The sequence below is a fragment of the Tiliqua scincoides genome, chromosome 2 (genome assembly GCF_035046505.1).
Source record: "Tiliqua scincoides isolate rTilSci1 chromosome 2, rTilSci1.hap2, whole genome shotgun sequence".
NCBI classification, from domain to species: Eukaryota; Metazoa; Chordata; class Lepidosauria; order Squamata; family Scincidae; genus Tiliqua; species Tiliqua scincoides.
In genome coordinates, this window is record NC_089822.1 from 56191307 (window position 1) to 56263025 (window position 71719).

Sequence of the window (71719 nt, forward strand, 5' to 3'; positions counted from 1 at the left end):
AGTCGTGTCCGGGAGGCTTTTGAGGCCAAGGGGGTACATACATCCTCTCCGGTCCTCAGAACACCTCCCAGAGTTATCAGAAAGACCAGAAGCCATGATTGGCCATGGCATACATGTACATCAATCATACATGCAATAGATCAGAGACTGGCACAAAGTAGACTTTGATCATGGGTGGACTACTGGCAAACTTCCAGAATCTGACTCTGCAAGGCACTGGTTATAATCAATTTTTTGTGAACTGTTCATATACCTTTAATATCTTCCTTTTTACATTTAATGAACATCAGTGGACTATGCAAATTATAGTATTGTATTGGCAACCTTCAGTCTCGAAAGACTATGGTATCGCGCTCTGAAAGGCACAGCGTCTAGTGTGGCTGAAAAGGCCAATCCGGGAGTGACAATCCCTTCCACACCGGGAGCAAGTGCAGTCTGTCCCTGGTCTGTCTCCCTGGCTATGGGCCTTCCTTCTTTGCCTCTTAGCCTCAGACTGTTGGCAAAGTGTCTCTTCAAACTGGGAAAGGCCATGCTGCACAGCCTGCCTCCAAGCGGGCCGCTCAGAGGCCAGGGTTTCCCACTTGTTGAGGTCCATCCCTAAGGCCTTCAGATCCCTCTTGCAGATGTCCTTGTATCGCAGCTGTGGTCTACCTGTAGGGCGCTTTCCTTGCACGAGTTCTCCATAGAGGAGATCCTTTGGGATCCGGCCATCATCCATTCTCACGACATGACCAAGCCAACGCAGGCGTCTCTGTTTCAGCAGTGAATACATGCTAGGGATTCCAGCACGTTCCAGGACTGTGTTGTTTGGAACTTTGTCCTGCCAGGTGATGCCGAGGATGCGTCGGAGGCAGCGCATGTGGAAAGCGCTCAGTTTCCTCTCCTGTTGTGGGCGAAGAGTCCATGACTCGCTGCAGTACAGAAGTGTACTCAGGACGCAAGCTCTGTAGACCTGGATCTTGGTATGTTCCGTCAGCTTCTTGTTGGACCAGACTCTCTTTGTGAGTCTGGAAAACGTGGTAGCTGCTTTACCGATGCGCCTGTTTAGCTCGGCATCGAGAGAATGAGTGTCGGAGATCGTTGAGCCAAGGTACACAAAGTCATGGACAACCTCCAGTTCATGCTCAGAGATTGTAATGTAGGGAGGTGAGTCCACATCCTGAACCATGACCTGTGTTTTCTTCAGGCTGATTGTCAGTCCAAAATCTTGGCAGGCCTTGCTAAAACGATCCATGAGCTGCTGGAGATCTTTGGCAGAGTGGGTAGTGACAGCTGCATCGTCGGCAAAGAGGAAGTCACGCAGACATTTCAGCTGGACTTTGGATTTTGCTCTCAGTCTGGAGAGGTTGAAGAGCTTTCCGTCTGATCTGGTCCGGAGATAGATGCCTTCTGTTGCAAATTATAGAAGAGTAGACTATATAGGACTGTAGTGAGCAGCCCAACCTTGTGATAAAAGGATACATACACTTATTTGCAATACTATGCATTTAACATTTCTGCATGAAAGCCACCATCCATGTACAAAACAATTTTCATTGACATTTCACCTGAGTCTGTGCCCAGGGCCAAGTGAACATGGGGATGGGATCACAGCATATGCCTGTGTGTGTAAAATTAAACTGGCTCTTCAGTTAATTATGTTCTAGCAATCATGGCACTGGCATGTTAAGGAAGACATCAAAGAACTGAGCAAGTAGGTGTAGGTCACATGCACATTCTCATGAAAAACTGGACCAGAGTTTTGCAGCACTTCTGATCTTATACAGCATTAGGTATTTTAGAATGTCCATTCCATCAACCATACTGCAAAGGTGCTGGCAGGGGTGGGGTAAAGAAGAACAATTCATTTTCATCTCCCCCCCCCCCACAAGGTCATTCTGTAGTAAAGGCAATACAGTACTACAAAATGAATTATTGATCATCCATGTAATTTAACACTCAAGATTCACTGATGTTGTGCATTCAATGGTAATTAAGTATATGCAACCACAGAAGCTGCAAACAGCAGTTGCATTGAACTGTAAGCAGCTCTTTGCAACACATAATACAGTAGCAGCTCTAGGACATATTTTACAACTCCTCAAATAGCGTTCCTGGGGGAACAATAATAAACCAGCAGTGACTGCAGTTTATAATCTACTCAGTAGTCTTTGATAATTAAACCAGAAATTAGGGAACATCAACTTGTTTACAGAATCCTTAAGCTTGTCTTTGTTTTATTAGCTCCTCATAAATACAGCTATTCTACAAAGCTTATCTGTAAGACTGGAATCCATGCCAAGAATGTGTGCAGAAGGCCACATGTGCTGGTTTTGAAAAGGCTATTCACATAAGAGCAGCTGAGAAGGCCGTAGCAGCCCTGCACCATAAGTGATTATGGCTTAGAACTCTGTAAAATGAGCAGCGTAAAATTGCACAAGAAAGTTTGGGCACAGACCCATATCAACCCGTCAGTTATATTTAAAACAAAAGGGTGGGAACTGCTTGCCAGCTTTAATAACTTCAGAAGTGTGAACACCGGTCCTTCAGTCTGAGTGATCAGATATCCCTAGATGGAATTACAGCTAGACAGTTTGAAATTGCCTTGAGGCACTATAGAGATGAAAACCGCAATAGGTCCTGCAGATTCACCTTGCTGCTGTATGAATTCAAACATATTTAAAGCCTCTCTGATGATAAGCAAAGTCACAGGATGGCCAACTGCCACGAAGCACTCACATCGCTGTTTGCATAAATTTTTCTTTTAAAGGCTGACAAGCAACAGCTTGTATAAAACCATAGCACTATTATTAACTTAGTGCCATCAAGATACAAAATTTTACCAGTGAAGGTAAAAAAAACCAAAATATTTTAATGGGCATTTCTTTAGACAACGTCATAAGTGGACATTGGACAACACTTGAAAGACTGCCACCATATTGAATGCAGCACAAATTTAGAACCTGTTCCAAAGATGAGGGAGAAACAAACCCCACTCTCAGACTCCATGCACAACAGAGACTGAACCCAGAGTGGACTCCTCATCTTGCAGCGCCAAAGGGTCAAACTGAGTGTGACACTCAATGCATTGTCATATACAGTCATACAGTTATGGGGTAAGACTTATTGTATAGGAGCTATGCAAGGGCTACGATTTGAATTGGAACCACCATAAGTCTTGCCTCAGCCCCAGTGCAAATCGTGGTCTTCGCATAGCTGCTACACAAATAAACCTAAGCCTGTAACAACATAACATAGTGTCATGGGTTGGTGTGACCAACAGTTGGGGGCTCTGAAGCTCAAAGGACCTACACAGCAGCAATGGTGCAGAACAGCAGCACGCAGGGAGAACTTGGGTAAAGTGAACTCACACAAATACCATGCAATTCTAACCATTTTTTTAGACATTTATATCCTGCCAATGCATTCCATTTTTCTTTCCTGCCAATTTTTCCTACAAAAGTAGGAAATTTTACTGCTCACATATGAGATCTTACTGCTATACATAAACATGGCAAATCACAGCTTTTTGGAGCTCCTGGACAAACACAGAGCAGGCATTCTATCTCGACTTCCCACCCAAAACCACAACTAAATTTAGTGGTAGGATTAAATCAAATTCTGTGATTACAAGTTTCATACACATGAGATTCGGTTACAAAACACCAAATTTTGCAAGCTGGAAAGCTCAGCTCTGTATTTTATTTTTAATCAAAACAACAAGGTTTTCCCCTTAAGACCACAGGACAAACTTGAAGACAAATGCCTTTGCCTGGGTCTAAAACAGACCTGTTCCATCCCCATTCATAACAGGGGGAGAATATAGAGAGGGAAGTAAGGTGGGCTTTTGTCAGTTGGATTCCCTGGTCTTGGTGGATTTTGTCAGTTGGATTCCCTGGTCTTGGTGGTTAGCTTAAAAATCACACCGTTCCCATGAACTGAAAAATAGTCTTTTGGGACTCTATAAAGCAGGAATGTCAAACTCGTTTTATACAGTGGGCTGAACAGCATTTATGGAGGCTGCTGAGGGCCAGAAGTAATGTCATGAAGTAGGAAGGGATGTGCAGGTGATTACCAGAAATCAGCCCACCTCACCTAGGAACTCATTAGCTGCAAATGACAAAAGAGAAAAATATGCAAATCTTGATCATAGACATGAAAGAGCCCAATTATCACAAGAACTACTCTTTCAGCAGGGCTGCTTCTGCCAAGGCATCACTTCATAGCTCAGCAGTTGAGAGGTGCTCTGCAGAGTGATGCCTCAGCAGAAGTGGCACCACCACTGAAAGAGTGACTGGTGTGACAATTGGGCTCTCCGTGCCTCAGCAGCATCTCCTTTCTCCCTCTCTCACCCCTCTTTGTGCCTTCCCCTGTACCATTCCTTGCCTTCCGAGACCTCTTTCCATTCTCCCCAGTCTGTCAGCAGAAGCAGTGCGGCTGAAAGGGTGCCCTGTATGACAATTGGGTTCTCCCAGCACTGTCCTTTCAATAGGGGCACTTTTGCCCATGCATCACTTAGCAGCTCAGGAGCTGATCGTGGTGCTGGGACAGCCCAATTATCACACAGGCTGGACAAAGAGCTTCCATGGGCCATATCCAGTCCATAGGCCTCATGTTCTACACTCCACTACATGGTACTGCACAGCTTCCTTCTCATAATGTTGTGTCTCTAGAACTCGAATGAACATTTGCAGATATTTCAAGGGGCTGCAAACAAGGGAAAAAAGATTTACAGTGCGTGGTTTGGTTGGTTATAGTAATAAAGCTTCGACACCATTGATTTTTGAAACTCAGCCCTAAATTAGCTCCCTACTCCCTTTGAGATAATATACACTTCTTTGTTTCCTTTCTACATTCAGTTTAAAGTCAAAGGGAGACAGCTTCAACTAATCACAAACAATACTCTTCCTAACTACACACAAGCCAGGAAATGGTGTGCATCTGATCTCAGCGTGGATTTGACCAAGGACAATGTTTTACTCATTAGTAAGCTACACATGCAAATAAAAATAAATAAAAAGGAACCCAGGCATATAATAGAAAGAGGTTCAAAAGCTTTATTTATTACTGTAGACTATAAATGAATTTGATCAGATGTATTTAGCACAGAAGTTCTGCTGCTAATGCAGCACATACAAAAGGCATTTTAGGAATTTGCAGGTCATATAACCCAAGCTTCAGGCAGCTACAGAAAAAACCGTCTTTCCCATCAGGCGCCTCACTTGATATCTTAAGTACAGAATCAGAGACTGGATACAGTATTGAAATGATTGCAGGGTTCACAGCAACAGTTACAACATCATCTTGAGTTCTAGGTGATTTCAGGTAGCTGTTTCTGCAGGTTCAGCAACAAGCATTTAGTTTCTAAATGCCAAGTTCAGTCAAGACAGAGCGTTCAGAAGGCCATTATTGAAACTTGATTCCCTGAGCCAGAGGCAAATCCTTGCTGTAATTGATTGTACTGAAAGATAAAGAAGCAGATTTGATCACCGATATGAGTTAAGATATGCAGGCCTCAAGATGCTCACAGGAAGAACATGAGTTAAACGGAAACTAGTAAGTGCTAAAGCACATGGGTAGCCCAATGACGTACAGTTTCCAAGAGAGTTTCTGCATTCATGCCATTGCATATGTAGGCATCTAAGCTAGCAGAACAAGGAGGGAAAAAGTAACTGCAGTGATGAACATCTTTCTGATCCGAGTCTCTGATATCCAGAAGGATCACAGTAAAACACCTGAAAAGCTGTACATCAGACAGCTCCTGCTAGGATTTTGGAACCACAAGCCAGGAATAAATCATACAAGCAACAATCAGCTGAACACACTGTGCCCTGTGTTCTGTCTGGTATTCAACTAAACAAAACTGTGCAGAACTATAAACTATAAAAGACATACTGATCTTTATAATACTTTTCTTGTTCCAAAAATGAAATCCAGTTCTTAATAAAATAGTTCTGTGGTTTGCCTATTTTCACAAGAGCAGGTATAGTTAGTAGCTTGATACATATTGCTATACACCCAGAGGTTCTAAAATATCAGTTGATTAAACTTTAAGACAGGGGTGCGCAAACATTTTGGCAGGAGGGCCACATCGTCTCTCTGACACTGTGTTGGGGGCCAGGAAAAAAAATGAATTATTTTCAAAATGTGGATAAATTTACATAAATGAATACATAAGAGTTGGAACTTACATGAACGAATGAATTTTACTGAGCCTGTTTATAATACACATGAGAGCTATAATATAGGCATGTAGAACCACATGACAACTATGAACTGTTTGCCACACACCTCTTGCACAGTGAAAACATACAGACCTAGCCAGAAACACATGGGGACATACGTTGTTCAGAGGCAATGGGGGGAGGGGTTTAAAATAACACCCAGGAAAAAGCAGAAAACCTGGCCTGCAGCTCGCATTTGGCAGTCACAACCAGCAGTCATGGGCCAGTGCGGGCTCCAACAGTCTCCGATGGGCCAGAGGCTCATTGGAGACTGGGTGCTCCCTGCAGGCTGAATTGGGGGTCCCTGAGGGCCACAAATGGCCCACAGGCTGGGGTTTGCCCACCCCTGCTTTAATACCCATTTTGTTTTCAATTTTGCAGCAGCTAATGCAATACTAACACAAAATCAGTCTTTTCCACAATTTCTCTCATGTAGCCTAAAAAAAAATACCGTGAGATCAAAAAAGTTAAACTTCCCCCCAAAAGTATTAATCTACCCATTACTAGATACACAGAAACCTAGTCCTTAACAAAATTGTATTCCAGCATTTACCTTAATCTACTCATTATATTTTCTGTATTTATACAGTTCATTACCACTTATACTCAGCTGTCAAAGGTGTTCTTTCATGCTGATACTGATCAGATGCTTGGCTTCAATATCCCTGACCATGTCCAAATGCTGAAAGAAATTGTATCTCCTTTCCATGTGACAAAAATATCTCAATTCAATATTTAGAGATTTTATAACTCCCTGGAGTATACCTATATGATGCGTTCACCAGGGGTAATTCAGAGACCGTTAGAGAATGCTTACATAAACCGCACAGCTCTTACCAAGTAGATCGTCTCATATACTGTTTCCATGAATCGCTGCCAGATTCCCTTCCACCACCCGTGTGCTTATTACCACCTAAGAAGAGAAAGAAAACAGGAGTTACAGATGTAAAATCAAAATTATGCTACGCATTTCTCAAAGAAGCTTTACATCAGTAACAGATCTCAAAGCAGTAGATTCCAAAAGGTGAACTGCCTTTTTAGTTTCACTGCCATGATGATAACATGCACTCTGTTTTAAACAGTAATATTCTCAGGACATTTTCAACTAGAGAAAATTATTCAAAAATCAAGAGTGGGCAAATCTGCATATATACACACTAGCACGGCACTTATTGCAGCAAAACATTTCAGGGATTCTTAGAATAAGTACTTCCTTTTGCCATTGCCTGCCATTTGCCATTTTCCCCCTTCACCCTCTGAGCTCTTAAAAGGACATCATTATTTGCCATACTGTATTGTCAAGTTTGGTATTGTGTGCCATAATTAATTGAAGTCACAGGGAGAATGTCTTCCAGTGCAAGTCTATGTATATCTACTGAGAAGTAAGCCCCACTGAGTTAACAGAACTTACTCCCAGGAAAGTGTGTATAGGAGTGCAGCCTTTGTACCTTACCTTCCCTAGATATTTGGAGTTGCTGCACAGATACTTTCTCAGCTGCTAATCCCTGGGAATTCACTTTTACAGTCCCTTATTTTTGAGGAAGGGGAAAATTTCACTTTGTAAGTCGGTGCTTCCCAAACTCCTACAGGGGAGTTGGGAACCCAGTAAGTGCTTGTGGGGTGGGTGCGACTCACAGCCCCCTCTGCAGGCCTCCCTGCTGCTGCAAATAACTTCAATAGCTAATTGGAGCTATTTGCTGCAGCAGGGAGGCCTGTAGAGGGGCTGCAAGCCCTCCACCCCCTGCCAGAGACCAATGCAATCTCCCAAGTAAGTTTAAAAGCTGCTTGCTCCCAGTGGTGGGTGATTGCTGTGGTACTATCAGGGCACTTATTTCTGGGCCATTCCCCTTAAGGGTTTCCTCTTCCAGTTCCCCTGGTGGTTTGCAACCCACCAGTTGGGAACCACTGTTATAAGTCATTTCACTACAAGTTCAACATTTCCAGCCTCTAACCCTGAAATATAAAGGGGACCCCCTGCATTACCATACCTAAACCTCTGTTGTTGCTATATTTCATATCCTATCTTTCTTCCATCACTAAACTCAAGGCAGCCTACAGTCACTACGGTCATCCAGGTAATGACCAGACCTAGACCTGCTTAACTTCAGCAAGGTGGAGATCTATATTTAAACAAATAATGCCTATGCACATTTTGCCACAAAGTTGAAGTCCTTACTTCTAGGTGATGCCAGATTTCTTACAGAGCACGGGCATGTCTGAAGGCATCAATTTGTGCAGGAAGATATACTTCTAGTCCTTGGACTATGGATGTTGTCTCAAAAATATGCAAGTTGGTCACTGACCCATAACCACCCATCCATAACCATCCATCCAATTACCATCCATCCAATTACCACAAAGTTAACATACCAAAAGCACCACCAATTTCAGCGCCACTTGTTGGAATATTGACATTTACAACACCACAGTCTGATCCCTTTGGCCTAGGAGGAAACGAAAAATTGATTATCAAAACATAAACACAGATTGCCTAAAAGGAAGGCAAAACTTCTGCAATGATGTTGGAAACATAATTCTCATTTAGGTGTGGCTTTAAGCAGTTTTTATCTTCCCCCTTGACAAGAAAAGGTATAGTGTAAGCGCTATACCCAAGCCATCGGAATATTCTGCCCAAATCCTTGGTAAAGATGCTGCTGGAGAGACCTTGTTTTACTTCATTGTTCCAAGCAAAGACTTCCTCTTCTGTCTGGAAATAAAAGTGCACATAATTAAGTCAAAAGGCAAAGAGTTGACCATTCCATAACAAAAAAAAATATCTCTCAGGGTCTAGCGGTGGGACATACCAGCATGTCACAAAAAGCACATTGGATCAGGGGTCTCCAAACCCTGGCCCGGGGGCCAGATGCAGCCTGCAGCAAGCCTCTTTCCAACCCGCGGCCAACCTCTTGTCCCCTGAAAGCCTCTGGCCCACTCAACTGAACATAACCAGAACTGTGCTCTGATTGTGTCTGGAGGGTCTTCTGAGGGCCAAAGAGGTTGAATAAATGAGCCCATTCATTCATTTATTCACTCATCTATGTTCCATCTCTAATTTATTTATTTAAATTTCATATTTAAATTTTTTTGCAGCCCTCCACACCATGCCAGATATTTGATGTGGCCCTCTGGCCAAAAAGTTTGGAGACCCCTATATTGGGTCATCCATCACTGCTGAGAGCAGAGAGGCCCCATACAGCACTGATGGCCCAGTACAACAAGAGGCCAACTTATGCCCTGTTTCTATTCCAGACATCTGTCTGGAAACTGAACAGTGCTATCACGCAGGTGTGAAAGCACAAGGCTGGACAGACTGTGCCTGTGCAAAAGCGCCAATGCAGCTGTCTGGGCAGCTCTTGTCAGCTCAGTTCTTTGGTGCCTGTGTGAAAGCACAAGGTCAAACTGACTGTACCTGTGCAAAAGCAAAGGCATGGCTGTTCTTTGGTCAGGACAGCTATAGCTCAGGGGACTACCTGTATATAGTCAGTAGCACCATCCTGAGACAGATATGCAAATATACCAGCAGGCTTTACAATACAGTAGCATGTAAGCTATATTACATCAAACACTTGAGTAGATTTCAAGAAGTCATCTCCACATTTTTGTTCAGTTCATACATGACACTTCAGTAAGCAAACGTTAGGAAGCAATACTGTTTACAGCTACTGTTTCTTGACTGTTATTTGAGTTATTATCAAAGTATAACTACGTTTGCTCAGAATATCCCCTGTGGTCCTTTGAATCACCAGGTACTCCAGTCCCTGAGGACTAATATAGCTGCAGAACATGTCCCTGATACTTTCAGCAGCCTCCTCACGTGCTCAGTTAGAGTACAGTCTGGGTGGGGGGAAGCTGGGAAGGCACACAAATCAAGCAGTGGGGGAAAATGTTTTTAGAGGAGGAAGAGAAGGTGAGATCTTCCAACCAACAACATGACACTTACTGGAGAGAGTGTCACTCAGTCATTACTTGTCCAATGAGGGATTTTCAGATATTTTACTTATGTAAATGTTGGGGCTAACTAGAGAAGAACTCCACAGAAGGGGAACAGGCAGACCTGGGAGAGAAAGAAGGTAGGGATGGGTGGGGCACTGGCATACTAAGTGGGCATCCCAGTATGCTGGGGGCAAAAATGGAGAGATTTCAAGGTTTGGGGGAATGAGGTTTTGGGGAAGGGGCAAAAGTGGGGACATGGGAGGGACCAAGACAGAAAACAAGGGATGGCTCTGCAAGTCCCTTATATCTGGAGAAAGTGGCTCTCACCGTACCAAACAAACAAAGGTGGCAGATGAGGGGAGGCCTCTTGAGTACGCAGGTTAGCCAGCAAACCAACTGAACAAATACATGTCAACCAACATTGTAGACCTAGATGGCAAGCAAGTGGAGTTGGAGGGCAAGCCGTCCAATACATGCACCTCCAATATGACATGCCCAGAGTGGTCATGGGATTTGTTTTTCCCATGCACAAATAATCCTGTGAAATCTGTGTGTTTGTGTAAGGTGCAGTGTTCATGACGCTTCTCTACCTTGAGCCATGTTTCCCATTGAGGTGTCCCCTGTTCTCAATCTTGTGGAGGCCGCCAGAAGTTGTACAGTAGGGAAGTGAAGTGAGGCAGAGGTGCCTGACCTGCTTCCACCGGTCACAAATGAAATGTGGTAGAGTGATTGATTGCACAGATCCCAAAGTGAGAACGGGGGGGTGGGGCACATCAGAAAGGTTGCCCTGGGAAACCACTCGACCAAAAATTAACTTTTATTGATTCTGAGAGAACCTTCTTGTTTGGAAGCAGAGAAGGGAACTCCACCTCCTTAGCTGATGAGCCGAAAATGTGGACAAAAATATGGGAACAAAAGTCCTGTGTAAAAGTCAGGGCAGAGAATCACAGTATAGGATATGCTCAAACCAGGATCTATACTGCCCTGAGAAAGGCCTCAGATTGAAATACTGGCCCATTTTCAGCAGGCAAGGGCTGCTGGGATTACTAAAGACTCAGAAGTCTGACAAGGGATGACTGGCAGCACAGGAGAAGGGGCTGGCACAGCTTGTGTCACAAAGAGAGCCCTGGATTGCTGTGAACTGGTGAGATTCATAATCACGAGTCAAAATTAATGGACATATTTTCCCACAGAATCAATGCACATTTGGTTTGGGCCTCAGTTAGATGGAGCAACAGTCTGACTCACCTGAAGGTAGCTCTCTATGTTCCACGAGACATTTATCAGATTGTACTGATAAATAACACCATCCACACAAATCCTGAAGGCTTTTAAATTCAAGTGGTAAATGGATTTTGAAATGCATTAGTTCACCACCTTTATCACTGACTGTACAATAGATGATTCATCTCTGAAGCATTTCCCTAGTCTTTTTATTATGCCTCACTTCAGAAATATAAAGAGAGTCTTTGCTACTTAGATGAACCTGGATTAGAAAGCATTCTTGACATCAGGGTTAGAAAGCATCTCACTTAAAGCCAGGTTTCCTTACCTTGAATTTTAACACATAAAGAATAGGAGCAAATGTCTCTTTCTGTACAATAGGTGCATTATGAGGAAGGCCTGTCACAATGGTTGGTTCAACAAAGTTTCCAGGGCGATCTATAACCTTGAAGAAAAAAAAGAAATGGGCATGAAATGAAGGGGAGAACAACTGATTACTCCATTGCTGCATTCACATTATAAAGTAGTTTCACCGATAGCTCATAGTTTGACTTAGGCTGCAATCCCAACCACACTTTCCTAAGAATAAGCCCCACTGAACAAAAGAGGACTAACTTCTGCATAGACCTGGTTAGGATTGTGCCCTAACACACTTAGAGTTATGACAACTTGGTAAGCCATCTTGTTGGCGAGAACTAAGCTTCCTGTTAGCATTGACCTAGTCTTTTCACGAATACAGGCTACTGACAGCCTGCCTGCATGTTGTTATAAGCTTGAATGCTTATAGTGATCTGTAAAACATCGAACATCTCCATCCCGGTAAGAATCTAAACGACGTTAACGGGTGCACGGGGGGGGGCAGATCAGCAGATAATGGAATCGGAGGATACCGGATCTATAAATACAGGGGCAGGCCTGTAAACAGAGAGCACTGTTCTTGTTTTTTATTTATGTTGATGGAACCAAACTGAGTCACTGTCCCTAACTGGTCGCTAGAGGTGGAACCATGGCTCTGAATTACCTGGCCTCTCAGATTTAATGCTTCCAAGCAAAATTAATTTTGAGACTAACCACTGCCCTGCAGTACAACAGCAACAGCTTTCAAAGCTGCCTAGATAACCTAGGCAAACATGAATGAGGATAGTCACCTTTCCACCATGCACCACGGAGCCACCTTGCTGTTTGGCCAGTCCTACTGCATCAACATACATCTTCACTGCTTCCTTTGTGTGGAGAGGACCGTACAGGGTGTTAGCTACATAGAAGAGACACATATTTAACTGGTAGCCAAAACCGACATTTATAAGAATGCTTATAATGCTTATGCTATATGATATCTTTAGAAGTCATAAAAAGGTTTTTTAAAAACCCTACTGAGTCAATCCAGTCATAGTATCCTCTGTTCCTTATTATTATTTATTATTATTTTATTGATTTATATCCCGCCTTTTTGCCCCATGGGCACACAAAAGGAAAACCTTTGGAAAACCCACAAGAAAGAAATAGCTCTCTCCCATTGATTCTCCCCAGCAATAAAGGCCAAATCTGAAAAGGTTTCATCATGACCAGCAGCCACTGACAGACCTTCTCTTCATGAATTTGCCTAGTTTTTATAGCCATCTAACTTAGCTGCTCTCACCATTAAATAAGAAATCACGTGTTTTGAGCTTTAAAGCTCAGTCTGAGCCCAGCAGAGGCCAAAGGTGGACATCCTTGGCCTCTGCTGAACTCAGAAGCGCCTCTGGAGGCGAGGGGAGCACAACTCCCCTTGCCTCCAGCGAGGGTATGCGGGGGGGGCACACTCAATCTGCAGATAACTGCATTCATGGATACAGGATCCGCATATACGGGGCCCCCCTGTATAGTCAGGCATCTGTTACCATCAGTCAAACTTTTCATAAAGGGATAAAATCTGGGGTTTTTTTTTTAATGTAAAAGTTACTACTGATTGCAGCCTTGCAGAGACTATTCCATGAGCTCACTCTTCTCCATGATTATTTGAATTGAACTAGCAAAAGAGAGCTCCTATTAACAACTTCCAACATTTTTGTGCTGTTTCAGCGCGCGCGCGCGCGCACACACACACACACACACACACACACACACACACACACACACACAGAGTTCTACTCAGTCTATTCCATTCCAATGAAAGGGAAGGGAAAACTAGACAGGGAAGCATCTGATGACATCTAGAATTGGTAGAATTGTGGGCAACTGGCTCCACACCAGCCTGGTAAGTACTCTTGACTGATCAGCAATCACCATACTATGCCAACACACAGTTGAGCTCTTACCATCCCGTGGATCTCCAACTCGGATTTGCACATATGCTTTAGCAAGTTTTTCCACCACTTCATCATGGATGCTTTCATGCAAAAACTAAGCAGAATATCATAGGTATTATGTAAGGTTGGTAAAATTGCAGCTTACAGTACAAGCCTCAAGGACCCACAGAAAATACTGCACTTTCTGAGGATTATTTTAAATCTTTAAGATTTAACTAAAATATTCCAATTGTTCTCATTCCAATAAATCATTAAACTGAAGAGCTGTAAGAAGTTACCTTTCTCCCCACTGATATACTGATATTTATTCCCAGACAAAATGGTATAATTTGTAATCTCTTTTGGAGAGTGTTTCTTCTGCCCAAGGGTAAAATTGGCAAGACTTTTAAAAGGAGACACTTTAACAAAGTCCAGTAGCAGCAGGAAGACACCAAAGAACGTAACCACATGCAAAAGAAGCATGAGAAGTGTACAAACTCAAGAATCACTTCTATAATTCTCACATCCTAACTCACTCACAATACCTCCAAGAGGGATAGAGGATACAGCAGGGGTGCCCAAACCCCGGCCCGGGGGCCACTTGCGGCCCTCAAGGCCTCTCAATGCGGCCCTCAGGGAGCCCCCAGTCTCCAATGAGCCTCTGGCCCTCCTGAGATTTGTTGAAGCCCACACTGGCCCAGCGCAACTTCTCTCAGCGTGAGGGCGACTGTTTGACCTCTCGTGTGAGCTGTGGGATGAAAGCTCCCTCCACTGCTTGCTGTTTCGCATCTGTGATGCAGCAGCAGCAGCAAAGGAAAGGCCAGCCTTGCTTTGTGCAAGGCCTTTTATAGGCCTTGAGCTATTGCAAGACCTTCATTCATTCATATAAGTTCATCTTTAATATATTCATTTATGTAAACTTATGTAAATTTATTCAAATTTTAAATGTAAAGTGATTCTTTTTTTGCCCCGGCCCCCGACACAGTGTCAGAGAGATGATGTGGCCCTCCTGCCAAAAACATTGGACACCCCTGGGATACAGAATAATTTAATGTTAAAAGATTTATTTACCAGCCTCCTGGTACTTGTGCACCTCTGGCCTGCTGTCCCGACAGCCGCAAAGAGAGCAGATGGGATGACTAGGTTGAGATCAGCATCTTCAAAAACTACAGGGAGTTAAATCGAATTAAATACTGTAAATGACAGATTAGAAGCAATATGAAGACAAGACAGGCATTAACCAGCAAAGCCAATCAAGACAGATTTGGGAAGAGAAAAAAATGACAATAGTTTTGATTCTAAGTACATCAGATGGCATTTATAGCCAAGAGCCAGACATCTGTGAAGGCCACAGGACAGAAAATTTGCCAAAGGCAGAAAGTTTGCCAAGTAGCAACAATTCTGTTTGAATGAAGGGAAGTTATCCTGCCAGCCCTGCAGGGATCTGGACAAGTATATCATACAGTGCAGTTATACTCAGGAGATGTTGCACTAAGACTTTGCAACCAGAGAAAGAGCTTCTCTGGTTCAAAATTAGCCTTAATGGGAAGGCAACGGATTTCATAAGGAATGAACCACTTCATAAGCAGCTCAAATAGATACTATTCTAGACAAAAACATACATAAGCAGCAGGAGCCCATTGCTTATAAACACACACACACACACAATAAGCAGTATATTAACTTTTTTCCTGCTATGTAAACCACTCTGAGAACTTTTTAGTTGAAAATAAAATAAATATTCTGAATAAAACAAAATGTCAAGATTTAATATTGAAAGCAAAATGGAAGTATTGATTACCAACAATAGCATTGTTTCCACCAAGCTCCAAGAGACACCGTCCTGTTAAAAACAAAACCACCAATAAATCAGGTGTTCACTACTCACAGTTATATTAATTAGTACTATGACTTCTCACCCTATCATAATGATTTTACTACAATCTTAAAAACTTCAGGGAAACACTGTTGATGAAACCATATTACAGGCTCAAAAAAGAGTGGCAAAAATTTGTAATTTCAGCTTCAGTGCTGAACACATTATACACCATAGCCAACAATGTTGAGTTCATTAATGCTCTTTAAAATAATTATATGAGAGCATGCCAGACACGCATCAACTTCATGTGCCCTAAAGCCCCATTCAAATTTTAAAGAGGGGACAAGGGATATTGGGACATTCCATTTCACTTACCAAATCGCTCCTGAACCACTAGTGCTACCTGCTTGCCCACATTTGTGCTGCCAGTGAAGGACAGTAGATCAACTCTTTCATCTTTTGCCATTGCTGTGCTACATAAGAAAACGCAAAATGATACCTCCAGTTTGGATATTCAAAACACACATTTATCCCTCCTTCTAATAATGAACTCAGGTGGCCAAGTGCCTATCAATTCAGAATTGAAATGGAACCACTGAAAATGGTTCCATTTCTCTTTTTCTCTATATTCTTTTTCTCTATATTCTTAGGAGACTCCCCAAGATGCAGGTTATACATTTGTAAGTTTAATGGAAAACAATATAACCTTCCCCTCTTCACATTGCCCGGAGAGCTTCCAGAACCATACATAATGTTGAGGGAAACAGATAAGAGAATACTAGAGTAATTTATCTCATTGACTGGAGAGGGTTCTTCCAGTCTTCACAATGAAAACCACTTAATCACTGCTACACCATCTTGGATTTATCAATTTCTTCTCTTATGTGGCACTAGAGAGGGACAAGCAGTCTCTGTGAGAACTTCTTTCCTTCAGCTTTTCACATTAATGTAAATGTAGTCTGAGAATTACAATACAGATACATAGTATCAGAGAGAGAGAGCGCGTTATCATCATCATCATCACCAACAGTATTTATATAGCACTTTTCAACAAAAAGTTCACAAAGCGGTTTACAGAGAAAAACAAAACAAACAAACAAACTAATGGCTCCCTGTCCCAAAAGGGCTCACAATCTAAAAAGATGCAAAAAGAACGCCAGCAGGCAGCCACAAGAAAAGTCACTGCTGGGGTGAGGAGGGCCAGTTACTCTCAGTAATATAAATATTATATATATTGATATATCTTTTAATCTGTGATCCAATTGTGTTTATTGTTTTTGTGGTTTTACTTGTTTTAATGTTTTTAGCACTGTTTTTATTATATTGAAATATATAAGCCACGGTGAAGGCCCTTAAGCACGGTGGAAAGACAGGGTATAAATCTCTAAAATAAAATAATAATAATAAATATATGCACAGGCCAGCACACATTTTGCTATCTTAAAAGTTAGACCTATTCCTGGGTATATTTGGGGTGCTGATTCCAAAAATGGCATCAGTTTTGCCCTATCACGTCTAGTTTTGGTGATACAGCATAGCCTTCCTTACAAGGAAGCGGCTTGAACCATTCACTATGCTGAATCCCCAAACATAGATGTGATAGGACAAACCAATGCCATTTTTTTGTATCAGCACCCCAGATTCATATAAAACCATCATAAATTTTGAAAAAAGTTTTTCTGACCCTCAGTTTCATGGCGTGTATAATCAATATACAAACTCCAGAGACATGTTTATGTTTAAGATGAGACAATGTGAAATTTGCTCTTATTTGCTTTTTTAAAAGAAAAAAAAAATCATGGGATTAAGTTCTTCGCTCCTTCAGAAATGCACTCTTCTGTGCTGGCTCTATATTTTTTACTATACATCAATGCATTGCTCAAGTTCAGGGTTGGTAGCCAACCCTTTAGCGTTACAAGGCATGGTGTGAATGATACAAGCCTCAAACCATATTACAGGGCTCCTCTTTCAGGTTAGCTGGAACCCTGAATAGTAGCACTCTTTTCAGAGGCTGAAGACACAGTGTAATATTTTGTTGGAGATCCCACTTGCAACGAAGTATCATTTATGGAAATTGTGACTGCACATTCATCTTCTGTTACATATAACTACATCTCCTGGTCATTGTCTTATTTGTGGAAGGTTCCCCCAATCCTCGGGGGCCATTTTTTAGGGGATGCAAGGGAAAGGAAGATTGATGAAAGCCAAACCTCTCTTGCAAACGGAATGCCTTCCATTTATGGAATACCTTGAGAAACAGTCTGTCAGCAGTATGAGGTTAAAGTATTGCCACAAGATGAAAAAGGGAGCACCATAATTTAGGGCCCAGTCCTATCCAATTTTCAAGTGCTGGTGCAGCCGCACCAGTGGGGCATGTGCTGGATCCTATGGTGGTGGGGCAGGCACAAAGGCCTCCTCAAGGTATGGAAATATTTGTTCCCTTACCTCAAGGCTGCATTGCGGCTGCACTGGTGCTGGAATGTTAGATAGGATTGGGTCCTTAAGCTCCACTAACTCCACACATTCAATCTCCATATTAAAAAGACAAAATGTTTTGCCTACCCAATATCTGCTCCACCACATGTCAGAGAGCAAATCGCACCAGGTAGTTTGTTATCCTCCAAAACCTGGGCAACTATTCTAAAAACAAGAGCTTTATTAGAATTCATAATTTTTATTTCATTAAGACTTAAGAGTATAATATGTACCACACACACCTAATGAGAGTTTGATAGTTTCACTACACTAGACAAGAAAACAGAAATAAGCACACTTATATCAGTGGTTTTTTCTAGTTATATCTATTACTAGATAAAGAACTTTCACTGTATAAATGAGACAGAAAATATGCAACACATATTCAACTCCCGTTAGTTCCTCTGAAAGTGCTCTAGCAATGCCTACAAGATTCTTACTCAAGAATGGACAGTAGTACAGATGAGGCATTTCAGGTTCCTGAAACCTGTACTGTTACTTAATAATAGGGTGAGCAGTTGACTCGTATATTGATCCAATTCACATATACTGATCCAATTCATGTGTCATTCAAGTGAGACAGGTGCCACTTCCCCATGAGTGCACACTACATAAGAAACTAAGAACAGCCCCACTGGATCAGGTCATAGGTCCATCTAGTCCAGCTTCCTGTATCTCACAGCGACCCACCAACCCCACAGGGTTCTGGTAACACATGAAATGCAGAAACATGTGGTAGAGGCATATCATATAGAAAATTCCCATTGCAGCATTCCTACTTCAGTTGGAATGGGGAAGGGACACTGGTGTGGAAACACAGCAGCCACAGGGAAAGCATATGACATGAGAAAACATGTAGAAGAAATAGGTCACATTGGAAGTTCCCATGCCACACTGAGGCAGGAGCACGGATATGAGAACTTTTCACATGGTCCATCTCCCACTTGACTTCTGCACTTCACATGTTACAAAAAACAGCTCAGAAAACAGTTGTGGGGAACAGGTGCTCACCCCAATTAAACAATATACATTGCCCAAGACAAGAGAGGCAAAGAAAGATGGCAAAAAATTATCCCAACCACCTTCTTAAAACAACGTGGAACAAAGAGCAAGAGAGTGAAGGCACACAAATTCTAGCAACACAGCAATGTTGAAACTTACTTTGTAACAGCTACACTAGTGAGAGATGTTGTGGGAGCACCTTTCCTTTAAATAAGGGGGGAAAAAGAAGAAATTATTTCTGTTCCCACAATCTGGTTTAAATTATTATTATACAATACACTGAGAAAATTACACTGAGAAAATACACCGGAAATTTGTGTAGAACAGGGGTGCCCAAACCCCAGCCCTGGGGCCACTTGCAGCCCTCAAGGACTCCCAAACCAGCCCATGGGGAGTCCCCAGTCTCCAATGAGTCTCTGGCCCTCCAGAGCCCGCGCTGGAACCCGCGCTGGCCTGACACAACTGCTCTCAGAGTGACGGCCATCAGTTCAACCTCTTGCGTGAGCTGTGGGACAATGGCTTCTCCACTGCTTGCTGTTTCACGTCTGTGATACAGCAGTGGCAGCAAAGGAAAAGCCGGCCTTGCTTTATGCAAGGCCTTTTATAGGCCATGAGCTACTGCAAGACCTTCATTCATTCATATAAGTTCCAACTCTAACATATTCATTTATGTAAATTTATTCAAATTTGAAATATAAATTAATTCTTTTTTTCCTGGCCCCCGACTTAGTGTCAGCGAGATGATGTGGCCCTCCTGACAAAAAGTTTGGACACCCCTGCTCTATGACACAACTGTTAAAATAGGCACCAAGTGTCAAGGACAGTGCTGGCACAGTTTAGTATCTAAACATGCAATACTCAAGTTCAAATACTAAAAAGATATTCAAATGTAAGCACCCTAACCAGCAGCCACAATGGTCAACCGCACAAGTGTGCATTCCACCCAATACAGTGGAGCAAAAATAAACAACAACCAGGGCTCATTTTATAGAAGAGTCTTAAATAGATCTTACTCCTAGTCATCAGGATTTAAATGGAAACTTTAATATAAGGAAGAAATGAAAAGGAGTGTAGCATAACACAAAACAGTTGACCATACCTGAATAGTTCCACAATGGCACTCTTTGAATATTTGAAAGCATCTTAAGACATTACACTCTCATCATAACTCAGAGGCTACCATTTCAAGTATTCATTAAAAGTAACCTGGTCACCTTACCAGAGACAGACATTGCCACAGATCATCGCAATTGCATTGTTCCAGCCATAAACTGCTACAGGAAAGTTAAAGGCAGTGATGATTCCTACTAATCCCACAGGATTCCATTGCTCTATTAAGGCATGCCCAGGCCCTAAAATCAAAAAGACGGGACAGAGTCATTTTTATTTGGCAAGCACAGAATTTCATTTCTTTCACTTCTTCCAGTATCCAAAGAGTTCAAAAAGGATACACAAGGAAGATCTCATTTTAGGGAACATCCCATTTTGTCATAGTACTGCCCAGTAGGTTAGGTGGAGTTATTTTGACTGGTCCAAGGTCATTCTGTGAGTTTATTTTTATCACTAATCAAATGATACAAATCCCAGGATTAACACAGAATAAGAGTCCATTCAACACTCATTCTCAAACCAATTTTCTTAACAATGTAAGTTACAAACATCTCAATTTGACTATTTTTAATAGCCTTAATACTATTATTTCAGGTTCCATAAAGACTCAGAAGTGCATAACAGCTCAATCCTATATATGCCTATTCAGAAGAAACTCCACCGAGTTTAATAGAATTTACTCCTAGGTAAGTGTGTCTAGGATAGTAGCCTAAGGGTCCAATCCTATCCAACTTCTAGCACCAGTGCAGATGCAATGCAGCTCCAAGGTAAGGGAACAAATGTTCCCATACCTTGAGGAGGCATCTGTGACTGCCTCCCCACTACAAGATGCAGTGCATGCCCCACTGGCACTGGAAAATTGGATAGGATTTAGCCCTAAGGGTGCAATCCTATGTACAGAGGAGGATGTATTTCCAAGTGAGCAGGCACAGGATCTGGCAGTATATTTCAGTATTGTGAGGACTATATTTTATGCAAAGTGAACAGTACAGCCAATGTGATTTCCAGCCAGAGCAAAAAAAGGCATCAAGGCGTCTTCTGAAGGCAAACATAAAAGTACCTTCACCTAGGCTCAGCTCTGTGCCCCAAACTAAGAATAATGGTTATAAACACAATCGCGGAGTCAATGCTGCTTATATTTACTGTACTGAATTACCTGAAAAGCAAGAAGTTTACTATTATGTGAAGAAGGCAACTACACAAGCTTACTTTCTGAAGGCAAGACTGGTCCACCAATCATTCGAGATAATCCAACAGCATAGTCACAGATATCCACATACTCCTGGATTTCACCAACACTCTCGACAAAGATTTTGCCCATTTCTAAAGAAACCTGGAGATATTAACACCACATACTCGTGTTAGAAAAAATACCATTCTGAAGTGCTTAAAATTATTCCAAATAAAAAAATAAACAGCTAGATTGCTGCCAGAAAGGCTTGGAATCTAAGAAAAAAAGATGTAAGGGAAGCATCATGAAAATAAAATAAACCCTGCTTTATGAAAATGGAGTAGACTACAGATAGCAAAATTTTAGACTGCCCACCCAGGTATTGCATGGGCTATAAATAAAACTTCAACGGGTATCAGCAATCATTAAAGATAAATGCTTGGAGAAGGGAAGAGCCAAAAAAGGGTTCAAAAGAAAACAGAAGGTTTAGTGGTACTGAAACCTTATTATAAGGTCTTCAGGAGCCTGATTCCTTTTCTCTATATAACCAACTACTACAGAAGCAAGCCATGATTTTTAGTCAGGGCCATGATGGTTTGGGGGGGGGGGGGGACTTACCAAGTTCCCTAGAACTTTGATTTTTTGTCTCAAGGCATCACCAATCTGTCTCACTATTTCCCCTCGCTTAGGAGCAGGAACCTAGGGAAAAGCAGAACAAACATGACTTTAAGCCTAGACTTATGAAACACTCAGACTACCTGGTATTTTATTGACATGCTCAAAGATTCGTTTCACAGGAGTATTCCAACAGCACTCACAGCAAGAGAATACCAACCCACTAGATCAGGGTTTCTCAAACTGTGGGTTGGGACCGACTAGCCAATTTCAGATGGGTCCCCATTCATTTCAATATTTTATTTTTAGTTTATTAGATTTGATGCTACCATGATATATGACTGCATTTGGGGAAATGTCACAGGTCTGAACTTTTAACAAGCTACTATGTCTATTCTTTTAACAATCATAGTAAATGGGACTCACTCCTGGGTAAGTGCGGTTGGATTACAGCCTAGGATTGTTAAAAATATTCCTACTTGATTATGTCACTTCTGGTCATGGCATCACTTCCAGTGGGTCCCAACAGATTCTCATTCTAAAAAATGGGTCCAGGTGCTAAATGTATGAGAACCACTGCACTCGATTTGTGATTATACTCAACTAGCAAAAATAGAAAACTGTTTCTTAAAAGAATTATATTACCTCTTGTGCCCATCACTCCATTCAGGTAATACACACTATAGAACTTCAGAAGCTCTACAATTAGAGCACAAGGCATTCCCTGCTAAAAATCACAAACTGTCATATAATATCAGGATAATTTAGTGCAATTCCCCTGAAGCTCTGTAGTTTTGTGAGAATGTATCAACCAAGAAGGGCTAGCTTGTTATGATATCATCTTAAGAGAGGTAAAATTTTGCCAAATCCATGCCCGAACATGATGTGCAAATTAAGGGAAGAGCCCTACTTTACAGTAGGGCCAAAAACATAAGTACATTTGTAAGAGTACAAATGAGTACAAAAGAGTACAAAAACATATGTTTTCTGAAACATAAGTACATTTGTAAGAGTATTGACTCAAACTTTGATTCTTGAAAATATTTTAAATATTTTGAAATATTTAAAATTTCAAATAAAGTAGGGGGAGATCTGAGCAGAGTGTTGAACAAGCAGATTCTCTGCTTGACACACACATGCAAAAAACTCACAAGCCTCAAATATATACCATCATATACAATCATAGATATACCAACTATGGACACTGAAGCCAAAATGTGATAAGATAAAACACAACTGTAAAAGGTCAGTTAAAAGACTTGTAAGCTTCAGTAATCTAGTATCAATTTGCACAAGATAAACTATACTCCCCCCGGGGGGGATTTCAGACAATGGGAATTTGTTGCCAACGCAAATCAATTTTAAGTTTGCTGTCTGCCTTTTTAAAACCTGGTGCAACTTGAGTAACTGAAATTGAAAAATGATTCTGAAAGGTCTGTCATTAAATTTGCTGAACCTGTAGAACTGAACCCCCCATCATATTCTAGTACTGTACAGTGGTGCCTCGCAAGATGAAATTAATTTGTTCCGCGAGTCGTATCGTATTGCAAAAATTTCGTCTTGCGAGGCATCACTGCAAACTGCAAACAAAAAACAAAAAAAGGGGGGATTCGTCTTGCGAAGCACGGCCATAGAAAAATTTGTCTTGCGAGTCACCAAAAAAATCGCAAAACGCTTTCGTCTTGCGAGTTTATCGTTGCGCGAGGCATTCGTCTTGCGAGGCACCACTATACTTCTTTTGACTACTATCCCATAAACGCTGACATGGAAATAACAGTCCTTGGACAGAGTGAGACTTACTTCCAAATAAACATGCATAGTATTAGGCTGCTTGACTTCAAGAAAGCATATGGAAAAGCCACCAAAACCATAGAGGCACAAGAAATCTGTTTCACTTTTATCTGAAAACCTGTGCTGACCGATGAACCTCATGTAGTTCAGAAATTCTGCACATTTTCAGTAGATAGAATAACTGAAAGCTGCACTAAACTGAAGTTGCACTGACTTCTTGCTAAAACACTCCAGATTTCAATACTAGCAGGAATGCAGCCCATCTTTAATAAATCCCCGAGTCTACTCCTGACTGAGCTCAAGTGGTAACTTCAACAATAAAAGCCATTTCTGCCCAACGTTGCATATACTCAACAGGGACCAAATGTGGGCTGGGCAAAAATGGGTTAAATACTTCATATTCCTAAATCTTAGCACACTAATGGGGTTTGTTAGCTCTCTGCCCAGGCTGAGCAAGAGACAAACCTACCCAGTTGGTTTATGGAAAGTTGCAGGCAGCTGGGTCACACTGAGTCAGCAGAATGACTCTGCACCTGAGCCTGCCACACCCTAGTTAAGTGAGCAGAATGGGATTGGGTGCTCAGACTACTAAAACCCCAGTCTGCAACTCCACCAGTGCAGTAGGTGTTAAACAGAGATACTGCTGCCGGAGACTTTGTTGAACTGAGAACTGTGTATATGCTGTAACTGACCTTGGACTGACTAACTGACCATGATTTGTAGATACTGATTTGGATAATTGGATTTGGATGATTTGGACTGCTGTACTCTTTGTGTATGACCTGGACTGTATTTTGACTATTTTTTGTGTGAAACTCCTGGCTCTAATATACACCAGAAAATTTAAAGGACTCTGCTGTGTCTGCTGTTTCTTTGCATCCTGCTCTGCACTGGGACACACCCAAGGTTCCCCCTTACAAACCTTAACAGGGTTCAAGTGCTATCTTGATATTAAACTGTTCTAGACCAGCACTAAAGATTACTGTTAAATATTTAACATATTCTGCTTAATGTTTAAACAACATATTCTGCACATTCCGTTAAATATGAACCTAACATTAGATGGTCAAGTGGCACTATCTTAGGTTGGCTTACCAGCTGGAGTTCCCTCCCACTGTTGTAAAAACACAAACTCCAACAACTAAACAGCTTCCGAGTAAATCCCGTCAGATAAAAGACTAGCACAAATAAAGATGATGTGATCAGAGTCCAACTACATGACTTTAATTAAAATAGTTTAATGGATTTGCAGTTTTCTGAAGTATTTCACCTAACCTAGATTCCATTTAGCTCAGAAAAACATCAAGTGATTTTTTAACTCACCTCTGCCCAAACTTTCCATGCCTCTTTAGCTTTCTTTACTGTTTCTTCATAATCTTCCAAATTTGCCTTAAAAGGAAGAGCATTTTTAAAAGCAGACACTTTTCATTGAGAGTAGTTACCAGAAATAGTAATGTGTTGGGAATCACCCTTAAACTACTTTAAAGTATTTTAAATTAATTTCAGTAGAAATCCAACAGAAGTACTACTGCAGAAAAATTCCAATTCCAGAAAAATTCCAATTTTATGGACAAATGTTATACAGGCAATTACCTTGTTGTCCAGGCCTGCTGATGGGATGTTTTGGGGGCAAACAAAATTGTTTGGGTTACAGTTAACATCCTACCTAAAAGTTTCAGTTTCAAACAGTAGCTTTATGATTTTAAAGAAGTCACCAAATCCGAACCCAACCAGACAAGTATGAAAGGTATTTATGGAAAAATTTAAGTTCTTTTAATGTATTATGAAAATTACTGTCCTATTCCATGCATCACAATCCTGTAACATCCCATAGGATATATGGGGAAAACGCAACCTGTCCACAGTCCTGAAGCTGGTCCAACTCCCAGCACAAAAGTAGGAGCAGCCACTGCCATCTCATGGGCAGTATTGGCCCAGCAAAACTTCAGGGAAGATCTTGCCTGCATAGAATTAGACTGCATCCCACCAGGATGGTGTAGCTATTCAGGAGTTGGACTTAGACACGGAGGAGCCAGGTTCTGCTGCTCAGCCACAAAACTTCCTGGGTGACCTTGAGCCAGTCACCATCTCTCTGCCTCACCTACCTCACAGGGTTGTTGTGAGAACAAAAGTAGAGAAGGAACCATGTGCACTGCCCTGAGCTCCTTGGAGGAAGGGTGGTATAAAAGTGTGGAAAATAAATGAGTAAATAAATTACCTGACGAACTCTTGCTATTGGCTCATTGTTGACAGGGCAATAGGTTGTCACAACCTAAGAGAGAACAAACTTCAGTGATCTGAATAGTTTTCAAAATGAATATAGTTAGCATCACAAGCCTTGTTCATATGTCACTTTAAAATATGTCAAAATGTGGTGGCCCCCCAGGATTGCAGAATGACAGCCTCACCCCCACTGGTGCCAAGATCCTGAAGCTGTGATGCCCATGCATTCAGTGATCTGCCTCCCCCACATATTTCCCTATTACACATTTGCAGAGCAGTGTGAGATGCAGTCATGCCACTGTATCACTAAAATGAAACATGACTAAGTAGCAGTGATGTGCAACTACCTACTCAGCAATGGTACAATGTTTGTAAAGCTGCTGCATTTGTACTGCAGCTCATCCCCTTTTAAAAAGGAGAGCTGTCAGAGCACTTTTCAAAGGAACTATACTATATTGTGAGTTAGATGGGTATTGCATACATCCTGCCTCACATATTGTTCACAGAAATGTTTGTGCTGGTCACGGAGTGGCAATTCTTATTCCCCAAAAGGTAACCAGATTTCTGGATGTTTATAAATTCTCCACACACAAGGGAAAAATGGGATATTAATCATTTAAATACATAATCAGAGTTTCACAACATATACTGTATCACTCAAACAGCAGCTTCTGAAATTTCATTTTTTCAAGGGTGATTAAATACGCATTTATTTAAGGATTTAACAAAGTTAAGTACAGTATTTGGTATTTTATCCATTTTGCACAGATGAAACAAATAAAAATAATAAAAGATTTGAGGTACCATTAAGCCAACAGCACCAGCCCCTGGGGGCCGGGGATAAGAATAAAACTTCAGTTTGGCTGTACTTGTCGAAAGAGGCAACTAAACAGCCACCAGGTAGATGAGACTCGTTCGCCTGGGAAGGCAGCTCATGTGAGAAAAGGAGAACTCTGATTCCAAACCTCCACTGCCTTGTGGCTACATCCAGTTATGGAAAAGGCTTCAGGAGTCAACCTCGAGGCAAAATCCGGAGCCAGAGTCCCTGAGGCAATTCATGGCTGAACACAGTCACGTTCTGGCAACTCCTGCAAAGCTGCTGGAACCAACTGTATTCTGCCTTTACATTGGACCATTTCAGCAACATGGAGAGGGGGGATTTGCTGCATAGGTAACAGTCTAGCCTCCATATCTACTTTACCCAGGCCAGCCTGACTTGGATCTGGGTATCCAGGTTTATTCATTAATTCACTGGCCAGCTACATGCAACCCAGTACAGGCCCAGTTGGTTAGCTACAAAATATTATTAGATATATTAGGATGAATATGAAATGTTAAGCAAATACTGGCTTTTAAAGTCATTTGCAAAAGAGGAACAGTGAGATTAGGGTTGCAATCCTATTCACACTTCCTTGAGTGTAAGCTCCATTGACTACAATGGGACTTACTTCTGAGTAGACATGCCTAGGATTGGGCTGCAAAACAAAGAAAGCACAGCATTGTGTGAGCTGGATTAATGAATGATTGCACGGGGGGGGGGGGTGGACAAGATGGACCCTTGGCCTGATCCAGCAGGGCTCTTCTTATGTCCCTATACACAGGGGCATCGTTCTGATACTTTGCCCTGCACACCTCCAGCAAGAAGAAGACAACTGGATTTGATTTAAACATCAAAGCCCTGCAAGAAGGACAGGTATGTGCTTCTTCCAAGAGGTGCTTCTGCTGAAGCCTGCAAAGCGCCCCTGGCTGTCTTCTCCCAGGATGCCAGCCAAGCCTGCCTACCTCTCCTCTTCCTCCCCAGGAGCCGTGGTAGACTCCCTCGTTGTCCTCTTTCAGCCCCAGTTCCTTCAGCCACGCGTACTGGGGCTGGCTGATCAGCAAGGTCGACATGAAGGCGGCGGGCCTGCAACAGCAGCCAGAGGGAGGAAGAACTCTTCTCCTTCGCCAAGCGCGCCCGAGACGAGAGGCGAGGCGAAGCTGCAGCAGCATAGCGCCCAGGAACGCGAATGCTGCTCGCCCATCCCAGCCCAGCCCATCCCATCCAGGCGAAGGCAGGCGGCCCCTCCCACGCAGGCATTGGAGAGCGCGGCCCTCCGCCTCCCACTGCTGGGCAGGGCTCCGCAAGCTGCGCTTCCGACCACGGCTGGCTGCGAGGCCACGTCGGGGCGGAGGGAGAGACAGACGTTCTCGCCTTGTCAGCAGGTTGAGGGGCCAGAGGCCTTCTCAGTGCCTGGTGCAACAGCCATGCAGCTGGTGCGTTATCTGGTGCACCTCCCAGAGGGGGCTTTCTGCCAGTCTGCTGCAATAGCAAAACCAAGGGACACTTTTCCAGCACCTTGAAGCCTCAATAGATGCATTTGTGGCATAAATGTTCTGCAGTGCTTCTCACACTGTGCGTCGGGACCCACTAGGTGGGTCGTGAGGCAATCTTAGGTGGGTCCCCATTCATTTCAATTTTTAATTTTTAATATATTAGACTTGATGCCACCATGGGATGTGACTGCATTTGGGGAAATGTTACAGACCTGTACTTTGAACAGGCTGCTATGTGTGTTCTTTTAATAATGATAGTCAATGGGACTTACTCCTGAGTAAGTGTGGGCAGGATTGCAGCCTAGGATTGTTAAAAGTTTTCCTGCTTGACGATGCCACTTCTTTTATGACATCACTTCTGATAGGTTCCAACAGATTCTCATTCTAAAAAGTGGGTCCCAGTGTTAAATGTGTGAGAACCACTGTTCTTGATCAGTGGTTCTCAAACTTTTTACACTGGGACCCACTTTTTTAGAACGACAATCTGTTTGCAAACTGCAGGAGCTGAGCTCTTTGCAAGGTAATTAGCAGCTACAGTATCTGATTGTTTAATAGTTTCAGGGCTTGAGGCAATTAGTTATCTGATCTTTCCTTCACCCTTTGATGACCCACCAAAAATCAGGTTATGACCCACCAGTGGGTCCTGACCCACAGTTTGGGAACCACTGTTGTACAGACTACTTAATCTTATACATTAAGTGCCTTTCTCAGTAGGGCTGGGTGTACTGCTCCCTTTTCCAGTTAGCTAAAGGACTACACCTCACCTTAGCCTGAAACTCTTAGCCTGTGGATTGAAGCCTAGAGTTTTATATTGACCTGAAGCCTAGAGTTTTATATTAACCTATATTAATTATTCTCGATGACGCATTCTCGGCATCACCTGGCAGGACAAAGTTCCAAACAACACAGTCCTGGAACATGCTGGAATCCCTAGCATGTATGCACTGCTGAAACAGAGGTGCCTGCGTTGGCTTGGTCGTGTCGTGAGAATGGATGATGGCCGGATCCCAAAGGATCTCCTCTATGGAGAACTCGTGCAAGGAAAGCGCCCTACAGGTAGACCACAGCTGCGATACAAGGACATCTGCAAGAGGGATCTGAAGGCCTTAGGAGTGGACCTCAACAAGTGGGAAACCCTGGCCTCTGAGTGGCCTGCTTGGAGGCAGGCTGTGCAGCATGGCCTTTCCCAGTTTGAAGAGACACTTGGCCAACAGTCTGAGGCTAAGAGGCAAAGAAGGAAGGCCCATAGCCAGGGAGACAGACCAGGGACAGACTGCACTTGCTCCCAGTGTGGAAGGGATTGTCACTCCCGAATTGGCCTTTTCAGCCACACTAGACGCTGTTCCAGAACCACCTTTCAGAGCACGATACCATAGTCTTTCGAGACTGAAGGTTGCCAACAACATATTAATTAATATAAAATTATAATAAAATTATAATTATAAAATTTATATTAATATAAAATTCCTGGTTAATATAAAATTTTATATTAACCAGGAATATAAACTGGCAATACAACAAGAAGAGGGCTCACCTGTGGTCTGGCAGAACTGCAGGTATCCATACAGTATTACTTTTGCAGCATATTGCTGTGTGAACAGGGAGGGAGGAACAACCCAGCAGTGGAGAACAGTAGCAACCTGAGAATGCCCCCGCCCCCCAAGACAAAGCTACTTGTCCAGACATTCAGCCACTTGTTGGCTGTTCTCGGTGCAGGAGGGATTTCCACTAGATTCAGTAGTCTTACTCTTGGAAAACTGCACAGGAATTCAGCCAATATTGCTATGATCAGAACAGTATACAAAACTTAACTGATCCACAAGAACCATGCAATTTAAACAATTCTCATTTTTAAAAAAATCTAAAGAATGGAAACAAGACAGTAAAATATAGTACTGGATAGCAAATTCCAGCAGAGTGTGAGAACAGATTAACATGTGTAAAAAGCCTAACTGTTGAAAGACATCAAAGTATGTGCCAGAAGAACCTGCCTGAGAAGACTTTTCCACAAGAAAGATGCCACAATCAAGTCAACTGGTTGTCACTGTTGCATCCAAAGGCAGGAGAATCCAAAGGAGGGTCTCAGAGGTTGATCTTAGGGCCCAATCTTATCCAAATGTCCAGTGCCAATGCAGCCACAATGCAGCCCCAAGGTAAGGGGAAAAAATTATCTTACCCTGAGGAGGCCTCTGTGACTCTCCCCCCACCCCCACTGCAGGATGCAATGCATGACCCGTTGACATGGCTGCTCAGTGCTGGGAGGTTGGATAGGATTGGGCTGATAACAAGCAAACAGGCTTGTCTAGTGTATTAAATACCAATTTCTAAAATTAGGTTTTTAACTCTGTGATGTAGATGTAAACATATTGTATCAAATGCCATAGTCTCTTGAACCATTCTCTTGCCTAGTCCCAGTGACCTCCAGACCAAGTCTTATTCCTACAAGGTTAATTTAGTTCCTAAGATCAAGCAGATTCCAGCAGCTGTAAGTGATGCAGTTGGAACTTCAGCTGCTCCAGAGGTACATCATGTAAGGACATATACTTATAAAGCAGTCTCTGATTTGACTTATTTAAGAGGCTTTTGTGGCAATAACTGTCATGATCTGCCATTCACTGACACAACCCCCCCAGAAAGATGAGCAGCCCAGGCATGTGCGTTTGAAATTGGCAAGATGCCTCATAGAGATTGTGAACTCAGGTGACCCTACTGAAACTTCAGAGATAATCTTGTTCACAAATTCTCACTCAGGCTGCTCTCAAAGAGACAAAGCCAGAATGATGTCTTACAGTGTCTAGCTTTTCCACCAGAAAGAAGTAGCATTTTGCTTTATTCGGCTCCAGATACCTAGGTCCTGATCCTGGTTAATGAAGAATGTGGAATGAGTCTAAGATGAAACAGAAAGTAATAAATGAACTTCATTGAGGACATTTTGTCCACTAGAGAGACCAGGTGTTTTCAGAAGTAAATATCATGCATGCACATTTTAAGGAATATTTATCATCTTGGAGCCATGGCATTTGGTACACTTCTCAGACAATAAATCATTACTGAATATCGATGAGCAGTTTTTATGCTTTTCAACAGATAAATCTTACAGCAAGAGAGAGTGGTATTTTCTCTCATAAATCCCCAAATGTATGAAGTTTACCCCCAAGAGTAAGCTAAAAAAAACCCCTTAGATTCCTTCACCTCTAGCTATAGTACAAAAGCAAAGAGGTTTTCCCTACATGCATGCACTGGTTGAAAACCCATGTTGTGATCAAACTAAATTTAAACAGCAGCTGCGACAGATGAATATGGAGTAAGATCTTATGTGCGGGCAAAGTGTGAAACCCCCCTTCCCTATGACAATCCAAATCAGGCCGTTTTCCACATTTTAAATTTTAGTGTATTAATTGAAATCTTGTCATCTTTATTTATATGTTTATTACAATAATTTTCTAAACAGAATTTATATACATTTATTGGGTTGTTCTAAATAAAAGACATCCATTATGTGTTTTTTTAAGTCCCTTGCAGTACATTTTCAAGATGGTATAAAAGCCAGAAGGGAATGGTCTGGAACAAACCATTAATAAATGAAATGGATTTTTAAAAAATCAGCGGGGTGTGTTAGAGATATTTGAGAACAATATTTTAGACCAGAAACTGTTCCAATATCATGCTGTTTTATTAACCTCTTCCGTCCAAAATCCATCTAGAACAAGACAGAGCAACCCAAAACACACATTTTATAGCTCATTATTGTGCAAAAAAACCAGCAACAAATGTTAGAGACACATGAGAACAATCTTTGGAAATGACATCCATGCAGTAGTGAAATTATAACCCCTCCTCATCCAGAACCTGTTTTTAATAAACTACAGCTTAGAACAGGGGTGCTCACACTTTTTTGGCTCGAGAGCTACTTTGAAACCCAGCAAGGCCCGGAGATCTACCAGAGTTTTTTTTACAATGTTCGTGCCATCATAACATATAACATTTATGTGTACAATGTATGCTGGTGTACCTTGAGCCCCACTGAGTATAACAGGACTTACTCCTGAGTAGACATGCCTAGGATTAGGCATGCAATCCTAGCCACACTTACCTGGGAGTAAGCCCCATTGAGTACAATGGGCCTTACTCCTGGCGTTTCCTCCCAGAGGCACCTGAAAGGGGGGGGGGTCAGCACTCCGCGATCTACTCATTTTGCCTCGCGATCTACGGGTAGATCGCAATCCACCTATTGAGCACCCCTGGCTTAGAATGACTGCCCCATAGGCATCAAATGAAGCAAAACTCACAACAACACACTGGAAAGGAGAGATAAAATAACACTCCAAAGGACCCCAATATCTATATTCTGGAATCTGATGCAGGCTTTAAAGAGTTTTGAGAAAAATAGATAGGATCAGCAATTTACAATATAGGCAGAGCAACTAAAATTACAGTATCCATTGAAATAATTGGGTGTGAAATAACAGGTCACAAAAGGTCACAAAACTCCCCCACATTCCACTACCTGTTCTGGTTTTCCAGAAAAAGGGCCACAACACCCACTTCTGAGCTGCACAGAGTAACCACAATCACAGTTTCCATTGGAATAATTGGAAATGTTGTAGCAGGCCAAAGAACTCTCTGAAATTCCACATTCTTCTACCTGTTTTAGGGTATAAATGGTCTTCTGGGAAAAGGGGCCAACTTTCATAATGGATGCAACAACCAAATCAGAGTCCATTGGATTAACTGGGTGTGATATAACAAGTCACTATAGCTGCGAAAGGGCTAATATATTAGAGACACATGAGAATAATATTTCAGAAATGACATTAATGCAATATTGAAATTGATACAGTACTTTGCTTATCAGTCCCAATTAGTTCAATGAGGTATAGTATTTCACCACACCAACCTAATGTGTTGTTATGGGTGAGTTTTGCTCACAATTAATACAATTTTACTATTGTATCAATGTCACTTCCAAAATCTTGTTCTCATGTCTCTCTAATATACACTGCTGGTTTTTGCACAGTAATAAGCTATAATATGAATGTTCCTATCCCAGATGGGTTTGGCCTGGGAAAGTGTTGATAAAAGCAAGCTATTATGGTTCAGGTTTAAAATATTATTCATAAATGTGTCTCAAACACATCCCATGTTTTTTGTATCTCATTTATTAATAGCCCCTTCCAGCTCATTCCATTCTGGCTTTTACACTGCCCCAATTCTAATAACTCACTCTAACAAAACGTTAACAAGGTACTCTATCCCCAAAAAGTAAAAATAGGGCCTATAATTTCAGGATCAATTTCCAAAACTGCAGTAAAAACAGTCTTGTAGCACCTTGAAGATTAATGCATTTAGCATAAACTTCTGTGGACTAGACCCCACTTTCATCTGATGAAACGCCATACTCTACGAAAACTTATGCTTAGGGATGTTTGAAAATAGTTTTAATTTTTTGCAGATTTTGTGATTTGAAAGGTAGAAAATGGTGTTATGTGTTTTTATTCCAAGTTCTCATTTTAATTCATTTTAAAAGCTTTAAAGATGTACTAGGTAGGTGATACAGGTGGTATAATGTCAGCAAATGCAGCCACAGTATTATTTCTAACTGGAAAAGTAACCTAATTTGATTTCTCGTAAATATCTTAAACACCAAAATGCAGTGTTTTTTGTTTTAAATATTTAAATATTTTAAATGCAGTGTTTTGTGTTTTTATGTGTTTTTAACAAAAAACAAATCTACTTATGCTAAAAGAGAGTTTCATTATTCATTTTGTTATCAGGAAGAAAGACCAGCAAATGCATTTATTGTCAATGCTGGTTGTTTGTTTAATTTTTGTACTGCTGGTATTTTATGAGCTTTGTAAACTGCCTTGGATTACCAGGTAATGGGGGAGTGGGGTGGAGTATAACATAAGGACATAAGCAGAGACCCAAGAGCTGGATTATGTCAAAGGCCCATCCAGTCCAGACTCCTGTATCTCACAGTGGCCCACCAGATGCCTCAGGGAGCACACAAGAGATCTGCATCCTGGCGCCCTCCCTTGCAACTAGCATGCTGAGGTAGCCTGCTTCTAAAATCAAGAGCTTGCACATGCCCATCACGGCTTGCAACTTGTGATGGACTTTTCCTCCTGAAGTGAGTCCAACTCCCTTTAAAAGGCATCCATGCCAAATGTCATCACACATCTTGTGGCAAGGAGTTCCACAGATTAATTACATGCTGGGTAAAGAAATATTTTCTTTTGTCTGTTCCAACACTCCTGACAATCAATTTTGGCATTAATAAAATAGTATTAATAACTATTTTAATTGATTGATGTAACAAAATGGAGGCAATTGAAAGGCAAGGCATCACAAGCCTTGTTGGGCAAGTCTATGTTTAAGTGTTAAGGACACCCTTATGGACACTGACGGAAAACCCCCATCAGTGAGAGTACTCTTGGCAGATAAAGACTTCCACTTCCGTCGTGCTTTTCGAAGAAGGCTGTCTGCAACCCCATCAGTGGGAGTGCTCTTGACAGATAAAGACTTTCACTCCCATCGTGCTTTGCGAAGAAGGCTGCCTGCAACCCCATCAGTGGGAGTGCACTTGACAGATAAAGACTCCCACGCCCGTCGTGCTTTGCGAAGAAGGTTGCCTGTAACCCGACTTTCCTCTCGGCGCGATGCTTTGTGGGGCTTGTAGTCTTTTGGTAGGCGGCAAGTTGCTCAGTGAATATTCCCGGTGGCTCGCGGAAGGGCGGCAGCAGCGTGGGAGCGCCCCGCCCACCTCCCTCCGTGGTTGTTGGCTGCCTGCTGGAGGGGCGGGCGGGAAGATGGCGTTGGAGGCGCGGAGGATGGAGCAGGACGTGGAGGACGGAGAGCTCTCCGACTCGGACTGCGAAATGCCGGTCTCGGCCGCCGCCAGGAGCCCTCAGCAGGTGAGGCCACCGCCTGCCTCTGCTGGGCTCGTCGCCCCAGCGCTGGGGACCCCGAGAGGCAGCGCCGCCCTGGAGAGGGCTACGGGCTCCCCCCTTGTGAGGGCCCGCAGCTCCTGGGCATCGTGGTGGCTGGGGGGAGGCCCCACTGGAGGGAGTGAGGCGGTGGCGTAGCTGGAGGGGGGTGGAGCACTCAGCCTGGTAGGGGGGTGGGCGAGCGGCCCCTCCCTTCGGAGCCATTCCCGGCGGGGGGAGCAAAACGGAGCCGCTCGCTCACCCCCCCCCCCGCCAGGCTGAGTGCTCCGCCCTCCCTCCTGCTACGCCACCAGCTCAGTAAGGCTCCCTTCCTAGGGACAGGGAGGGCTCCAGAGGCCCCTGAGGCAGCCACACTCCTCCTCCTCTTCTCATCACTGCAGCCCCCCCCCAAGAAGCAGAAGCTGCACCTGATGGAGGGCTGCCTGCTCTGCAGGTCTGAAAGCCACAGGGGCCCCTCTAGGTTGACTGGCCTTGGCTGGGAGGCTTTGGGCAGCAGCAGCCTCTCTCATCCAGGGCACTGCCTGTTGGCACTCCAGTTCCTTCTGCATTTATTATTATTATTCATGTCACAGCGGCCTGTTCTTTAGCTAGACTTGGTGTTAAATCCAGCACTCACCCAGGGGCCTTTGACAGTGTTTCTCAAACTGTGGCTCAGGACCCACTAGGTTGGTCGTGAACCAATTTCAGGTGGGTCCCTGTTCATTTCAGTATTCAATTTCCAATATATTGATGCCACCATGGTACATGACTGCATTTGTGGACATGTTACAGATCTGTACTTTGAACAGGCTACTATATATATACTTTTAACAATGAGAGTCAATGGGGCTCACTCCTGGGTAAATGTGGGTAGGACTGCAGCCTAGGATTGTTAAAAATGTTCTGCTTGATAATGTCACTCCCGGTCATGCCATCACTTCCAGTGGGTCCTGACAGATTCTCATTCTAAAAAGTGGGTCCTGGTGCAAAAATTTTGAGAACCACTGGTCTTTACAGTGCTTTCTGGGATGACAGTGGAGGAGCAAGAAACCTAGAAGTGGGTCTTTAAAGTTATTTTTCCATTGATTTGGTATCCACTGATTTTTTTTTTTAATCCACTGATGGTTCCAAAAGGGAACCCCCATGGATAAAGAGGCGCATATATTGGTTTGGGCAATGTAATAGTAGTGCTTGCCTTGGTGCCAGGTTCAACACTTTGCTAATACTCCTTTTTTTAAAAAGTCTTTGGGAGGAAGATCTCTTTCTCTGGGTGAAATCCTAACACCTTATGTCAGTGCTTTCCAGCTCTGACATAAGGGCAAAGCAGCTCTGAGGTAAGGGAACAAACATTCCCTTACTTTGAGGAGGCCTCCATGAGTGACGCCCAACTGCAGGTTGCAGCACATGTCCCATTGGCACTGCTATGCCAGTGCTGGAAAGCACTGACATAAGGGGTTAGGATTGCGCCCTCTGAGTGAGACTGATTTGGCCAAAACAGCTTCATGTGCCCCATGGTATGTGTTGAATAATTTTTTTTTCCTTGGCAGCATGAGGGAGAATCTAGTTCATGCAGAGTGTTATGACTCGGGATGCAATCCTATACACATGTACCTATGAATAAGCTCTGTTAAACGGTTTGTGCATTACTTCTGGGTGCCATTAGTTACTGAACCTCAGAGAAGTGTTTAAAGCAGTGATTTTCAACCAGTGTGCCATGGCATATTGGTGTGCCGCAAATGGTCCACAGGTGTGCTGCAGGAGTTTGGGGAGGGTCATTTATTAGTAGGGCCATTGGGGGATGTGAACTTCCCACCAGCAATGTGATGTGTCAAATTGTCAAATTGTCAAAAAAAACTGTTGGTGTATCCTGAAAATAGCAGTTTACAGTGTGCTATGAGATGAAAAAGGTTGAAAATTGCTGTTCTAACATATGCATTTAGATTGGCCAACTTAGGTCTGGGTATTTAGGCCTGTGCTTTTCTCCTCCCTTCCCCTCTTCTGTTGTGAAATGGGGGAGAGAATGCATGATGATGTCATGTATTGGACCAGACTTGCTTGCATAAAAATCATTCACAATAGCTTTCTTATTATGCCAAATGTGTCAGCTGGTGTGAATATTTGGAACTGAAATAAATGGCATCTGTATCATTTTCTTTTTGAGCTTGTCAGCTAATTCCTGTAAGAACAAAGGATGCTCATTGGATCAATGGTTACTTTGCTTATAGGAGCTCAAAGAAAGTATCAAAACCACTATGTTACTTCCATTTCTATATGAGGCTGAGTGCTAGTTCAAAGATAGGAAAAGCAGAAACACAATACACACAGTGAAACACAACACTATGCACATGAGCATGTGTCTGACGCACATTATGTCAATTCGTGCAAGTCTAAAGCCTGGAAAAAGAGCTGAAAGCATTGCAGAAATTTGGTGTTTCAATAGGAATGTATGTATTATACTAGGCCTGTGAGAGCAGATGAATACAGGCCTGTTTGATACAAGCCTATACTGTGTTTCTCTCTGTGAATACATGCTGTATTTCTACATTTTTCATACATGCAAAGAATTTGAAGTCTTTGAGTAACTTCATGCACCTAAATTTAGCCATCAGCCTTCTGTGAAACTTCTGGAATCTTCTGTTGAAAGCAGTAATTCTTTCACCTAAAATAAACTAATGCACCAGTCCTGCTGGGACAGAACCAACTCAAGGGGAATTGGACTGCAGGATTGCAAAGAATAGATAAGGCAAAACAAAGACAAATTTGCTAAGCTGAAAGCCATTGTTAATTATGAAGTTCAGTCTGACCTTCTAAATAGCCACATGCGTTGTTGCTCCTGGCAAGTATGAAACACTGTCAACTGACTAGAAAGGTAATTTTTTTTTTGTAATTTGTTGACCATGAGTGGTATGATCTCCCTCATCACCTGGGCAGGAAAGTTTCATTTCCTAACAAAGCACATCCATGATCCAGCTGTGGCTTAAACAGCATGTAAGATCATTTTACTTGCTCTGTTATATGTCCCAAGATTACTGACATTGATTAGTCTTGTTAGTCACTATATCTGTTTATGCTAGGTCATTAGTTCCCAAACTGTGGGTCCTGATTGAATTTTTGGTGGTTTGTGAAACTGACAAGCTGATAGCTGACAAGGAAAATGTACCATATTTTTCGCTCCTTAAGACGCATCTGACCATAAGATGCACCTAGTTTTTAGAGGAGGAAAACAGGAAAAAAAATATTCTGAACAAAATAGTGTAATAAAATATTTAATAAACTATAACAGAACAACATTTGAACCATGTAAAGTGAACAGCAGTCAACAGTGGCATTAAGAACCATTATCACTGTCATTAACAAATGGAGAGACTTAAAGGTTTGAGTACTCTAGTTTTCTGGAAACCCCAAGAACTCATCATCGCTAGAGTCAGAATTTATGAAGCTCACAAAAGCAGGTGCACACAAATAGGGGATCACATTATCTTTCTGCTATAATGATGTTCTGCCAAATTCCAATCCACTGGGCCTCGTGCCTGCTTAAGGCTGATCAGTCCCCCTTGTGCAACTCACCAGTGCAGCAAGCAAAAGTTAGAGTCCAGTTCCAGTCCACAGATGCCAAGTAAATCAGTCCCATCAATCAGAGTTGCCAAATCAGAATCTAGAGCCAATAAGCCAAATTACAGTCCAAGGTCAGGTTCCAGGTAGGTCAGTCAAATCCGTCAGGGCATCCAAGTCCAGTCACAATCCACAGTCAGATTCCAAATTCAATAAACCCAGTCAGTCTCCTCTCCTACCTCCAACCTGCACTCCTTCAAAACCCACAAACCCTTTCTGCCTCAGGTATTCCTTATATCCCTGAGGGCCCTATTGCCTTCCAGTGGCTGCAGCTGTGCAGCACACTCTGCTGGATGCCCAGGCCTTACCCTTAAAGGAGCCACTGCTGACACCACATCTACCTCCTTGCCAGTTCTTCCGTGATTCCAATACAAATGAACAAGTGGAAAGTCCAACCACAACTTGAATTCTCAAGACACAACAAACCTCTGGATTTATGGTGAGAACCGAGCCTTACCTGGGGCTTGTGCAATAAGCAAACACTGGCATTCTGACCAAGGAGACAGTTTTTTCTTTGTGATGGCAGGTTGGGGTGGGGAGGGGGGCTTACATTCAGATGCTGGATGAGGTGAGTGAAAGCGCCCCTCCCCTGCTGTGTGAGTGGGGGGGGGGGCAGAGCATCTGTGTGTGTAAGAGAAGGGGGCAGCCTGTGTGTGTGAGAGAGGGGGGAAAGTGTTTGTGTTGCAGAGAAGTTGTGATGCTCCAGGCTTGGGGTGGGGGGAGCAAGAGTCTGTGATGCTCCAGGCTTGGGGGGGGGAAGAGTCTGTGATGCTCCAGGCTTGGGGGGGGAGCAAGAGTCTGTGATGCTTGGCTTGGGGGGGGGGCTTGCTCCAGGCTTGGGGGGGGAGAGAGAGAGGCTGTGATGCTCCAGGCTTGGGGGGGGAGAGAGAGAGGCTGTGATGCTCCAGGCTTGGGGGGGCGGAAGAGAGAAGCTGTGATGCTCCAGGCTTGGGGGGAGAGAGGCTGTGATGCTCCAGGCTTGGGGGGGGAGAGAGAGAGGCTGTGATGCTCCAGGCTTTGGGGGAGGAGAGAAGCTGTGATGCTCCAGGCTTGGGGGGGCGGAAGAGAGAAGCTGTGATGCTCCAGGCTTGGGGGGAGAGAGGCTGTGATGCTCCAGGCTTGGGGTGGGGGGAAAGAGAGGCTGTGATGCTCCAGGCTTGGGGGGGGAGAGAGAGGGGCTTTCCTGGGAGTAAGCCCCCCTGACTCTAATGGGACTTACTTCAGAGTAGGCATGCACAGGATTGGGCAGTGAGACTGCCACCCCACCCACGCTTTCCTGGGAGTGAGCCCCACTGACTCTGAGACTTACTTCTGAGTAGACACACGGGCTTGGGCGTGCGGTGGCACCGCCGAGGCTCAGGCTCTGGTGGGCTGCGGCGCCTTGGAGCTGCTGCTCATCACCCTCGCGCTCTGTCCAGTGCTGCCACAGTCCGCACGGGCGCTGAGGGAAGGCAGGAGCCCCCCCCCCGCCAACTCAGCCTCTGACTGTCCGGGGAAGCTGTTCAGAGCAGAGCAGAGCAAGCGGGCAGGGGGCGGGGCTGGGGGCGGAGAAGGGGCGGCTGGGCCGTTTCCAACCTTCAGTTGGTTTTTTGGGGGTTTTTTTTTTGCAGTATTCGCTCCATAAGACGCACACACTTCCCCCCCACTCTTTTGGGGGGGAAAAGTGCGTCTTATGGAGTGAAGAATACGATATTTTCCTTGTCAGCACTATTTTCCTTGTCAGCACTATGGAAACAGAAAGGAGCAGTAGGTGTGTTTACTTATGAGTAGATGACTGTGCCATGGTTCACTTCAAAAGGCAGGATGAAGGGAATGCAATGCCACCAGAATGGTCCTGATTCAATGAATGCAGACCCCAACAAATTCTTGAGAATGAAGTCCTCTCCCTTTAAGCTGATAAGGAAAATGTATTGAGCCCTATAGAAAACCACACGTGTGCATTTAGTCATGAGTAGGCAGACATGCTTCGGCTCTTATCAAAGGCCAGGCAAAGGAGAATGCAAGGCTACTAGAGTGGTCCAGATCTGATGAATGTGGAACTCAACAAACACTCCAGGAGCCCCTCCATTAAAAAAAAAAATAAGCAGCTTCAGCGGCTGTTGAAGTAAAACTTTTTTTTTAGTCTCGTAAAGCTAGGTGAGTCCCAAGAGAATGAAACTTCTAAAAAGTGGGTTCTAGTGCTAAACAGCTTGGGAACCGCTGTGCTAGGTTATTATACAAGTAGCAAAAGGAGGGAGAAGTTTTGTGATGGTTTGGGATGGTGACTTTTGTCAGTTTTCAACATCTGCATAGAAAATGTACATGGTGCTGAGATCCACAGCAAGCACAAGAATTTTGACTCTGCTTAAATGTGTTTTGTAACATCTTGTTACTATCAGATATCCCTTACTCAAAGCAGTTAAATATTTCATAATGTACCCAATAGGGTGAGAGCAGTTGTCTGCTAATCTATAGGCAAAGAAACAGCCTATCTAGAATGTATACGTAAATTTTACAGTGCTACATGTGAAAATACTGTGCGTTAATGTCTTTAAGGGTCCAGATTTTTTCCCCACCCTTTATTAGTGAAAAGAAAAAGTACAATCAACTTAAAAAGAGAGAAGAAAAAAAAATTATATATGCATAACAGCAATACTATTTGAGTCTGTGTGTATGTGTACATACATATATGTATATGTATAATATATGTGTATGTATATACACACATGTATCTTACCTTTCCCATGCTGAAGCAAATGAGCAGCAAAAAGTTATCGAAAATGTTTGTAGCAGTCTGCACTATAACGTTAATCCAAAGACAGTAAACACACTATGCACATATATCTAAAAATGTCTTCCAAAGATCCACAAATATATCCATTTGCATTTGTTGTCTATAATCCTTTTTTCAGTTGTTTTTAACATTGAAAGGTCCTCAATCCTCAAGTATGAGAGTACTTATCATCTCAGTGTTTAATATAAATCCTTTCATAATGGTGAGGGCACTGAGAACCTGTTTTCATTGTTCCTCTGTTAACTTCCATGCTACAGGTTGCTAATTCAGGAGAATAAAATATCCACAATTAATTTTATTACTTGCACACAAACTGACATGTTTGTCCTGTATAGATGACAGAAGGGCATTGTTACAAGGTAATGGTAGGTAATAGTGTATGCAGTATATCATGTTGAAGGAAGAACAGTCAATTGATCCTCCAATGATATGGGTGCTGGTGTTGTATCCCATGATGCAGTTGTCTATATCGGATATGAAAGTTAGTTCCAGTTGATTTAAAAACTTAAGTTGTAGTAAATCTTTTAGTCCTTGAGGTGCCATAAGATTTGTTTCGTATGTGTGCTTGCTGTAAGAGACTAACATCTCTGGAACATCTACCTGTTTTCCTCCATAATTACCATCCCTTACTTTTGGAAAAACTCTGACACATGTTACAACCTGATCCTACAGATAATATACTTAGAAGTAAGTATTCTTATAGATATACAGAGAAAGCTAAACAGAATTTTTCTCTCATCTCTAAGCAGGTAGAATGAATGAATGAATGTATGAACCTTTATTAGGCATAGATGGCAGGTATAATTTTGCAGTGAATGTGGGCTGCAAAATTTTATATAATGCACATAGGTTTTATAAAGTCTGTATTTCATTGCCAACCAATATGATTTAATAGTTATAGAAATTTTTTGGTATTCATGCTTTTTCAGGAAATAATTTCAAAATGGAAAACTTGTTTTAAATTGATCTCTTTTTTTAGAGGTTTCAGAGTCCAGTCCAACTTTCCAGTCCCGGTACAGCCTCAATGCAGCCCCAAAGAAAGGGAACAAACATTCCCCTACATGGGGGAGGCTTCAGTGGCTGCCCCACCACAGGATGCAGCACATGTGCCATTGGCACAGCTGCACCAGTACTGGAAAGTTGGATAGGATTTGGCTCTTAATCACATTTATTTAAATATCCCTAAGGATACTTGGAAGCTTCCAAAATTTATTTTTAATCATGTTCTTCCCCCCTCCTAAATTCAAAATGGCATTGTTTTGTGAGATACATATGAGTGCAATTTGCCACTAATTGAGCTTCACCACTAAAGATTTGATTTCCATTTCCAAGACTAACACTTAGTTGTGACAGCAAATGCCATAAATCAGCAGCTTCCAAAATATTTATGTTTTGGAAGCATACATTTTGTCCATTTTAAGAGCCACCGCAGTACCTTGACATACATCTGCTTGACTTTCATTGCTTTACTCTTTGAACTGTTTTCAATTACTATATAACCCCATTTCAAATTTCATCCATGTGCTTTCCACTTTTGTCCAATTTCATTCATCCTTTTACAACACTTTTGTAAAATTTGTGTCCATTTGTTGACACTTATCTATGTTTTTCTTTGTATTTAGATTTTGCAACCATTTGTGCGTGTTATATAGTTATTTACAATTTTTTTGCCAGCCAAAATAAATCTGCAAGCTAAATAAGGCTATGCTTTGACGTTCATCAATTTTTTACTTTCCTAACCAGATGAAAGTGCAAGGAATTGCTGTAATACCTGGAATTAAACCATTTTTGTCCAACGTTGCATATACGTAACAGGGATCAAATGTGTTCACCTGTGGGCAGAAATTAACTGAGAATTTGACTCAAGGAAGGGCATCCAGAGGTGTTTCCTGCTAGCAGGAATGTTCTTGTGCGAACACAAGGATGTAGGGCAAGGTTGTTATGCAAAGAAAGTTACCTCTATTTCAGAGCACTTCTTACAGGGTCTCCAAACTACAGCGCAAAGGGCCATGGGGGGGAGCACAAAAATGTGTTAAATATGCAGTGTGCCCCTCAAACTGAAAAGTTTGGAGACCCCAGCACTAGCAGAAGACATTTTGCAACATGTTGCACTGCTCTTTGAACAAGCTCATGTATGTCTCTGAAAAGTTCTTACACAAGCAGTTGCGCAGTATGCAGAAAACTGTCACTGCTAAAACCCTTCCATGAGAGTTGCTGTAGATGCCACCCAATGCTTTAATTTGTTGGTCTGATAGAAGAAAGTGGAAATGTTTTACCAACTATGTTAGGAGTTTCCAGGCTAGAAGATGTGTTGACGTATAGTACTAGCTTGATTGTTCAAATCAGATTATCACAGAAGTTTTTGGAATTTTCTGTTCCACATTACAGGGATGTTGCAGATCTAGTATCAGTGGTTTTCGTTTCTCTGCATGATAATACAGGGGTTTTTTTTAATTATCTTTTTTTAAATTCTAGAAACAACATGATGGCAGCAGTGCACCCAGATCTTTTCCAAGCAACATTTCACCCTGTGCACCTAGTGTCCCTTATCGGACAAACACAAGTGTGGACTCAAGTGATGAGAGTTTCTCTGATTCGGATGAAGACAGCTGTCTATGGAAGCGAAAGCGGCAGAAATGTTCTAACCTTCCTCCTCCTAAACCAGAACCTTTTCAGTTGGGCCACAACCCCCCAAAACAAATGACTTTAGGAGGTAAAAAGATCAACAACATCTGGGGTGCAGTACTTCAGGAACAGAATCAAGATGCAGTGGCTTCGGAACTTGGGATTCTAGGGATGGATGGTAGCATTGACAGAAGCAGAGCTTCAGAGGCATATAATTATTTGTTGGCAAAAAAGCTGATGAAAGAATCTGGCGCAGATGTGGTTGAATCATTAGACAAGGAGTTGGATGAATATATGCAGGATGACAAAAAGACAGTACCGGAGGAGGAGGAAAATGGACAAGGTCTCTTGAAACGGAAACGGCCTGCTAAGGACAGATTGGGTGAAAGGCAAGAAATGAATTATAAAGGGCGGTATGAAATTACTGAAGACGATCCTGAAGAAAAAGTGGCAGATGAAATTGCCTACCGGTAAGATTTTGATCTTTCCTGTAATACACTTCCATCTGTTGGCTAGATTTTGGGAAGGTGCCATCTTACAAAATAACAAAGTTAGGTAGGTGTGTTTTCAAATTAACTAACCATGGCACTTGAGAAAAACTATTATTTATTATAATCAGAACCTTTTCTACATCTCCCTTTATACCTATTTTACTGGGTTTCTTGGTCAAATAGTACAGCCTAGTAACAACAGGGATATTTTTTTATAATGCAAAAATGTTTTATCATTCCAGCTGGTTATGTTTTTCTTTGAATTTTGTTTTCCTTTTAGTCTTTGTGAACCAAAAAAGGATCTGATTGTACGAGTAGTGAAAATCATTGGGAAGAAAAAATCTATTGAACTGCTGATGGAAACAGCAGAAGTGGAACAAAATGGAGGCCTTTTTATAGTGGTAAGGAATAATTGATGGTGTAGCTTGTTAGAATTAGTTTAATCCCTACTTGCACTGATAGTATTGATTTTTTTTTTTAAGCTGGACTCTATTGCTATTCTCTATTACTATTCTCAATAGCAAATATCTGAACACAAAATGTACTCTCTGGAGATCATGGCAGAATTTTAAGTTCCAAGTTGGCATGTACACATTTTGCTTGTGACCATGGCCCAAATGGTATAAATTCTATGCATTTCTCAGAATTAATGTTAAATCTTTCCTGACTTTTGGCATATATGAGCTAAAACAGGAATTGTCTATAGCTATAATAGGAATCTATGCTTAACTGCGATCTGAAACTAAAGAATACTTATTTATATTGTATAGAATACTGTTGTAGTAAATGGTAACTTGATTTTATGCAAAATAGATGCCACCATGAGCTGCCTCCAGAAATGGAAGTTGCGTTCTCTTCATCAGGGATCTCCAAACTACAGCCCCAGGACCAAATCTGGTCTGCCTCAAGATTTTATCTGGCCTGCAGCAAATTTTTTTCACTCAGAGCATTTGCTAATGTTTGACATTTTTACTCATTATAAATGATTTCTCCGTTTAAGCACAGCATTATTTTTTCATAATTGTCACATTTTCCTTTTGTTCTGAATCTTATCATGCTGATTACAAAAAGGATCCAAGTAAAATGTATTCATTCATTTAAATGTCATTCATTCATATATGAACTGGTTTTTTTGACCCGTGAAAATGTGTAAAATATACAATGTGGCCCTCATACTGAAAGGTTAGGAGACCTCTGCTCTTCATGGAAAACCTCTTTGTATGAGCAAAACTCCTTTCTCTTTTTGGAGGAAGCTTCCATTTGCAGAGGGAGCCCCTGATGATTCCAGCCTATCTTTAAAATAAGAAAAAAAAATGTGACCATGGGTCTTATTTCTGTTAAATTTGGAAAAGTCAGATTAATCCTTGAATCCTTAAATATCAAATTAGGTCGTTGATAACATCTACCGTGGGGGATATCTTGCCTTCTCTCCTCCTCTGTGCACCAGCTGGCCCTACTCCTGGGCCTCTTTTTCCTTGCTTACTTCCTACTTCTTACTTTGCCTGTCCAGCAACCCTCTCCGCCTCTGTCTTCCTTTTTGTCTCCTCCTCACCCTTGCTCACTCTGTCCTTCTGTTTCCTGCTTGGTCTCCTCTTCCCATGCTCCTCCTGCCATGTCCTCCCTTGTGTTTGGATTGACTCTTGCACTGCTACTCTTCTTCCATGTCTTTCCAATCACTCACAGCCTTCCTGCAACCCTTTTGTTGTCAGGTACTAACCCTACTCCTCTTTCAACAAGAGGACCTGTAGTTGGTGCCTTGCCGTCTGCTCTTCCCTCACCTGCCTCTGAGGAGCCTGCATGTCATAGTGACTACACCACAGTGTATCACTGGTTTACTTTTAGGTTGATCTTAGAGTTTATGGCAACAGTTTATGTCTTTTTTAAAAACTATAGCTTGAAAATTTGTTTTCATTATGCAGAATGGTACTAGAAGAAGAACGCCAGGAGGAGTTTACTTAAATCTGCTAAAGAACACACCTAGCATAACTGGAGAACAAATCAAGGTACGTGTCATATATGCAACAGTAACCTTGTTTTGTAAGCCGCCTTGAGTCCCTTCGGAGAGAAAGGCTGGGTAAAAATACAGTATAATAATAATAACAGTATATTTTTTTATAACTTGAAAAGGCATATGACAGTATAATTTCCAGAATGCCTCCTGTCCTTCTGCTGCCTTGCAACGTCTTATGCATCTCTTGAAGTGAGCTGTTTTCCGTGAAAATTCAGGGTCCCGTAAGCTGGTTGGTCTTTGGAAGATCTCATTTTTATCTTCTTACAGTTGCAATCTAACATGACAGCTCTCTAGAAATTTCAAGATCAACAGTTTCACATGTGAATGTACAGTTTCACATTGTTTATGGAGGCATTTGATTTAGCCTTACGTGATTAGTTAATTCGTTTTAATTATGTGCAGAATTGGCAATAGTAAAGTAGCACAAACAAATGTTTACACTAGGATTTCCTAGTCGTAAAATGCTTTGCAGCCCAAATTTCTACAGACTGCATTCTTATTGACATTAAAACAATGCCCAAGTTGTCAAACAGCAGTGTGCTCTTCTAGGTACTCGTCTAGGCACGTAGGCAAAGCTCTTACCATAGTAGGGCACCCAAATGATATGGTTCCCCACCCTTTCTTCATTCGCTTGGGTTTTCGCAACTAGACTTGAAGACAGATGGCACTGTAATGGGTAGCTGCCCTTAGTATTCTGTATGCTGTATTCTAATGATGTGCAGTATTGATAGCTTCTGTTATTATGCAAAGACTTCACAATGCAGTTCTGCCTTCTAGAAGTCAGTACTATGGAATCTTCAGATGAGGCTTTCACTTTCTTTTTAGACATAGAAGGAAGAAAGAGAGCCTCAGATGAAGTTATCTCCTTTCCTGCCCTGAATGTGCCAACTCTGAGGCCTGAAAGGAAAGAGCCTGTTCTTCATAGGAGGCCATCTCTTCCAGCATTAGAGCTTCTAAAGCTAGATAATTGAGAACCCCAAGTGGTTGTTTCCTTTTTCAGCCTTTTAGATTTTATTAATTTAGGATATTTATATATTCACCTTTCCTATGCTCAAGGCAGTGTGCTATTAAAAATATCCCTAATAAAAACCTAAGACTACGAAACAATTAAACAATGCAGGTTTAATGATATGGATAAAAATATAAAAACAGCAACAGTACAAAACAGCAACAAAAGATGAAGGGTCCCTAGGAGGTTCCTGCTCCTTCCTCAAGACCAAGTGAAATAAGTTTTTTGACCACTCTGGAAACTGTATAAAGATGGGGCTGTTCCAAAATCTTCTAATAACTGGTTCCAGAGATGTGGTGCCACAACAGAAAAAGCCCTGCACCTTAGTACCAAACAGAATATGGAAGCTCTTGGCTTCAGATGGTGTTAATGCTTAAAGGATCCTTCAAAAGGTGGGGTAGAGGGAGGATGAGTTCTTTCTTCATTCCTTCTAGAGCAATTGATATTATAGTGAGAAACCATGCAACCCTTCTTACCACACCTCTGCCATAGTATGGAGGCTCTATTTGGGGTTTGTATATTATGGCTCCATGTCTTCCTTTTTAGACATTGCAGCAGGGCTTGCACAACATCTGCTGCTTGCACATCCACTTACTGTAATATTCAAAATTTCTCTTGGAGACTGTAGAGCTTATAGATCTAAGTTAATAAAGAAGCAATTGTCTTGAACAGGGCTGTACTGAAGACGTATGGGTCATTTTGCTTTCCAGTCTTATCTGTAGGGCTAAGAAAGAAAAATGAGCTCTCATCTGCAGGCACTATATAGGACAAAATGCCCCGTTCTAATGTTTGTATTCCTAAATGATGCAAGCACACTTGCTTGCTTTTTCTGCTTAAGACAGCAGCAGTGAATCAGTGGAATTAGAATGCTCAAATGTTCTTTCATACCTCAGGATACCTGCCTAATTTCAGGTAGAGTTCACTTTGTAGTGAGAGAGCTCACTTTGTAGAGTCTTTCTCTTTCCTTATTCTCAACAGACAGACCTGTATCTATTTAAAATAAAACATCTCTTTGAATTTAGATAGCAGAAGTGTATATTTTCACATATTCTATAGCAGTTTCTGATTTTAAGATATGGAAGCCTTGAGAAAATTTTGTTCTTTATCAACCTTTTATCTTTAGCTTAAAGCAGTGTTTCTCAAACTGTGGGTCGGGACCCACTAGGTGGGTCACGAGCCAATTTCAGGTGGGTCCCCATTCATTTCAATTTTTTATTTTTAATACATTAGACTTGATGCTACCATGGTATGTGACTGCATTTGGGGAAATGTTACAGGTCTGTACTTCTAACAAGCTACTATGTATATTCTTTTAACAATGATAGTAAATGGGACTTAATCCTGGGTAGAACTGCAGCCTAGGATTGTTAAAAATGTTCCTGCTTGATGATGTCACTTATGGTCATGACATCACTTCCGGTGGGTCCTGACAGATTTACATTCTAAAATGTGGTCCCAGTGCTAAATGTGTAAGAACCACTGGCTTAAAGATTAACAGTCAACTGGTGGTTTCTGAAAAAGTGTCACCTGACTATTAGTACCTCATGGGGTATTTAAAATTCTCTTTGAAGGAAATCTTCGCTATTGAAAGCCAAAAGGAGTATGAGAACAAAAAAGCTGCCAAGAAGAGGAGAGTTCAAGTCCTGGGTAAAAAGATGAAGAAAGCTATTAAAGGGCTCAACCTTCAAGAATATGATGATGCCTCTAGAGAGACTTTTGCTAGTGATACAAATGAGGCACTGGCTTCTTTGGATGACTTGCAGGAAGGACATGGCGAAATGAAATTGGATTCAGAGGATGCTATTGAAATTGATAATACTCATGATTTAGACATCTTTTAATGTTCTGGATACTTGAGAGACTGTACTCTTTGGGAATATATTAAATGGCTGTGTTTTTGATTTTTTTCTTAAATATTACAACTACTTTGTTTTTGTTAGTTGCAGTGGTCTCTATTTTGTCAGTTGGTTGTATACTGAAGAAAGTCTTCTGTATTTATCAGTTTAAGGTTAATGCTTCAGTTTTCAGTTTGCTTCGGATCACATATATAGATCTCCCTCTTATTATACCATATCTGTCTTCCTTCATCACCTAGATAGGCCAGTTTACTCACCTCAGGGTTAGTTTTAGATAGGAGCAGATCATGAGCACTCTCATCCCATAGTTAAAACTGACATACATGACCTTTTCGTTGTTTTTGTGCATCTAACTAAAGGTAATATGCAAGAGAGTGAAGTACCATCCTCTGAATTCTTATTGTGGAAGCATTTTGCATGAATAGGGCCTCCGTTGGTGCGTTTGGAATCACAACTTTGGGCTGTTTAGATTTGGGATTCAACCTGCCTGCAAACTACTAGAAAGGTCTTTGTAGACAGAACACTAGTAGTGGGAAGAATATAGTGTGAAGATACAGCTCTCCTTTATCGGTCTGCCTGTTTTAATTGCCCAAGAGTCTTTTCTCAAAAGAATTTTATGTTCAGAATTGTGTACTATCTCAGTGACCATTAGAGCGTGTAATACTCACATAACTCTTTTTTACATAAGGTTGCAGTAACTAGACAGGCAGATCCCTCATATTACTCACTCAGGGCACAATCCTAACCAACTTTCCAAGCACTGACATAGATATGCCAATGTGGCATGCACTGCATCCTGCAGTGAGGAGGCAGTCAAGGAGGCCTCCTCAAGGTAAGGGCATGTTGGGTGCCTTATCTTGGGGCTGCATTGCGGCTAGGTCAGTACTGGAAAGTTGGTTAGGATTGCGCCCTCAGTCATCATCTGCTCATTCCTGAGTTAAGCTACTGAAATGAATTTTATTCAGTTGAAGCTGAATAACTGAATACAATGTAACTGGGTACAGAAGTGTTACCCAAATAGGCCAGATTCAAATATTTAGTTTTCTCATAACATTTCTATTCCTTTTTTCTTCAATACCACATTCTTGTTTGCTGCTTTGTCTCCAGGGAAAAGTGAGCTGCAGTGTTGAATTGTACACATGGCCTATGGATAGGGGACAGTACAGCTCACCAACCATTTGATAACCTTCCCAGGCTGATTTTTTGGGCTCCTTCTCATGCTTATATTGGTATTAATACTAACTGTATCACAAAGGGACTATTGGGCTTAGGCTATTATTCACAGGACTTCAGAGTAACAAATAACCTGATGCATAAGTCAATCAAGCTGTTCTGCTCCAAACTGCCTATTCTTAGTACACCAGTGTAACTGGCTTATGAGTTACTGCCCAAGTAACAGCTAGTATACAAACTTAGAACTATTGGTAGGTCACTTCAAAGATTCTTGTATATTAGACTACCTATATTTCTCTTCTACCCCTGGAATATCTAAGAGAATCCTATTAAGGTATATTCTGTGTATGCAACCCAGATTTATTTCAGTGTTTTCCTAAGACATTAGATTAAAACATTTGTCAATGTGTAGAAACAATGACTGACTTTTCCAGGCAATAAGCAATTGAATATATTATAGGTAGATGACAATTATCTTAACGGGAGACTGAATTATTTAAATAACTCAAACATATTGTTAAAGTTAATCATTTTGTTATGGTTATCTCAGGAAATTTGTTTTCCATTTAATGACAGAATGGATCTTCAACTCTAGTCCTTAACCATTTTAAGACTATAATCCACAGGGTAGATCCTAGGAAGTAAATCCTATTGAATGCAGTGGGGCTCTGTTCTGAACATACAAATGTAGAAGAAAGCTGTTGAAAATATGTTGTGAGGACACATGCCATTAACTGGTTCACTGGGCCCAATATGTTTAATTTTCCTTGGTAAACAGCAAGTAGATTGGGAACAAGGTGGGAGGGGACTCTCACCCTATCCCCACAGTCCCAATTGTAGTCATCCCCTCACATGCTATTGGCTAAGCAAAAATGAAGCAAGTGTGGTAAATAGCATATTTTTTCTTGCTTAATAGCATGGGCGTGGGGGGTGGAATTGTATGATCAGATCAGGTCTGGAGCAGAGGTTAAAGGGCTAAAGACTACCTTGCTTCAGTACTGATTAGACTGCTGTTTACCAAATTTCACATGTAGTTTGGCTCTGGGATGTCACTATAACATCATGATTATGTTAGCAGCATAATGTTTTCTGACATTTGTGTCCTAGCTCTTGGTATGCCTGATCCAAATTATACCTGTTTTCCTACCCTCAATTGTGTGTCATTTTCAATTACTGTGTTTTGGGGTTTTGTTTCAAATTCTAAAATTTACATTAGTGAATAATGCTGACCATGAGGGCTGCCTATCTACCATTTTCTTTTCTTGTATTCTAGTGATCTTAAACAAAAGGAATTGAGCAGTAAAACAGCTAGCAACACATTTGCCTGAACTATACTAGTAAACATGCAAGTACCCCATTTATAAGATCTATTTAAGGGGAGGACAAAATGGAGTTGCACTCACTGGGTTCAATTTTCATTTGTAAAGCACAAAAAAATAAAGGTTGTTGGTTTTAAAAGCATTGTTTTTTATACTGAATTTCTTTTAACCATTTCCAGGAATTTACCACTCAGATGTCAAAAAGCGAACAAACGAAGAGCGAAGCCAAACAGCACACTGTGACTTTAGTCTGATTTGTCATGCTAATATTATGAAGCCAAATAATAGAAGTGTTTTATGGTTCACTTAGCAGTACAGAGCGAGTGTGCGTTTGTGCAGAAATACCAAAGTCACCCTGTACAGTAAATTGCTATCAGATATGTTCTGTGACAACAGAAGATGGCATGGGGCACGAACGTTTCAGGCCCTCATGTGCCATAAAGCATTTGAACACTTAAATGCCTCTGGCAAAGTGCTACTTTCCGCAGCTCCTGTAGTCTCCCTTTATCACATTTCAGTCCTTTTATAATGACAAGTGTTTTCAGGAGCCTAATGGTAAAAACTACCCCTTTGCAAGTACAAGGGAACCATACTGCCTTCAAAACCTTTAATCTTACTCTAAGCTTGTGCTCTGATCTTTAAAAGAAGGTAGGGGGAGGTAGATGATGGCCAGAGGCCTCTTCCTCTGGGACTGATCAATATTGTCTCCTTGTTTGCTCAAGTTCAGCATGTTCTTTTTCTCTCTTGTGTACTTTTTTCCTTGGGTCCTTGAGGCAAGAAATGTCTGTTTTATACAGTGAGCTTGGGAGGTCTGGTATATGACTGAACTCTTCAGTCATTAACAAGAGAAGAAACAGTAGGTTTAGTTCACAATCCTAAGTGTACTGACCTGCCAGTATAGTTGAGCTTCTGCATACAGGTGTGCCCCCGTATCCACAAGGGTTCTGTTCTGGAACTCCCCACAGTTAAGTAAAACCATGGATACAAGGGAACACCCCCACACTTTCCAGAGGTGAGAGGGATGGGGGGGAGGTCTTCTGAGTCCAGCAGAAGCTGTGTGCATCCACCCGCCGCCTCTGCTGGGCTCAGAATTATACTACAGGCTGAAACACTACTTCCAGGGCTTCTCCAGTTCTCCTAATGCCTTTTAAAGACATAGAAATATCAGTAGCATTTTTTGGTCTGTAATCATTTTGAGCCTGGCAGAAGCTGTGGGCAAACACACACAACCTCTGCTGGGCTCAGAAGATCCTCTGAAGATGAGGGAAGCAGAGCTCCCCTTGCCTCTGGTGAGGGGTGTGCACGGGGGGGGGGAGAGAATACACAGATACGGGGGGGGCCCTATAACTACTTTTAAGATCAAGCTGCAGGTCAGTTTTTTTATAGGAGTTGGGTTTCTATACTATGTCTTCACCAGAAAAAAAGTGCTGGCTTGCTACAGAGGTTAGCTTGAAAAGTGTAGGTCGGATAGCATGTCCACACAGGAGTTTCCTATACTTCTAATGTCTTTTCTGGTAGAACTGGAAGTGCAGTAATTGGTATGGGGCACTAATTTTCGACCAGTGACATTTCACAGTATGGCTATATGGCATTGGCCTGATCCCACTGGGAGTGGAGATGGCTGGAGCAGTGATGCATGGTGTGAGCAAGATGTGGTCATGCAGCTGCCTAAATCTTCCAAAGAAGCAAGATTTGAGGAAAGAGTATTCAGAGCAAAAGAGAGATCAGAAGCAGCAGCAACTGAGGAAATCTCTTCCTTGCTGCAGAGGCAATCATGGGACAAGTTGCTGATTCCTGTGCACCAGGTGCTATCTCTCATCCCAGTGGTAGTACCTGCAAATGGCGGTACAGCATTTGGAAAAGTGGTACTTGCAAAACAAGATTGAAAAGCCCTGGTGATAGGCAGGGAGAATAAGACTGTACTGTAAAAGTTTTTCACATGTCTCTGTTAGGTGGACTTTTCCACTTGCTCTGAGCCCTGCATTGCAGATTTCTTGGGCTGCATCAAATCAGTAAAATGCATTGTGTACAATAAGTATGCTGAAACTACTCATTTTTTACAGACAAAACAGGGAAAAAACTGGTGATTTTGCCCTTAGAAGGGAAAAGTACATGTTGTGTCTTGTTATCTGCTAGGGTTCCGTTCCAGAAGCCCTAGTGCAGCGGTTTTCAAACTCTCGGGGAGTGTCTGAGCTGCTCTAAGTTCTGGCAGGGGGAAGGCAGTGGCACAATCCCCAGCATCGTGCCGCTCGGGGGGGGGGGGCTGCAGGGGCTTGGCTGTACATACCTGATCCTCCTGCAGCCTCCCGGAAGTGCGGGGAGCCCTGCACAATCTTCTGCAGGGCTCCCTGCAGCTTCAGAAGTGAAAGTGGGTTGATCGCGCTCCACTTCGGCTTTAGTGGGGGCAAGGCATGATCGCTCCACTTTCGCTTTCAAAGCTGCGGGGAGCCCTGCAGAAGTTTGTGCAGGGCTCCCTGCACTTCCTTCGGAAGCTGCAGGAGGCTCAGGTACTTGTAGCCAAGCCCCAGCAGCCCCCTTGAGCAGCGCGATTCTGGGGATCGCGCCGCTGCCTCCTCCCTGCCTCCAGGCTGCCCTCACCCTTTAAGGTGAAAGAGGCCAGGGCCCACAGTTGAAAAGCTCTGCCCTACTGGATAAAAACAATCCGTGGATAAAAAAGTAGAAAAATAGATTTAAAGACCCACTTCCAGGTTTCTTGCCCCTCCATTGCTCCTAATAAGGTCGTGTCTCAACATTCACAGGGGTTTGATTCTGGAACTCTCTGCTGATACCATAAAATGTGTTAAATAAAAGCAATTTTTAAAAAAGTAAAAAGTGTGTCCCTTTACAATTGTAGTTTAAAAACAACTTTTCTTACTGGGCAGTCAGCAATTAGAAATGCAAAGTACCCCCCCCCTTTGCCTGGCTCAGCTGAAGAATGGAATGATCACTTGCATGACTGTCTCTCTACAACAGTAAGAGAAGCAGTTGTTTTAATCTGATTTTAAAGAGATGCATTTTTCCCCATCTCCAAGAATCAGCACGTTCCTTCTCATCTGCAGGGGCCATTCATATTGAGTCCAGCCTGTATAAAAAATCTGTATATAACAAGGTTGGACCTTTGTTTGCTTGGATCAAATTTTGCATCTTAGTGCATCATGCCTTTAGCCCAGGGGTTCCCAAAGTCTGTGTTGCAGCACCCTGGAATGTCACGAGGCCATAGGGCAGTGATGGCGAACCTTTTAGAGACTGAGTGTCCAAACTGCAACCCAAAACCCACTTACTGATCACAAAGTGCCAACGCAGCAATTTAACCTGAATACTGAGGTTTTAGTTTAGAAAAAACAACTCGTACATTAACATCTTTTACCTACTATTACTTGTAACCGGTAATGAACTTTTCCTCTAGAAATTTGTCCAATCCCTTCTTAAAGGCATCTAGACAAGTTGTCATCACTGCTTCCTGTGGCAAACAGTTCCACAGACTAATTTCATGCTGGGTAAAGAAATATAGGCAGGGAGGGGGTGGATGCAAGACCTTGCCACTGCTCATTTTCTCAAACAAGAAAATATATATTTTTTTAAAAAGCCCCACCCACAGAACTGGGCTCTAAGGCTGCAATCCCAGCCACTCTTTCCTAGGAGTAAGCCTCATCTACTCTAATGGGGCTTACTTCTGAGTCGACACACACAGGAGCGGGCTCCAAGGCTGCAATGCCAGCCACCCTTTGATGGGAGTAAGCCTCATCCACTGTAATGGGATCTACTTACTTCTGAGTAGACACGCACACTGTAATGGGGCTTCTGAGTAGACATGCACAGGAGCAGGCTCCAAGGCTGCAATGCCAGCCACCCTTTCTTGGAAGTAAGCCTCATCCACTATAATGGGATCTACTTACTTCTGAGTAGACACGCACACTGTAATGGGGCTTACTTCTGAGTAGACACGCAGAGAAGCAGGCTCCGAGGCTGCAATGCCAGCCACACTTTCCTGGGAGTAAGCCTCGTCCACTGTAATGGGGCTTACTTCTGAGTAGACATGCACAGGAGCGGTCTCCAAAGCTGCAATCCTAGCAATGCTTTCCTGGAAGCAAGCCCCATTGACTATAATGGGACTAACTCTTGAATAGACTTGCATAGGATTGGGCTCTTAAACTAGGAGCAACCTTTCCCCTTTGACTAGGGCTGCAATCCTACCCTCACTTTCCTGGGAGTAAGCCCCACTTACTACAATGGACTTCTGAGTAGACATGCATAGGATTGGGCTCTCAGGCTGCAATCCTAGCCACACTTTCCTGGGAGCAAGCCCCATTGACTCTAATGGGACTTCCTTCTGAGTAGACATGCATAGGCTTGGGCTCTCAGGCTGCAATCCCAGCCACGCTTTCCTGGGAGCAAGCCCCATTGACTCTAATGGGACTTACTTCAGGACCAGCACCACATGCAGGACTGGCGCCCCAAAGCCCGCAGCAGCTTTGCTGTGCCTGCCGGACAAGCCCGCCTTACCCCAGACAGGGGAGGCAGGAAGCGCTCCCATTGGGCTGCTGGGCAGAGGGGCGGGTGATGTGAGAAACGTCCCCTCACAGAGCCTCTCAGCCTTCCTCCTCCCCTGGTGGCCTGGCTAGATGGGGCGCCTTGGGAGCACGCCGGGGTCTTTGGCATCAGCCCCCCCCCATCTCCCTCTTCCCTCTGCTGTCTGCTCATTTCCTCCGCTTGGCCTTGCCCCTTCCTCCTCTGCCCCAGCTGAAACAGGAGGAGGCTGGCTTTGTGGCTGTGCCCCAGGGCTGCAAGCCTAGAGGCTCACACCTGGCAGCTGGGTCGTGCCCACAGAGATGGCTCTGCGTGCCCTGTCTGGCACACATGCAGTAGGTTAGCCACCACTGCCATAGGGTCATCACAGGCTATGAACTGCCCAGGAAGAAGACTACAGCATGATGCTAAAGACCACAGAGCAGAGGCAATCAAAACTCTGGGTGGGCTCTTTGCATGACATTTTTGCTGCTAGAAGGGCCCATTCACCTATCCTGAACCTCTTACCACTGTTTTCAGGGTTGCTCCATGGTGTCCAACTTGGAAGTATCTGGCGATGACATCATTGTGTCACATGCCATCGTCACTTCCATGTTCCGAGTGCTGTGTCTGCAGTACGGAGGACTTCGCAATGGAGGTAAGTTTGGGAAGTGCTGCTTTAGCCTCTGTTCCACCTGAAACTTCATTGCCACACCTCTACCGGTGCTTATAATTGCCTTTTATACATTGTACCACAACAGGACCTCATATAATATTGAGGGTGTGTTAATGCTGAAAAATATTGCTCTATTTTGTTCACCCCCAACTTTCTCTTTAACAGTATGAGAGTGAAAAATTTTCATAACAAGGCAAGCTAATAGTCTATTTAGTAGTACCCAAACTGTGCGTCCGGGACTCACCAGTGGGTCATGACTCAATTTTTGTTGGGTTGCAAAACTAACAAGGCAGATTAGGCTATGGGCATCAAGGGTTAAACAAGGTGTTACAGAGGAGGAGCACTGCTGGCTGCTCAATCAATAGCCATATCCCTTGGCATTCTTAAATCGGGCAGCAGCCTCTGTAACCTCTTAGAGAACCACTGTTGCAGCATTTATCTCTGGAGTTCTAGAGAATATGCTTCTGATGCTAAACCAAGACTCTAGAGCAGGGGTCTCCAAACGTTTTGACCAGAGTGCCACATCAAATACCTGGCACGGTGTTGAGGACCGGAAAAAAAAATTTAAATATAAAATTTATATAAATTAGAGATGGAACTTAGATGGGTGAATAAATGAATGGGCTCATTCATTCAAGCTCTCTGGCCCTTAGAACACCCTCCAGACACAACTAGAGCATAGTTCCTGTCACGTTTGGCCAAGTGGGAAAGAGGCTTTCAGGGGACAAGAGGCTGGCCCGGGCCAGATAGAGGCTGGCCGCTGGCCACATCTGGCCCCCGGGCCAGGGTCTGGAGACCCACACTGTAGAGGGAAACTACATCTTAGTCCATCTGAAGTCTTCTATTTGACTTCTTTCACTCCTGCATGACACTGCCTCCTGCCTCCTACATGACTGCTATCTCTAGCTGTAACTTTCAGGATGTCTAATCCTCCTTCATAGCCTTTTGATGTAATTTTAAAAATAGAAGTTTCACATTTACAACCATTACAAACTTTTCCAAGTTTTGTCAACCTGCAGTTTTGACATCATGTTTGGCTCCCATTGTAAGCTTAGTGTCATCAGTCTGACAACTGCTGCTGCATCATAATCCCCACCTAAGCCACTGATGCCAGGTTTCTTCATGAATCTTGAACAGCACAGTGCAGCTTCTGCAACATGAGTGGCTCCAAACCTGGGCCCTCCCAGGGGCCTGAAGCCAAAACAGCTTCTGTGAGGATCCAAACTGACCTTAAAGGGTAAGCTTCTTGAGCACAGTCTTCTTCCACCATTTACATTCCAGTGAAAGTAAAGAGAAAGAGTTTTGATTGCCTCTCTTCAACTGATGGTCGCAAATATGAACATAAGTATGCATAGAAACCTATTTTGCAGATGGAAAGCACTTTGTACATGATTGACATAAAGAATGTTGACTAAGCTTTAGACGTATAAGAATCAGAAGCTGTAGGGAAAGAATTTGAGGGTGGGAATTTTTCCCTTCATATTTATTGTTCTTTTTTTCTCCTATTTTTAAACAATCAAAAAATTATTGTGTTCCCAGGCTGACTAATTGCCATTTGCCAAGATTTTCACACAAACATGGGATGGTTCCAAAGCACTATGTGATGCCCTGGAAACAAGATATGAAATACCGAACAATGGCTATAAAGGTAGGGAAACCAAGAATATATTTCCTAGTTTATGCAAAGTAATAGAACATACTCCCATTACTATAAGTTCCTCATTGTTATGAGTGCCCCTCTTTGGGTGCATGATCTTGGGGTATCCTGGGGAATATCAAATCGCTCCAGAGACAGAAGTAGAGGTGAGGGGTTGGCAACAGCTGGCACAACCCAATGATATCACACATTTCACTTGTGTAATTGTAATTGTAAGATTGACTTGCTATTTAGGCTCCCATAGGATGAGAGGTCAGGAAGAAAAAGGTGCAGCCAAAAACAGGTGGCCTGGGGAAGAAAGTGTCTGGGAAGAGGAGTGACCCTCCCATTCTGAATTATCTGGGAGTCGGGTAGAGTGCCACACTCATTTATATATGCTGTATAATGCAGTCATATTCTCCACTGTTGTAACTCTTTCCTCTGATCATTGCGCTATACTTGTTGTTGCTATTTATTGTTAGCAGTGCAGTAATTTCGGCCGTAATTTTACACAGATGCTAATCGCTTGAACTTTCCTTCTTAGCATGCGGAACTTGTTGGAATATATTCTGGTGCCACTGAAGACACTCTGTTCTGGGAGAACAGTGAGAGGCATTGCCATGGAGAGGATCGAAATAAAATCCAGCAGAAAGCACCACCGCAAATGCAAATGCTAAATGCGGACATCCCCATTTATTCTCATCTGTCCAGATACCACAAGTCCATGGTGGCTTATGGGGTCAGGATCAAGCTTTGAATGGGTTTCCTCCAGGTGAAATGGCATCAGCAATGAATTAAAAAGTGCTGCAAGAACACAATATGTGTTGATACCTTTTCTATTTAGATTAAACTTTTCTAAAGTCTATGAGATGCTCTATCTGAAATTTAATATTGGATCTGTTTGGTTTAATCATGCTTGATCCAACTCAGATGTTCTGGGCTAGTGCTTTGATTTATTAAGGAACAAGACCAAGAATTTGTCTTGGATGGAAAACTCAGTAGTACAGGTAGCTCCTGATTTACCAGTGGCAACATTCTCGGTTCATTGGCGCATATTGAAAACACATAAATTGAAACTTTTCCCATAGAAACCAATGTAAATAGGTATAAGTATCAGGAAAAGACATTGAGCACTCATGTTGATTGGCAATTACAGAGAGAGGTTACTGGGAGTGGGACAGCAAGGCTGCTCATTTTGACAGCAGATGATTCATTGTGAAGGGAAGCCATTGACCACTCACACTGATTACTGGTGTCTTCTGCTTGCCTTACTGGTGTCTTCTGCTTGCATGGGGGAGGGTTGAGGAGAGAGGCTACTGGGAGTGGCTACTGATGTTGAAGGCTGAGAAAGCAATGAAAAGATCTTTTCTCTGTAATGAAACTGAGAAAGTAGTAAGTGGCACCTCTGTGGATGTGTTTTCTTTGTTTCTTATTGATCTTCTGGCTTTTGAGGAGACCCTTTCCACAGGAAGCTGCTAGCGCAGTGGTTCCCTAACTTTCTAGCACCAGGACCCACTTTTTAAAATTACACTCTATCAGCACTCACCTATCTTTACAAGACTAAAAAATGTTTCACCTTATCAGCTGCTCAAGCTTCTGTTTTAATCATTTTTATTGTGGTGTGGGGACCTTCTGGAGCGTTTGAGCACCACGTTCATCAGATCAGGACCTTTCTGGTGGCCTTGCATTCTCCATCGACAGGCCTTAAATAGGTGGAGAGGCATGTTTGCCTACTTACTCAGTGAGTAAACACACAATTTCACTTTCCATTGGTCTCTACATTTTCCTTGTCATCTTGGAGGGGGAACCATTCTCAAGTGTTTTGGGGGCCTGTGTTGATCGGAAATATTCATATTCCATCTTTTCCCTCCCATTGGGGAATGACCAAGGAAGCTTACAGTATTTTTCTACTTGGTGGTAGTAGTAGATAAAATATGTACTATTATAGTATGCTATATGCTTCTCTCTTATAACTTCAGAACTTGTTTAAAAAAATATTTTCTGCAATGTGTTTATTGGACCGAAATCTGTTGATGGTCACAAACAGACTCCTGCCCATTCTTTCAGAATCCTCTTTGCCCCTGGGGTTTAATATAAATCCTAGGATGGAGTACTAGTAGGGTAGTAGCCTGGTTTAAGGAATAGTTTAATTACAAACTGTGTACACTATTTCCTTGCTCCCCCAAAGCTTTCAATTCACTATCAAGAATGTCTGGCTGCTTTTGGTAGGTGCCAAGTCATTACTGTGAAGATTTGCATGGTCAGAAAGGAACCCTTGATTCAAGTTTTGCAAGAGGACATACGAACGTAAGCAGAGCTTGCTGGATCAGCCAAAGGCCCATCTAATCTAGCTTCCTGTATCACAAAGTGGTCCCACCAGATGCCTCAGGGAGCAAACAAGACAACAAGAGATCTGCACAGTGGCATTCCTGGGGGTCTCAGCACCTGGGGCAAGCCCCCATTTTCTGCCCCCACATCCCTGTTTCTGCCCCCACATCCCTGTTTCCGCCCCACCCCACCCCTGACCTGGAAGTAATTGCAGTGACATAATTGTCACCGCAATTACTTCCACGCAGCTGCCTCCTCCCTTTTAAAAACGGGGGAATGGAGGAGAAAGCCAAGGCCCCAACGGAGACTTATGCGCCAATTGTAAGCAGGACAGAGGTCTCAATTGAAGTGGTTTGGGACCGCTGAAAGCAGCTCCAGACCACTGCAATGCAGACTGCCACACTGCTATAAGTGGCGCGGAAGGCTCCGTTGGGGCCTTGGAAGCAGCACGTGTCTCCTTCAAAATCAGAGGGGGCACGTGCCGCTTCCCCTCCACCTCTGAGGGATGCCCTCAGAGGCAGAGGAGGGGTGCCCAGGAGCACTATGGAGCGATAGCAAGAAGCCGCACCTCCAGCAGCACCTCAGCACCAAACTGGAACACCCCCTTCCCCTCCTCCTTTATAGGAGGAGAAAAGACGAGCACCCTAGAGCGTCAGTGCAACAGAAATCATGACTCCCGTCACACTGTGCCTCCAGGGCGACCTCCCCTCTCCTCTGGAGGAGAAGAGGCGGGCAACCTAGAGCATAGCGTGAGAGGAATCATGACTCCTGCCATGGTGCATCTCCAGGGCACCCTCCCCCCTCCTCCAGAGGAGAAGAGATGGGCACCTTAAAGCGTCAGCACAATGGGAATTGACTCCCGTCGTGCTGTGTTTCCAAGGTGCCCTCCCCCCTCCTCCGGAGGATAGGAGACACGCGCCCTAGAGCATCAGCACACCAGGAGTCACGACTCTTGTTATGCTGCCTCTCTAGGGCGCCCCTTTCCTCCTATAATGGAGGAAGGGAGAGGGGGTGGCCCAGTTCGGCACTGAGGTGCTGGAGAGGCAGCTTCTCGCTGCTTCTCCACAGCGCTCCTGGGTGCTCCTCCTCCAGCAGGGGGGCGAGGTGAGGAGGCGCACCCAGAGGTTTGGCCCCCAGGGCTTTTGCCCCGTTTGCTCCTTCCAGGTACGCCAGTTCTGCATCCTGATGCCCTCCCTTGCATAGGTTTCAAAGAGGTTTCAAATTCCCACACTGGAGCAAAATATGGAATTCAGTTCTGGTTCCTCCGCCTCAGCTGTGCTTAAGTCTTGCTTCCAGATAATTGTTCCTTCTGTTACAAGCTTCTAGCTGTTGGCAATTCTTTAATTTCTCAGCTCTTTTTTCATTGAAGCACTCAGGATTAATTTGCCCTTGAAAAGGTCCTGGTTGTTTCCATTCACGAATTTCTGGAACCTTCACAAAGTCCTTCATTAAGGCTAGCCTAACCCTTCAAAGGCAGATTGAGCTTTCTTTACGCTCAAGCTGTCATTTTAAATGAGTTATTGATCTTTCTGTAGTGCCTCATATGATGGTATTCTCAGCTTGGGATTTTTTTCTCAAGAGAAGTCAGAGTCAATTTCATATTTTTAATCTGGTGCAGCAGAAAAGTTGAGCCTTTTGGCATAACCTTTGTAAGTCTGAATTCAGTAGGTTGCCTGGAGTATATTTTGTGATGCATCCTTCCAACTGATGGAGTTTCCATTTACAGGAGAACAGTTTATGTTCAAATCAACATTTTAGTCTCTTTCCTTTGTGAGGTGGCATTCTAAAATGGCTGTGTCCTTGCCTCAGCCAGATTTATGATGCAGTCAAACTCCAGCTTTCAGCAAAGCTGAGCAGAACAAATGAGCCAATGTGATGGAGCTACATTTTATCTTGATCTATCCACAGGAATGAGAACATGCTGTAGTAAAACAATTCTGGCTTCTGCTCACATGAAATAATTGACTTTCACACTGATTTATTTTATTAAAAACTTTTATTTTTTGTTTATGCATTCCCAGAAGAGAATGCTCAGGATAAGGACCAATCTCTAATTCAAATACTCTGCTTCAGTCCAATTGGAACAATACCACAGATAGCACCAAATAGTGCAAGAGTCATAAAACCCACATCTGTGTGTGTAAGAATTCTCATAATCTCACCACATACACTTCTTCTTAGGCAAGCCATTCCCTTTCAGCCTTGGCTCCTGTCATGATGGAGTTCCCCTTTGCTCTATTTCTCCACACATTACCCTTAAGGAAAGTCTTGGCATAAGGTTCAGTCTGAGACTCTGAAAGCAGCACCATTGCAACAAGACTGCCTGACCAAAAAGACGGGCTGTTTGGTGTTTTCTTTTTCCCCTCTGATTTTCCCAATAGACTTTAGCCAGAGGATTCGCATGTGCCAGACAACTGGGCATCAAAGTCCACCTGACCTGGTTAGAGGGCAGGAAGGAATGCCTATGTGGTCATAAACCATCCAGCTAGATAGACCAGTGACATCACTGAACCTTTGTTTCTGATGGTCAAGTCCAAAGGTGTGTGTGTTCTGGCTTGCCTCTCTCAGACAATGGACCTGTGTATGGTCAACTGTGCTGATCAGAAAGATATAATGGACTCCTGTTTTTATCCAAGTTGATAATGGAGTAAATTCAGTTAGGAAATGGGTTTAGATGCATTCAGAAATTATTTTGCTTCTAAGTTTGCCTGTAATACCTGTGTGTAATTTTGCTAGATCCACACCTAGGCATTTCCAGTGCCCAAGCCATTTTCCTGCTTGTTTGTGGTTTACTTGTATTACCCAACCAGTCCTCTTCTATATTTTTAATAAATTTTTACATTTTAACTGTTTATTTGCCAACATGGTTGGTTAACTCAGTCGGAGACTTGCGCCAGTCCACCTGGGCACTTGGCTACATGATATTGGATAGGGTTTGGGGCAATTCTCCATGTTATCTGGGAGGGAGGATTTGATGGGAAAGAAGGCCTACCATAAGGTAACCTGATGTGGCTTGGGGAGAGATGAGAGGGCCATAGATTCAATGTGCCCTTCACTCCAAATCTCCCAGTACCTCCCTCCAGCTCACCACAGATGTGAGCCACATTTATCTGCTTTGCAACCCCCACCCCTTGTCCCTTCCTTGTATGGGCCAAGTGCATGAGGAAGAACAAGGGGCGTGAACAGGCTCACCACTACCCACACTGAAAAAAATAACCATGAGGGCAGCAGTGGGCCATTTTGCTATCTCATCTCCTTGCCTCCTTCCTGGCATGGTCCATTTTAAACTGAAAGGAAAAACCAAGGGGAAGCAGCCACTTACCCAATTCCTTTAAGTAAAAAGTCAATTCAAAGGAATTTAAATAAAAGAGAATGAGCCTTGCACGCTGGAAGTTCCTAGCACTTCCTGCTTTATCAAGAGGATTGCATGGGAAGGAACTGGGGCAAAAAAGCTGGTTCCTTTTTGTCTTGGTTGGGAATGGGAGTCAGCTTCAGACAGCGGCCTTAGCAATTATGCTAATTATGCAATTCCAATGGATTTTTTTTTCCTAGAGTGCCAGAAAAGATGGCCGAAACATACCATGTCCATACTTAGGGACGATTCAGTTATCCACAAATTTTTTCCCAGAATGAAGAAACTGACCTGGAGGTGCACAGTTATCAGCAAAGGTGGGCAGACAAAATTACACAAATTTCACAGTGATTACCTTTACAGTGTTTGTAATTTATTGCAGGAAAATGGAGAGAAAATGGCATTTCCCTTCTCCTTCCACTGAGTGTCACTGTAACACAAACATCTTAGCTGCCCAGCTGTTCCTTTTTAAAAACAGTCTTCAGTGAACAGATCAGGTTTTTTTGTTTTTAAGGAATGATTTCATTCCAAAGTTCTTACGGAATTCCTGATTCTGAGAGTTTGTTCCTCAATGACACATAGGGAATGGCTTCCACCTGAAGGATGCCTGACCTCAGTACCTTTGCAGGTGGGATTATTATGGTCACTATCACCTATGACACCAAAATTATGTTTGGCACCAAAAGCATGGTTCACACTGTTTGTGTGAATGCTAATAACACTGAGTAGAAAGTGGAAGACAGTAATTTAAAACATTCTAACCATCATAAGTATTGCAGCCATGGAAAATGCAAAAGCTCATCTAAGTTTAATGTGTAAAAACAGGACACATGTTTAATAGAAAGACTGTAATCCCATTTATATAGTTCCTTTAGCAGACAATACCTACTGAAGAAGGAAAATCACAGGAAAATAAGAATTGATAGCGGACTATATTTTTAGCTGTGTGCTGAAGGTTAAGATGAGTTCAGTGCAAATCTTGTCATGTTTGGACAAGAGATAGTGCTTCTATCAGCAGAAGACTTTCAGCAGAGTGACTGATATTGTTCTTGGAAGGACTGTATTTCTGCAGGATAGGTGAATTCGAAGTCACCTGCTTTTATGTGCATTTGAATAGTAATGTTTCAGTGCCTGCGAATGCTAACAAAACATAGCTTAGGGGCTAAACATATTGTTCTTTTATCTTTTGATTCATCCGATGAGTAAGGTGCAGAATCCCTTGTGAAATGGAAAGCAGATGCAATCTTAATGCATTTCTGCAGAATCATAGAAGATTCCTATTAAGGCACACGATCATCATTCAGCAAGAACTGTGTACTTTCCAGTGGAAATTAAATGTTTCCTTTTCCATTTGTGTTCAGTTTCATGGAATGAATGAAAATACTTGGGTGGATACATTCAAGCATTCCAGAGCTTCTTTCACTGGTGTTAGGCAAAGTCTGAGGAATGAAAACATATGAGAGAACAGGTGAACGGGCCCATCTTGTGGATGACAATAAATAATACTGTCTGCTTCATACCATTAGCGTACATGCACCAAACATGATTCTATTCGGTGATACGTATTTTGTTACTCTTCATAGTCAACTTGTTTTTGTTGGCTTTTGCACAATTGACATTATGCATTAAACTTGAAAATTAACAAAGGCTGGAGTTTATTGTAAAAAGAGAGGCCATCTCTGGTTTGCAAATTCCTTAGTTTCCTGTTAGAGGTAGTTTAAATTTCCCCTGATTGTATGCATTTGTTTTTAGTCCTTTTTTTTTAATGCTTTCCTGTTAGATGCTCAGCCTATAAGCCTTTAGAAAAACTGGTTGTCTTTAAGTTTGTGTGGATAAGGTGCAGTACAATTACAATAATCTTCCTAGGTTTTACCTTTCTCCTGCTCAAACATTTGATTGCAGTACTTCAGAACTGTATGAAGTACAATGACAAAAACAAGTGTTTGATGGGAATTGCACAATTCCTGATCTAATGACTGTGCTGGCTTTTTTGGTGGTGGTGGTTTTCCTTGTTCTTTTCACAGAGAAAATATTTATGTAATAGCACTAGTTCTCAATCAAGAAGAAAGAAGGGGGGAAGAAAAGAACTGACAGAAGGAAATGACAAATTGTGCTCTTAGTGGAGGAATTAACAGGAAGAAGAATCAGGTTTTCTCTTTTAGCAATTCTAAAGAAATAAGCTTAAAAGGTAAAAATCACAACTCAGAGTGCAATCCAAACAATGCTCTGAGCCCGTGCAGGTCCCTTGTGCCGGCTCCAAAGTGTTGCAGACGTGCTATAAGATACATTGGCACCAACTCAGAAGTTGCCTGGGTTGGTACAGAGGCCCGTACCAGCCTGGGAGGACCGGATCTGGACCCTGAGCCAGCCGGACAGGGTAAGTTTGTGCTGAGTGGTGCAGGAGGTGGGAGGGGGTAGTGGGAGGGCATTCCAGGGGTGGGGAAAGGGCGTTTTTGGGTAGGGAGGGTGGATTGGGAGGTGGATCAGTCCCAGGAGGTGCACAGGGTCAGCCCTGGCATTACAAGCTGCATCCTAAGCTCTGTTCCTGGCCCATCCCCAGCAATTGCTGGGATTTGCACCAACTAAATAGCTGGTGCAGATCAGAGTAGCCCCATAGGGCAGGCTGGGGTTCAACACGGGGTAAAGAGAAAAATATCCCCTTAACCCAAAGTGACCTCCAGCCTGCATCTAACCTGTGCTGGATACAGTGCAGACTACTGTGGGCTGCCTGTTCCAGCACAGGTTAGGACGGGGCTGTCCCTTGCTTTTCTCAGCAATTGTGACATCACCGTGTGATCAGGAGCCTATTGACTCCTGAGACTATAAGGACCAGCAAGCTAAATTGTGACATCTTGGGCCATATTGCAACAACACCAATGGCACTGGTTCAGGTAGTGTCCATGGCAAAAGTGGCAGATTAATGTCACTATTGCCATGGACACTATTGCACCAGTGCCATTTATATTGCCTATCATAGCCTGATTTGGTGTTCCATACTTCTTAGTACATCACCAAAATTTTGAATTCTGGAGGCTACAGTTGCCATACACCAACAGTGACTATAACAAAGTGGAATGAAGAACCATCCTTGGACTCAAAGCACTGCCACTGCACGGAAACATTGCTAAAGTAATAAACATTGCACTATGACTAAATCTAGCATGACTCCCAGAAAAAATCTAGAGGGCATGCTGTGGTCATGGACTGGGTACACTGGAAGCAGGGCTTAGTCCCTATACAATCAAATTATCTCCTGAACTGGAGGAGCTATTGACGTGATGTTTGCTGCACCCGCTATAATGGACAGAGCCAGTATTACTCCAATTCCACTAAGGTGACTGCGGAGCCAATAGGGGCCTGACTGGTTCTGCATAAGCGGTGTTTGGGTCTAGATTCTCCAGTCTGAGCAATTTCCCTTGTCTATAGCAGCAATCCAGATCGAGTTGCCTCACCTCCTCTGGTACTTGATCCTAGCCTGATCTTAACTATTCTTTGTGCCTTCTGATCACTGTCTACTCGGTCCGATCCCAGACTGGTCCTGATACCCATTCTGCAGCTAGCCTTTCTGCTTGTCATTTATCTCAGCAATTTTCAACCTTTTTCATCTCATGGCATACTGACAAGGCACTAAAATTGTCAAGGCACACCATCACTTTTTTGAGAATTGATAAGGCACACCGCACTGACAGCAGGGTTTCACGTCCCCCAATGGCCCTACTAACAAATGATGCTCCCCAAAACTCCTACAGCACACCAGTAGACCATCCATGGCACAACCAGTGTGCCATGGCACAGTGGTTGAAAAAGGCTGGTCTACCTGATCTAGCACTTGAACATCACTGCCTGTCTTGACTCCAACTACCTATTTGCCTGCTCTGCAAATCCCCCTTGCTGCAGCCTGGCTTGAAACCAGGCCAAGATCTGACATTCTCTACATGCATACAGTATAAAAATAAGCACTTATTTCACTTACCTCAAACATGGCAAAAAGATTCTGAAGTCAGGAATTTGCAAAAGGAGTGGCCCACTTTGATGGGGAAAAATCCCTGGAAGATGACTAATCAGCAAAAGAAATGTTCTATTAGTTGCATGTACTGTACCAGGAAACTGAATCCTTTAAGTTAAGCATTCCCTTTGTCCTAAACTTAAACAAGCTCATACATCTCTTCTTTTGACAAAGAAACATGAGAACACAACAAAACTTCCATTCTACACCCAAGCAGATGTAGGCTTGCAAAACAAACTCAGCAGAAAGTCCATTGTAGTTGCAAATGCTTGTGCCTACTTGTTCAGGTCATGCATAGGAACCCCGTTTGTTCTGCAAGGTCCTGTATCAAATAAAAATAAAAAAAAATACCAAGACATTTTCTCAATTCCATGAAAGTACATACCAGGAGGGGATCTCCTTCTTAATGAGATGCCCACATTACATCTTCTTATCTGCTTAACCATGAAGAAGTAAGTTTTTCAGATTCCAAACATTCTTTTGGCACCAGCGAAAATAAGGCACCAGGCCAAGAATAAGAACCTTTAACAACTCAATGAAAGTAAAAATAAAAGTGTTATATGGGAAAAAGAGACAGACTTGAAGCTGTATTTCAGTATTAGATCTAGTAACAGGAATATTCAGGAGAAACATATATGGGCCAGAGTGCTATGAAGACAGTTTAGCAATAATTAAGATAAGCACATGGAGAGAGACTCTATGTTGGTGTTGTTGGTATGGATTATTAATGGCTCCTTCAGACTGAGTCAGGGGCAAAGCACTTTTCACTTGCAGAAAATCTATGCAACGGACAATTGCAGTTGGAATGGACATATGACGGCAATAGCTGATGCCAAATATGGTCTGAAAAAAATCCAAGGACAGATCCTCTCCTGCCACCAGTTAACTGTACAGACTCACAAATCGCCTTGAGTGCATCCTAATGCAAAGAGCATGACGCTCACTGATTTCTTTTATACTTTGATCCATTCTTTCCCAGCAAGGCAACCATTTCACTGGTAGTAGAGAGTGTGTCTATTATTTATTTATAGATATAATTTTTATCCTGACTTCCACTTTAAAAAAAACAAACCTGAAAATGCTGAAAGTAGCAAAGAATTCAAATTAAAAACAATTGGATATAAACTTTTCAAACAATAAGACAATATGTAAACAAGGAGACAGGTAATATTTCCATCTCCATAAAAGGAAATTTGGGATAAACAATCTTCAATCATCAAATGGTTGCCAGAATAAAAATCTGTTTATTTGCCATGTTTCTATCCTCCAAGGGTAGTATGCACAGTTCCTCCCCCTTCCTCACAGCAACCTGTGAGATAAGGTAGCTGAGAGATAGTGTATGGCCCAAGGTCACCTAGTGAGTTTCATTGCTAAGTAGGACTTGAGAAGTGACCAACCCTGGCCCGGGAGCCACTTGTGGCTCTCAAGGACTCCCAGTCTGGCCCGTGGGGTGCCCCCAGTCTCTAATGAGCCTCTGGCCCTCCAGAGACTTGCTGGAGCATGTGCTGGCCTGACGCAACTGTTCTCAGCATGAGGGGCAACTGTTCGACCTTTCACATGAGCTGTGGGATGAGGGTTCTCTCTACTGCTTCCTGTTTCACATCTGTGATGCAGCAATGGCAGTGAAGGAAAGGCCGGCTATTGCTTTGTGCAAGGCCTTTTATAGACCTTGAGCTATTGTGAAACCTTCAGTCATTCATATACGTGCCACCTCTAATATATTCATTTATGTAAATTTATTCAAATTTGAAATGTAAATTAATTTTTTCCCCGGCCCCAACACAGTGTCAGAAAGATGATGTGGCCCTCCTGCCAAAAAGTTTGGACACCTAACTATTACACCTCCCCCACCACATTTCCTTTTTTCTCTGTCTCCTTCTTCCTTTTTCCAATCCAGGGAGTGGAAGGAGGAGGAGGAGCAGTGGAGGCAAATAGGTGGGCAGAAATGGATGTCCCCCACCAATCTGCTGCCTGAGACTACTGCTTCAGTTGGCCTCATGGTTGGTCTAGCCCTGACTACACCACACCAACTCTCCAAAATATCATTTAAAAATGTTTCCAGAAATTGGTGAAATTATTTAATTATGATATCAGAGAGGGACCAAGGCAGTTGTTCTGGGGTAAAAACTAGAGGCAATAACGTAGCTGCTCTACAGTGGAGAAAGCCTTTTCATGTATACTCATTAAATTTCTGCCCAGCCCACAGGTGTACACATTTGATCCCTGTTGTGTATATGCAATGTTGGGCAGAAATGGCTTAAACATATCTCAGCTAGAGGCAGAATACACTGAAAACCTCCCTGGTTGATCTTAAATGAAGGGCAGGATTCTATGGAATGAGGTTGTTCTTTAAGTATCCTGGTCTCTAATCTATAGTGTAGTCAGCATATAAATAATGTAAAAGATTCGCACAAATTTCCGCTGGTTTTATTGATGGAGAGATAAGTTTCCCTTCCTACTGAATGTTTTGCTTTATTTACCAAGAATAGTGGGAGAGGGAATGATGTTTTGACCTCGTTAGAAAATAAAAATGCTTTGTGGCCACCGAATCAAATACAGAGTGAATTTTTTGTATAGATTTTAAAAGCAAAACCAAGCAGTTTCAACATGGTTCATTAAAGAGACACCATAAAAATGGAAAGCTTTAATTATCAATCTTTGTATGGAGCAAGAACTAAAAATGGAAAATCCAGAAGATCAACAGTTGAAATGAAGAACTTTATGGCAATATAAATTGCAGTTATATTGGCTTGGACCCAAAGATGTGCTTCAACATGCCCAGTGAAACTCTTCCTGCTTGATGATGTCACTTCTGGTTATGACATCACTTCTGGTGGTCCTAACAGATTCTCATTCTGAAAAGTGGGTCCCAGTGGTAAAAGTTTGAGAATCATTGTTTAGATGCATAGAAGCACATGGATTGATGCTGGAAGGAAACACCATTCCCTTAGCCTATGAAGGATGAGTACATATGTACTTAAATCTGTTTCCCACATAAAGGTGTTGCTTGGAATACAAAATGTTACATCCTGCATCTGGGACACAATGCACGATGATCAGGCTCATGCATGTATCCTTAAACCTGAAGTTCTATTACTGTCAGTCACCATTTGAGGGGAGGACTGAATATAGGGCCTTTTTCCTCCTTTCTCTTCGTAACAGGTAAATGACTCCATCAAAGGTCCCAATCATCTGTGGATATATAGGCATGTACAGGTCCTTGTGCTCAGAAGCACATGGTACTTAATATGTTGCCTATGCTTATAGTTTGTAC

At 42.6% G+C, this 71719-nt stretch overlaps 3 protein-coding genes across 3 annotated transcripts; 2 read left to right on the forward strand and 1 right to left on the reverse strand.

Annotated features, from left to right (window-relative positions):
* Positions 1-5013: 5013 nt before the first annotated feature.
* On the reverse strand, positions 5014-27905 carry ALDH7A1 (aldehyde dehydrogenase 7 family member A1). The gene is made up of 18 exons (XM_066614111.1): positions 27616-27905; positions 25829-25882; positions 24934-24999; positions 21823-21903; positions 21243-21366; positions 20143-20275; positions 19083-19127; positions 18009-18086; positions 15822-15919; positions 15429-15470; positions 14699-14793; positions 13658-13742; positions 12509-12615; positions 11689-11805; positions 8813-8910; positions 8574-8647; positions 7041-7116; positions 5014-5440 (listed from the first exon to the last, which is right to left on the reverse strand). The coding sequence occupies exons 1-18, from the start codon at positions 27820-27822 to the stop codon at positions 5386-5388; spliced, it is 1635 nt and encodes a 544-aa protein (XP_066470208.1). The 5' UTR covers positions 27823-27905; the 3' UTR covers positions 5014-5385.
* Positions 27906-34836: 6931 nt separating this feature from the next.
* On the forward strand, positions 34837-52083 carry PHAX (phosphorylated adaptor for RNA export). Its single transcript, XM_066615278.1, has 5 exons — positions 34837-35060; positions 43933-44552; positions 44854-44974; positions 46493-46576; positions 49165-52083. The coding sequence occupies exons 1-5, from the start codon at positions 34956-34958 to the stop codon at positions 49432-49434; spliced, it is 1200 nt and encodes a 399-aa protein (XP_066471375.1). The 5' UTR covers positions 34837-34955; the 3' UTR covers positions 49435-52083.
* Positions 52084-58280: 6197 nt separating this feature from the next.
* SPMIP10 (sperm microtubule inner protein 10) lies at positions 58281-59516 on the forward strand. The gene is made up of 3 exons (XM_066613338.1): positions 58281-58360; positions 58663-58771; positions 59304-59516. The coding sequence occupies exons 1-3, from the start codon at positions 58281-58283 to the stop codon at positions 59514-59516; spliced, it is 402 nt and encodes a 133-aa protein (XP_066469435.1).
* The last annotated feature ends 12203 nt before the right edge of the window (positions 59517-71719 follow it).

Bases quoted from the DNA above. Each gene is read 5' to 3' on its own strand.
- ALDH7A1 (XM_066614111.1), bottom strand. From the start codon at position 27,822: ATGCTGCTGCAGCTTCGCCTCGCCTCTCGTCTCGGGCGCGCTTGGCGA. The intron at 20,276-21,242 runs GTAAGCTTGTGT...TTTTGATTTTAG, and splicing joins ACCAGTCTTGCCTTCAGAAA to GGCCTGGGCATGCCTTAATA. The intron at 12,616-13,657 runs GTAAGAGCTCAA...TCTTCTATGTAG, and splicing joins AGTTGGAGATCCACGGGATG to CTAACACCCTGTACGGTCCT.
- SPMIP10 (XM_066613338.1), top strand. From the start codon at position 58,281: ATGAGTGGCTCCAAACCTGGGCCCTCCCAGGGGCCTGAAGCCAAAACA. The intron at 58,361-58,662 runs GTAAGCTTCTTG...TTGTGTTCCCAG, and splicing joins ATCCAAACTGACCTTAAAGG to GCTGACTAATTGCCATTTGC. The intron at 58,772-59,303 runs GTAGGGAAACCA...TTTCCTTCTTAG, and splicing joins ACCGAACAATGGCTATAAAG to CATGCGGAACTTGTTGGAAT.
- PHAX (XM_066615278.1), top strand. From the start codon at position 34,956: ATGGCGTTGGAGGCGCGGAGGATGGAGCAGGACGTGGAGGACGGAGAG. The intron at 35,061-43,932 runs GTGAGGCCACCG...TTTAAATTCTAG, and splicing joins CCGCCAGGAGCCCTCAGCAG to AAACAACATGATGGCAGCAG. The intron at 46,577-49,164 runs GTACGTGTCATA...TTCTCTTTGAAG, and splicing joins TAACTGGAGAACAAATCAAG to GAAATCTTCGCTATTGAAAG.